Below are 71,900 nucleotides of genomic sequence, written 5' to 3' on the forward strand. Positions count from 1 at the left end.
TGAACAAATACATCAGCCCCTACACAGACACTTTGGAAATCCATAGCCTATTACATGTCCAGCCCAAATTATTATCAGAGGTTTGGGCCTCGACTTGCAACAGTTTCCCCCTTGCTATCAGCAAACCTTTCCTGCCAACTCCTCCCACTTCTGAAATACATTTAAGGGATCTTCGCAACAAGTGGGTCATCTGTGTACAGGAAAACTTTGAGCAGTATATTGAGTTGTTCACATGTAACGTCCAGTGAGTGCATAGTCTCTGCATAAATTTAGCTGACCTGAATAAATAAGCTTGTGTGTAGAGAGAGAGATGGGGAACCGGGTGGCGCTGTGGGTTAAACCACAGAGCCTAGGACTTGCTGATCAGAAGGTTGGCGGTTCGAATCCCCGCGACGGGGTGAGCTCCCGTTGCTGGGTCCCTGCTCCTGCCAACGTAGCAGTTCGAAAGCACACCAGAGCAAGTAGATAAATAGGTACCGCTCCGGCAGGAAGGTAAACGGCGTTTCCGTGTGCTGCTCTGGTTCGCCAGAAGCGGCTTAGTCATGCTGGCCACATGACCCGGAAGCTGTACACTGGCTCCCTCAGCCAATAAAGCGAGATGAGCGTCGCAACCCGAGTCGGTCATGACTGGACCTAACGGTCAGGGGTCCCTTTACCTAGGGAGAGAGATACAGCTTGGACCTGTGTTCAATGTAATCCATAATCAAGTCTTGTGTTATCCATACGAAGGAGGAGGGAACCAGCGGTAAAGAAGGCTCACTGAAAACAGAAGATGCTTCATTGTTAAGCCTGGAGGCAGGCATCTTTATTTTCTGCCAGGATGCATGGGAATTAGTGTTTCCCATGTCTCCTGATTAGGGTTGGGGGGTGGACCAGAAGTGGGGACCAATGACAAGGAGTCCTTACTGAGGTCAGGAGAAACCTTGCTATTAAGGTCTGGAGGGAAGCATCTTTATTTTCTGCCAGGATACATGGGAGTTAAGAGTTTTCTATGTCTCCCGATTGAGGATGGGGGGAGAAAGTTGATTTAGTTCATGTTTGTGTTGTTAATTATGTCACGGCCTAGGACCCTCGTACCTACAAGACCACCTCTCCTGGTATGCCCCACGGAGGACCTTAAGGTCCATAAATAGCAACAACCTAGAGGTCCTGGGCTCTAAGGAAGTTAGATTAGCCTCAACCAGAGCCAGGGCCTTTTCAACACTGGCTCTGGCCTGGTGGAACGCTCTGTCTCATGAGACCAGGGCCCTGCGGGATCTGATTTCTTTCTGCAGGGCCTGTAAGATAGAGTTGTTCCGCCTTGTCTTTGGCTTAGAGTCAATTTGATTCCCTCCCCCCTCTTTCTTTTTTCCTTTCCCCTTCCGTGAAGAGGCTGCAACTTAATGTTTTAATGTTGTATTTTAATCTTGTTTTTTAAGTTATATTTTAATCAACTTGTTTTTATTATTGGTTGTTAGCCACTCTGAGCCCGGTCTTGGCTGGGGAGGGCGGGGTATAAATATATTATTATTATTATTATTATTATTATTATTATTATTATTATTACCATTACGTTATTCCACCCCACTCATTTTAATGCAAAGAAAACTCTATGCAAATTGACAGGGGGAAACATAATCAACTATGTCTCATTTGCAGACTGAAAACAATTGGATTGATTTCGCTTCTGGACATGGGACAAATAAGCGAGCATCCTCAATTTCCACCCCTGTAAACACTTCTTTCGGAATTCTCCTTTGAGTGTGCAAATATATAGAGCATGAACTGCTCAGAGAGCTTCTTAACATTGACAAAATAGTGTGCTCTCGACCTTCAGTGTGATGTAGTGGTTAAGAGCGGTAGACTCGTAATCTGGTGAACCAGGTTCACTTCCCCACTCCTCCACATGCAGCTGCTGGGTGACCTTGGGCTAGTCACACTTCTCTGAAGTCTCTCAGCCTCACTCACCTCACAGAGTGTTTGTTGTGGGGGAGGAAGGGAAAGGAGAATGTTAGCTGCTTTGAGACTCCTTTGGGTAGTGATAAAGCGGGATATCAAATCCAAACTCTTCTTCAAATTTTCCTTCCTGAAAGAATCAAAGACTTCATCAGTTGGTTAAGATCTGACGCATTGGGACAAAACATCCCCTCCAGTCGTCAGAGAAGACACAGTTATCTCCTGCTGCTTATTTTTCTGTACAGTCAATCTCGTAACGATGCCACTTCAATCATTTCGCCAGGAAGCTGCTGGGATCGACAGAGTGACAGACGTTCATTCGATGGCTTCGAGTGTAATTGAGCTGTTGTGTTCCCGCAATGAAGGGCGTGCTTGGGATCGTTGTGAACCGTACTGATTGTTAAACTGGCAATTTACAAACTCTGACACAAATAAACACAGTCAACCCTGTCCCCCTCACACCCCACAAATCATCTTCCCCCCTTCCAAGCCCACATTTTGCTGATGCCTCATCAGAACCAACTCTTCTGTGTAACAGCATGCCTTTCAAGATCTAACAGGTAAAAACGGTAAAGGTCAAGGACCCCTGGACGGTTAAGTCCAGTCAAAGGTGACTATGGGGTTGCGGCACTCATCTCGCTTTCAGGCCAAGGGAGCTGGCGTTTGTCCACAGACAGCTTTCCGGGTCATGTGGCCAGCATGACTAAACAGCTTCTAGTGCAACAGGACACCGTGACGGAAACCAGAGCTCACAGAAACACTGTTTACCTTCCCGCTGCAGTGGTACCTATTTATCTCCTCACACTGGCGTGCTTTCGAACTGCTAGGTTGGCAGGAGCTGGGACAGGAGCTCACCCCATTGCAGGAATTCAAACCGTCAACCTTCCGATCGGCAAGCCCATGAGGCTCAGTGGTTTAGACCACAGTGCCACCCACGTCCCTAAGATCTAACAGGTGAGCCCTACCTGCACATCCCAGAAACACCTGAAGATATTTTTGCTCCAACAGGCTGTCCCAGGTGCATGAATGGGTCTTTACCACCAGTGTCCACTTGTTTCACAATTCCCAAAGTTCCATAGGTAGAGGATTAATTGTTCAACCACTCTGGGTCTTTGTTCAGGGAATAGCGGTTCCTCACCAACTCTCAGAGCCCTGAACAAACCAGAGTTCCCAGATTTCTTTGGAGGAAGCTATGACTATTTAAAGTGGTATGAAACTGCTTTAAACATATAGTGCAGATGGGGCATGTGTCCCGCTCTGGTGGTTGGGATCTGCCTATCCTTAAGTTGCCTTGCCACCTTATGGTTAATTCAAGGCAAATTTACATATAAGGTTATGAAAAGCAGTTTAAAGCACAAAAGCAGGAAATATATTTAAATCGAGACGGAAACCCTAATTATAATTCCTCATTTAAATAGCAGAAGTGTACATATTTTTAGCAGAAGGGACCCTTTGTTAAGGGTGATGAGAGTTGTTAGGAGACCCCCTTATTCTCTTTGTTGTTGTTGTTGTTGTTGTTGTTTAGTCGTTTAGTCATGTCCGACTCTTCGTGACCCCATGGACCAGAGCACGCCAGGCACTCCTGTCTTCTACTGCCTCCCGCAGTTTGGTCAGACTCATGTTTGTAGCTTCGAGAACACTGTCCAGCCATCTCGTCCTCTGTCGTCCCCTTCTCCTTGTGCCTTCCATCTTTCCCAACATCAGGGTCTTTTCCAGGGAGTCTTCTCTTCTCATGAGGTGGCCAAAGTATTGGAGCCTCAGCTTCAGGATCTGTCCTTCCAGTGAGCACTCAGGGCTGATTTCCTTAAGAATGGATACGTTTGATCTTCTTGCAGTCCATGGGACTCTCAAGAGTCTCCTCCAGCACCATAATTCAAAAGCATCAATTCCCTTCAGAGAGCTACAATTCCCAAAAATCCCCTGGGAAGAGGGGTTGATTGTTAAACTTCAGAATGGTTAAATAAGTAATCCCTATTATTCTCCCAGGCCCAATCTCACCCAATCTTGGTATGCTGCTGAAATTAGAAACAAGGCTAATAGGCCAAAGATTTTGTTAAAAATCAAAACAACCACACACAGCAAAAGTCTAATTTGTGAGAAGCATGTAGGTGTTTTGTTTTTCTTTTATGCATGTCGAGATCCAGCTGGCTTCTTCTCAAAGCTAATTTTGGAACAGGAGAACTTTCTTTGTCGGTGCTAAATTTAAACCTGCAATTAGGGAGAACAAAAGGGGGGAATTTCAGTGTCTCCTTAACAGGTTTGCTATTTGCAGAAGAGCTCAATTTCCTTGGGTTTCTGCTTTCCTGACAAATGATGGGAGGGGGGGTTGGAGGTTTGCCTGTTCTGTCTGCTTTTCTCAATGGGATTTTCCTCCTCAGAGCTCCTTTGAAATTTAAACTGGTGGGAATGGCAGAGTCATGCTAAAAGCCCCAGGAGAGGAGTGAAGCAAAATCTATGCAGCAGGCCTAGGAAAAGTAAATAATGCAAACTTCTAGTGGTGCAAATTGGAAAGGAAAGTGGATTGTTACCGACGGGATTCACAGCAAAATGTTGCAACGCAGAGTGGTTCTGCTCCATGTCCCAGAGACCCTTTCAGACCCTTCCAGTGTCTCTATTTTCGAGGGGCAGTCCTGGCTTTACAGAAGCCGTCCCAGTTTCTGATTTGATCCTGGAATGGTCCGCTTTTCCTTAGGATGTCCGTGTTTTAATTGGAGAAATGTTGGACGGTATGGACCCCTGAGCCAAGGAGATAACTAACTATGCAATGTTCAGAAGACCTCTGAAGGCAGCCCTGTACTGTATAGGGAAGTTTTTTTTAATGTTTAATGTTTTATTATGTTTTTACATATGTTGGAAGCTGCCCAGGCTGGCTGGGGCAACCCAGTCAGATGGATGAGGTATTATTATTATTATTATTATTATTAAGAATTTTAAGGTCATATATTAAAAAAATTAAATGTTCATAACTGTATATATAAACCACATGTCTGAAACCCCATAGATTAGGTCCTGAACAAATTGACCTCAAATATTTCTCTGCAAGGTCAAAGTGGGAAACCTCCCCATTATCTCTTTCCTCCCAAATCCTATCCCCACAAATCCTGTCTAAAGGGCACATTCAAGATATGAACAGGGTGTGAGCCTGTGACCTGTGACCTAGATTCAGGAAATAAGTACTTATAATAACAAAAGAGTGGCCAAAACCCAGATAATGCAATCAGGTAACTTGCCACACATGAGATAAACAACGCACTCAGATTTCTGTTGTAGACCGCTTTTTCTCTGATGTAGGTATGATGTTTCTGGGGGTGGTCTTGGACTCCAGGATGGGCAATTTAAAATGTCTATATAAGGGCTTGCACGCATGGCTCTGGGTCCTCCTCCTCTCTCCTGCGTGTGATTGTGCGCACCCTGTTGCAACAGTTAATAAAGATCAGGCTTACTAGCTGCTTTGCTTCTCAATATTCTCTGGTTGGTCTCTGTTATTTTCTCCTACCGATAGAGAACCTACAAAAGGACTCTATATGGGCTCTTGGGTACCCCATAAGGAAAAAGGAGCAGTTTTTTTACTTATATCATATTATTACAGTGATACCTCGGGTTACAGATGCTTCAGGTTATGTTACAGATAGGTAGCCGTGTTGGTCTGCCATAGTCAAAACAAAATAAAAAAATTCTTCTTTCTTCCAGTAGCACCTTAAAGACCAACTAAGTTAGTTCTAGGTATGAGCTTTCGTGTGCATGCGCACACGAAAGCTCATACCTAGAACTAACTTAGTTGGTCTTTAAGGTGCTACTGGAAGGAATTTTTTTATTTTGTTTCAGGTTATGTGTTTTCGGGTTGCGCACTGCACCGAACCCAGAAGTACCGGAACAGGTTACTTCCGGGTTTTGGCGCTCATGCATGTGCAAAAAAACTAAATCACGACCCGTGCATGCACAGATACGGCGCTGCGGGTTGCGAACGCTGCAGGTTGCGAACGTGCCTCCCACACGGATTATGTTCGCAACCTGAACGTCCACTGTATTACTATTTGATAGGACGACATTCCATAGCCACTGAACATGCTCAGTCTTCATTTGGCTGCTCTCTCTCTCTCTCTCTCTCTCTCTCTCTCTGTCTGTCTCTCCTTCCTGCTTAGTACTTTCATATTTATCTGTTTCTTAGATTTCTACCTTTCCTCCAAGAAGCACGGGGTGTTGGCATACATGCAATAAAAATGACCCCTGCAGGGGCCCTAAAGCGTGTGGGGATCAGAGAGGAAGGATCCGGCCCTTTTGCTCGCTCCCATCCTCATTTTGCTTCCCTGCTCCAATTACCAGCTCTAAGGGAAAGACTTGATCGATCCTCTTCCCTGTAACTCCCCATTCTAACCTGGGGCAAGTTATGGAGTGGAACGGGGGTGACAAGCTAACGTGGCAGCTCCATCTATTTGTCACAGCTCTGCTCGCATCGTATTTCAGTCGCTCTCAGCCTATAATTAGTTCCTTCTAAAGGACCATCCATTGATCATTGCTTGGCTTGACAGAGCAGAACTTCCTCCAGGCAGGAGCAGAATAAGGAAGTAGGAACATAGGACACTGCCAGATACCAAGTCCAAACAGCTCAGGGTTGTCAACACAGACTTGCAGTGGCTCTCCAATAATTCAGACAGGGTCCCCTCTGTTGTAAACAAAAAATTGCCCTTTGCCCTTATGGGGTATCCAAGAGCCCACATAGAGTCCTTAAGTGGGTTCCCTATTGGTAGGAGAGAATAACAGAGGCCAACCAGAGAATATTGAGAAGCAAAGCAGCTTGATCTTTATTGAACTGTTGCAACAGGGTGCTCCCCTCACCCGCAGAAGAGAGGAGGAACCCAGAAAAATGGCGTGCAAGGCCTTATAAAGACTTTTGAAATTCCCACCCTGTAGATCAAGACCACCCCCAGAAACATCATGCATACATCACAGAAGGGGTGTAACCTAAGACCTACCCCTCAGATACATCATACCTACATCACAGAAAAGGCGGTCTAAAAGGCGGTGTTGCAACAGTTCCTTGAATAAAGATCAGGCTTACTAGCTGCTTTGCATTTTTAGCTTACTCTGGTTGGCCTCTGTTATTTCTCCTACCAATAGGGAACCCACTTAAGGACTCTATATGGGCTCTGGAATACCCCATAAGGGAAAAGGAGCAGTTTTTTTCTTATAACAAAACTGAACCCCGGGAAATCACCCCAGCACCATGGCATCTTTGGCTCCTTGGAGATTGTGGTGGGTCCAACACTGTGTTCTTAATTGTTTATTGCCTTATTGTTCGTGTGTGTGCATTTCATGGCTTGCGCGCTTACAATAGAAGTGTGAATGTATCTAACAAGGACTTCTTCCACAAACTCAACAGGAAGGGGCTGCCCGAGACAGATAGCGAAGCAGATATTTAATATTTTGGATGGGGAATTGTCAGAGCTGCCCCTAGGTCCCAGCTCACAGAGGACCAACGCAAGGCTGTCGTTATGTACAAAAGTCTTTATTGAGGTTTAGTTTCCATTTCAAAGCCGCAGCGCGCAGCTCTACGTCTTAAACCCTAGACCGGCGAAGTCCCGTCTGAAGCTCCTCCCCTCTGACACCAGTTTAAGATCCTAGCCCTGCTCCACCTTTTCCGCTGCTTTCTCCTCCTCTGGGTCCTCCTGCCCGCTGGGGCATCCCCCTTTCTGGACTCTTCTGACGCTGAGTCGCTTAACTCCTCCCCCTGCCTCCGGCGGGCTTTAGGACCCGGTTCCCAATCCTCATTCTCTGCTGTCCCGCGCTCCTGTACATTTGAACTTGCCTCTCGCGCCAACCCAGTGACCTTCCTCCTGACCGTTACACTACTTCTGTCACTGCTTCCCTCTTCCGGGATACTGGCCGGATCTGACCTCCCCTCCGTTGTCTGACTCTCCGATGGAGGTGTGGTCAGCCCTGCCTTATCTTCTCTCCCTGGTGGGGAATGCACTGGCCCCGATCCTTGGGACTCTTCCCCCCCACTCTGCTCTGGTGGGGAAGCTGGTCCTGATTTCCAACTACTGCTCTGGGAGTCCCTGCTGCCCCCTTGCTCCTGGGGCGTTCCCCTTGGGAACCCCCTACCCCTGGCCACTGGCGCCCCCTTCTGTGAATCTTCCGATTTGCTGGAGAGGCTCATGGAATCCCTCGGTCCACTGTCCTCTTCTCCTACGCTCCCCTCGGATTCTTCCCCTTCGCTCTCCATCTCCTCTCTTCCCTGTGCCTCAGCTCCTGAGCCCCTGACAGGAATGAATGGGACAGAGGCCTCCCATCATGGAAAAACTAAGAACTCTGGATTTATTTATTATAATTTCAGTTTACATTGTTTCAGCTTTTGTTTCACATTGTGCGTTATGTTCCCTCTTCCCCAAAGCAGATCACGACATCTGGCAAAGTTGAAAGTTTGGCACAATTCTATTCCCAAAGCTGCCCCCAACTTGGTGAGTCAATTGTGGGGCTATGCTATCCATTTCAATGCAACTATACACAACTTGTAGATTGAGGTGTGTGTCTTATAGGCTAGGCCAGCCTTTCCCCTTTGGGTTACTGGATGCTGCTAGATTAAACCCCCATCATCTTATAAGAATGGCGCTTCCCAACTAGGGATGATGGGAGTTCTAGTCCAGCAACATCTGAGAATCCAAGTCTAGGCTAGATTTCTTTTCCAATACTAACAACAGACAGGGGGAAATTAGGTGCAAGTGATGCTATTTCTGTACGGGAGGGAAGTGTGCTGAATTTAAATATCAAGGATGCTACTTTTTTGTTGCTTAGGCACTTGGCCGCCATCTTGGAAAATGGCCACCAATATTGCCGTTTTTGGTTTCTGCAAGTGGTCTATCAAACCTATCAAGTTTTTTTTTTCCCCATCTTGAATATTTTGCAGCTACCTTCGCAAGGATTACAGGACATTAGCTGGCAGCAAGGCAGACCCGGAAAAATGTCTAGCAACTCGGGTAATGGCAAAGGCACCAAATGACAAGGACACTGTGGCAGCTGGAGCTTTTGCTGAAGTGAGATCATCTAAAAACAAGTTGGCTGCAGCATCTTAACGGTGGGGCTCCACACAGGGAATAGCTGACCTGGTCCAGTTCTGTTCTCGAAGCAATTCAAGGGCAGGACTAAAGTTTAATTAGAGGTTTTGAAACCCTAAAATAGCACCTTGCTATATACATAAGTTGCCTCTATATATTCAACCTAGTACTATTGATATGCGTGAAGCACCATGTGCTTTCTGGAGGGTAGATCAGAAAATTTTGATAATTGTGTAGGTCACAACTTTTGTGATAAAGCCACTTCCGCCCTGCAAAGGAGTTGGTGTTGCGGGCTTCATGCCCCTACCATGCGCACGGTGCCTGGCGCTCAGCTTCCATGCGATTGGGGAATCCCCAACCGTGTCACCCCCTGGACAGCCAATCGGCTGGCTCTGGGGGCGTGGCCTGACCTATTTAAAGGGGGCATGGCCGGGGAATCTCCCTCTGTTGCTTCCTCCAGCTGCTCCTGTTTCCCACCCTCCCGCCCTTTAAGGTTTTCGTCCCTGACCTTGCTATGGACCTCGGTTGGTCACCATTGAGGAGCCTGGTAGGAATTTTTTCCACTTGGCAAATTGGTACCAGCCACTTGGTTTTTCGCTTACCTCACAGCAAATCATCACAACTTTCTTGGTATTGGCAGTTAGGCATTGGTATTGGTATTGTTTTGTAGATGGAAGAGGGGAGGAAGCGCCATCACCTGCCCCACATATTGAAGGGTAGTCCGATAAAGGATTCCGGGGGGCGTGACCCTGTCCGAAGCCTATGGAGGTGAGGGGCTAAGGCACGCCCCGGAGCGGTGACCCTGGGGGAGTTCCTAGTTGATGTGCATCAGCATGACTCCCCCTACTGGTGGTTAACCCTTCCCGGACTTCAAGCGAACGGGCTGAAGCCAGATATAGTCGGTTAGGACCAATGCCTAAGCCAATATCGCTCATCACCTATAACCAATAAAGTTGTGGCCTTAATTAGCCCATTAACCTTAATATTTGTGTCATGTGTCTTTATTTCCACTAGGGGGGTGGGAACTCGCCACGCAACATAAACAGGCCACGTTTGCAGGAAAATGCAGAAAGATTAACAAGGCTGCCTTCAAGCATCAGAAAATTTGGCACCCTACATTTTTTGATTCAGCACACTTTTGGGGGGGCTAAGTAACACCAGTTTGCCACTAATTCCTCAGCAATGCCGACAGGATTTCTGGAGGCCTTCTCGGGATTTTGAGCCAGTCTGTTAACAGGATGAAACCACCTTTCCCCAAAAAATAAGCAAAATACAATCGTCAGATGTTGCGTTCTTTTCTCATTGCCAGTTTTGCTCCAACTCATTCAATGTTCAGATCAGCGGCTAGAAAAGGATCACAGTGAAGATGCATGGATATGAAGATGCCACGAAGCCATCACCCATCGTAATTACTGAACTCGATAGAGACACCTAGGAGGGGCCAGAAAGCTGGCCAATCAAAACAGCCAAAAGCAGAGGGAAGAGATGATTGACAGCCAGTGGGGAGCCACGGCTAACGGTGGCGTCTCTGGAAGCGTAGACTTTGCGACCATGAAGAGGCTGCAGTGGGCGGAAGTTGTTGGTCATTTTCAGGGAAGTCGTTCCAGCGCTTTTGTAGTAAAGGGTGTTGACAAATGCATTCAGCTAAATAGAGGAATGAGAGAATGGTTTAGCAGTTACTAGGGGCTAGGTGCTGGCATGTACAGTAGTACCTCTGGTTACATACGCTGCAGGTTACATGCACTTCAGGTTACATATGCTTCAGGTTACATACTCCACTAACCCAGAAATAGTGCTTCAGGTTAAGAACTTTGCTTTAGGATAAGAACAGAAATTGTGCTCCGGTGGTGCAGCGGCAGCAGGAGGCCCCATTAGCTAAAGTGGTGCTTCAGGTTAAGAACAGTTTCAGGTTAAGAACGGACCTCTGGAACGAATTAAGTACTTAACCCGAGGTACTACTGTATTCATTTAGAAAGATTTATAAACAAAGCGTTGATCTGATGTGTAGAGATCATTCCTATTCTAATTACCATAATTCAAGAGGGTTCTGGAGGCTTCTGTGTGTGAAAGAAACAAGCAGAAGAATCGTGATGTTTGGGTTATTCCTTCAGAGAAGCTAAGTACAGCTGGCTTAAACTGGTTCTCTTATCTCTTCTGTCAAGGTCATGCTGGCAATAATAATAAGGCCAGAAGGAGCCTCGGTTTCACTTTCTCTTTCTATCTCTCTTCCTTCTGGTGTGCTGTTCTGTACATAGCTTGCTTAGTGTTAAGGTTTAGACTTTTTATAAGTTATTGTAAGTTTACGTTAAGTGTGCTGCAACTGGATTTCTTATGGACAGTGCCAGTCCTGAATGTAATAGATTTGTGACCATTATGCTCATTTGCCTTCAGTAGCAGTAAAGCTCTGCTGGATGAAATATTAATTGCCTCTGGACTATTTTGGGGGAATCCTGCAATGTGTTTAAGTTTTTACTCTGCTAACTATACAGTGGTACCTCAGGTTAAGAACTTAATTCGTTCTGTAGGTCCGTTCTTAACCTGAAACAGTTCTTAACCTGAAGCACCACTTTAGCTAATGGGGCCTCCCCTTGCCGCCACGCCACCGCCACATGATTTCTGTTCCCATCTTGAAGCAAAGTTCTTAAACTGAGGTACTATTTCTGGGTTAACAGAGTCTGTAACCTGAAGCATATGTAACCTGAAGCGTATGTAACCCGAGGTACCACTGTACATTGGAATCTGCCTCTGATCACTACTGAGTGGAATTTCAATGACATATGTCAATATATACCAAAATATCACAACATATACCAGGGGTCAACAAGGTTTACTGGCCATGGGCCAGACTGGTGCAGTGCAATGCCGGAAATTGCGTCTGCGCATGTCTGTGGTGCCAGAAATTGCTTCTGCACATGCCCAGACGCCTGCACAGAAGCGATTTTCGGCGTCTGGGCATGCGCAGACATGCTTTCCAGTATCTGCACATGTGCAGACACGATTTCCGGCACCAGTCGGCGAGTCCCCGCGCCGTGCTGCACTGGTTTAGCGTAGCACGCAAGGGACTTGTCGAGCGGGCTGCTCAGTTCGGGGGCAACTCGTTGGCTGGTAAAACGGTCTTTGTGGGCCCCTGACATATACCAATATATCACGATAACTGAATAGGGATGGAGCTCTGTAGAGGCATAGGCTGGCTTCATGGTTTTCCCCGCATTGTGATTTCTGCCAGCGCCTGCTCTTGTGATTCGCTGCCCCCCTGCATGAGGCTGGGGAGAGCTGAGCTGGCCAAGTTAACAATGGCTGCAGGAATCAAGAGAAGCATTGGCTGGCTTCACGGTTTTCCCCACATTGTGATTTTTGCATAACACACACTCACACATTGTGATTCACAAGATATTGCCAGGTCAAAAAAAAATGAAACCTATAACACAATATGGACTTCAAATCACTGTGGCTGACAACGGCTGTGTTTTCAACTGACAGAGGCAGCATTTCTTTGAATACAGTGGTACCTCGGGTTACATACGCTTCAGGTTACAGACTCCACTAACCCAGAAATAGTACCTCGGGTTAAGAACTTTGCTTCAGGATGAGAACAGAAATCGTGCTTCGGTGGCGCGGCGGCAGCGGGAGGCCCCATTAGCTAAAGTGGTGCTTCAGGTTAAGAACAGTTTCAGGTTAAGAACGGACCTCTGGAACAAATTAAGTACTTAACCTGAGGTACCACTGTACAAGATGCTTGGCTAGATAAGCCAGTGGCCTGGTCCAGCAAGCTCTTCTTGTGTCATTTTAGATTGGGAGCCATTTTTGTTTTTGGAAAGCCACAGCCTTTTTCAGCTAAAATGAGAAACAAGAGCAACACTGGACATAGAAATGTTTGGTTTTCTCACCTGTGGCTTGCTGATTGGGATGTTCTCTTCGAACACAGTCCATTGAACCACTTCTTCACAGTTTGGGGTGGTGAGGGAGCCCTTGTAGCGATAATATTTGGAGAGTAAGGCCATGTTGGGGAGGAGGTTGCTCAGAGAAAACGTGGAGGCCAGCTCGACATAATCCTCTAAGCAGAGAAACAGAAACAGAGAATCATAGAATCATAGAATCATAGAGTTGGAAGAGACCCCAAGGGCCATCGAGTCCAACCCCCTGCCAAGCAGGAAACACCATCAGAGCACTCCTGACATATGGTTGTCAAGCATCTGCTCAAAGACCTCCAAAGAAGTAGACTCCACCACACTCCTTGGCAGCAAATTCCACTGTCGAACAGCTCTTACTGTCAGGAAGTTCTTCCTAATGTTTAGATGGACTCTTCTTTCTTGTAGTTTGGAACCATTACTCCGTGTTGGGGTTTGGATTTGATATCCCGCTTTACCACTACCCAAAGGAGTCTCAAAGCAGCCAACATTCTCCTTTCTCTTCCTCCCCCACAACAAACACTCTGTGAGGTGAGTGAGGTTGAGAGACTTCTGAGAAGTGTGACTGGCCCAAGGTCACCCAGCAGCTGCATGTGGAGGAGCGGGGAATCGAACCCGGTTCACCAGATTACGAGTCCACTGGTCTTAACCACTACACCACACTGGCTCTCTCACTGGGGTGTGAGGAAGGGAAACGAGAAAGCGGGTTCTCCTTCATAGAGAGCATGTGTTGTGGTGGGAGCAACCATGACATTCCCTGTTGCTGGGCGGGTTAGTTTGGTTGGCCGCGGATTTGATTGGGCACCTCCAATGTTGCTGGGGGAAATTGATTGTTGCAATTTTATTTGATTGATGGGGGTGCCATATAGGTCCCTATGTGCAGCGTCGAGCTGCTTCTTTTCGCTGCGCTCATCGGATTACCCACCCACCCTCCCTTTATTTAGGGTTTGTTTGCGCTGACCTTCCTATGCCTGTCATGGGATCGTTTGCTTTGGAGCAGGGGACTGGTAGGAATTTTACCATTTGGCTGATTGGCTGGTGCCATTTGGGTTTTGCCTACTGCGTAGCAAATCGTCACAACTTGTAAGTTGCGCTTAGGCATTGGTTAATTTTTTGGTTGGTAGAGGGGATGAGGTTGGCTGTGCCTGCCCCGCCAATGCTGCTGCTGCAAGGGTATTCCATTAAAGGAATCCAGGGGCTCCCCATGCTTTTGTCCATATCCCTGACAAAGGGCTAGAACCATGCAAGAGCCCCTGGGAGCATTTGGGGAGAGGTGTGAGCCTGGAGCCCAGCTTTTTCTCTCCTCAAAATGGCTTACCCTTACTAACTTCCACGCAGGTGTGGTTGTCAGTTCTGTTCCTACCTCCAAGTGGGAACAGATAATCGCTAAACAATGCCTAAGCAAGTAAAGGGGATCCCTGACCATTCGGTCCAGTCGTGACCGACTCTGGGGTTGCGGCACTCATCTCCCAGCTTCCAAGTCATGTGGCCAGCATGACTAAGCCACTTCTGGCGAACCAGAGCAGCACACAGAAACGCCGTTTACCTTCCCGCCGGAGTGGTACCTATTTATCTACTTGCACTTTGATGTGCTTTCAAACTGCTAGGTTGGCAGGAGCTGAGACCGAGCAACAGGGAGCTCACCCCGTTGTGGGGATTTGAACCGCCGACCTTCTGATCAGCAAGTCCTAGGCTCTGTGGTTTAACCCACAGCACCACCCGTGTCACTCACTTACTGTAATTCAATAAAGTTGTGGCCAAAATTATGCCAAAAACCAAAACAAAAATGATGTGTGAACGTGTTTTTATTCAGGGGTGTCTTGGGGGTCCTCAACACGCAACTCCATTTCAAATGGAGAACGTACAGAAATGCACTGCCGTAGGGGAAATTGCTCTGCTAAAACTTGCCTGTGAGGGGAATTCGCACTAAGATCCTGCTGGATTTTCATGAGCACTTTTATTTATTTTTTAAATAAATTGATGTGAAGGGGGAACACAAGACTACGAAAATAAGAAACTGGATTTCTGGGACAACAACGGGATATTAGCTCCGCCTAAGGCATGATGGTTAACAGCAACAACCAGGGGAAAGAAAAAACATCTCACAAGGACAGGAAGAAACACCACAGACAGAATAATTGCCACACACAGGAAGAACAGAGATATAGTTTGAGTTCCTCACTTGTAGCTTATAAATCATTTAACGTGTCAACATGAATAGAAGTTATTAATATTGCAGTTGTTGTATAAGAGATTATTATAATGACCGGAATGTAATGGAAATTAATAAGATTTTGGAGCGCAGAGATAAAGCAAATAATCAGTTTATCAAATCTAGCACACGGGGGCCCACTATCTAAATGTTATAATTAAGTATTTGTACAATTGGTATCAATAATTGGCATTGTTATAATGAAGCTATTATTGGATTGTAAGTGAAAACTAATAAAAATATTATTTAAAAGAAAAGAAAAGAAACTGAAATTGGTAGATTCACCCAAACTTGCTGGCATGTTGCTTTCCCTTAGGCAATAATCAATTGGTACCAAGCACTAGCAAGAGCCCCAAAAAGGTATGGTGTGCATGTGGCCCTGATCCACCAAATCCAAGCATTCTAAAGGATTGCCTGAGGTTCGATGCTCACCTGCACGAGTGATATTCCTCAGGCCAGTGACGATGGTGTTGTAATTGGTATTGTCTGCATCAGATACCTGCAGTGCAAAAATCTAGTATGCATCTTTGGTGCTTGACCCATTGCAAAGTCCCTTTGCCCTCAAGCTGTTACCCCTCCAGCATCAAGCAGACAAACAAAGGTAACCAAACAGGATACAGTCTCCTCCCCACGTTGTAAACATGGCCTCTGAAAACCTTGCTTCAAGTACTTCACTTAGAATTTTGCAAATGAACCTAAATTATGGATGGATGGATGGATGGATGCTAGATAGATAGATAGAGATAGATATGAGAGAGAGAGAGAGAGAGAGAGAGAGAGAGAGAGAGATGATAGATAGATAGATAGATAGATAGATAGATAGATAGATAGATAGATAGATGATAGATAGATAGATAGATAGATGACAGATAGATAGATAGATAGATAGATAGATAGATAGATAGATGATAGATAGAGATAGATAGATAGATTAGATAGATAGATAGATAGATGATAGATAGATGATAGATAGATAGATAGATAGATAGATGATAGATAGATAGATAGATAGATAGATAGATAGATAGATAGATGATAGATAGATAGATAGATAGATAGATAGATAGACTGATAGATAGATAGATATAGATGATAGATGATATAGATAGATAGATAGATAGATAGATAGATAGATAGATGATAGATAGATAGATAGATAGATAGATAGATAGATAATAGATAGATAGATAGATAGATAGATAGATAGATGATAGATAGATAGATAGATGATAGATGGTAAAGAATGAACATATATGAATGTGTGTCTCCTGTAGGTACTTTAAATAACATAACAGCAGCTGCTTCTCAGGAGATACCTTAAACAAGAAGCCCAAGACAGCAAGTCCGTTGGGGTGCCCTTTGGCTTCTGTGATGGTTTTGTACTTGGTGTTCATGTGAACAATGTGGAGCTGTGGAAAACAAAACGAGAGTTATTCAGAGCAACTTTGGGGATATTCATTCACTGGCAGACTTTAAAACAGGGGGGAGGGTCAACTGGTAGGTCCCTGGGTGACTTGTCACAGATTGACAAAGGTTCCTATTCCCAATTTGCTTAACAACAAACGGGACTTTCCCCTGCCTAAATCCGGCAGCTGAAATTAAGAGAGTTGTCCAGGGAATAATTTTGTCTCAAAAGAATGCAAACTCAGTCTTGAAATCAAAGTCAAAGAGCTAGAACTGATAGAGTTGCCATATTTCAAAAAGTAAAAACCAGGACACCCCAAAAGTGTGGAAAAATTTGACTCGTCTAAGACCCAGGACAAATCCCCCCCCCCCCCCGACGTAAATTACACCTTTAAAATCCCGGTGATGTGGACATATGGCAGCCCTGATAATAGAGCTTTCCAAATCCTGTGTCGCGACATTTGTGTGTCGGCTGCAGTGTGTAGGTGTGTCACACGAACACTCCCCACGTTCCTCCAAGGGCTGGAATGGGGTTCGTTCTGGTTTGCTAGTAAAACTGAACTACTGTGCCGCGAAACGATGCATGTCTAAAATGTATGTCACCAGCATGAAAAGTTTGGGAAGCTGTGGTCTAGAATGTGCTCCAAAACACCCTATTCTTTCCTTCAACTATGGTTACACTATGGGACGCAGGTGGCGCTGTGGGTTAAACCACAAAGCCTAGGACTTGCCGATCAGAAGGTCGGCGGTTCAAATCCCCGCTACGGGGTGAGCTCCCGTTGCTCTGTCTCCGCTCCTGCCAACCTAGCAGTTCAAAAGCACGTCAAAGTGCAAGGAGATAAATAGGTACCGCTCCGGCGGGAAGGTGTATGGCATTTCCGTGCACTGCTCTGGTTCGCCAGAAGCGGCTTAGTCATGCTGGCCACATGACCCGGAAGCTGTACGCCAGCTCCCTCAGCCAATTAATAGATGAGCGCCGCAACCCCAGAGTCAGTCACGACTGGACCTAATAGTCAGGGGTCCCTTTACCTTTTATGGTTACACTTAAAACACTATTTAGTAAGACTACCAAAAGAAACTTTGTCATGGCCACTGTGATATCATTAGACTTGTCATCCAGAAGATATTTAGTATAGTAGTCTTCAGATTTACCCGGCTGATTTGCCAGTAGGGGTTTAATCAATAGATCCCTAAAAAGGTAAAGGTAAAGGACCCCTGACAGTTACGTCCAATAGTGAACGACTCTGGGGTTGTGGCGCTCATCTCGCTTTACTGGCCGAGAGAGCCGGCGTTTGTCCACAGACAGCTTTTCCAGGTCATGTGGCCAGCATGACTAAGCCACTTCTGGCGAAACCAGAGCAGCGCACGGAAATGCCGCTTACTTTCCCGCCAAAGCGGTACCTATTTATCTTTCACTTTGACGTGCTTTTGAACTGCTAGGTTGGCAGGAGCTGGGACCGAGCAACAGGAGCTCACCCCGTCGCAGGGATTCGATTCGCCAACCTTTCAATCGGCAAGCCCAAGGCTCAGTGGTTTAGACCCCAGCTCCACCCGCATCCCAATAGATCCCTAGTTTGCTCATATTGTCTGCAATGCAGTAGGATATGCCTCATACAATCGACGCCCTGAGAGCATACACAGAGCCTATTCTGATAAAGGATGCCTCTCAGTCTGCCATTTAGCACTTCTGATGGAAATACATTTAATCTGCCTTTGGTAAAGAGACGCCGATAAGTTGGCACAGACAGATTTCTAAGATATGCAGGAAAATCGTACCCGTAATTAATTCCTACTGCTATCAGACCACAGATAACATGAGATTGAGATTGGAGATCGCTATGTGATATGTCCCAAGCCTTTGCCTCAGAGATTCAAGGGCGGTATCATAGCCCAGATGGTACAAGACAGAAGGTGGCATTAAGACTAAACAAATATCGTCTCGGTCTCCCTCTCCCGGGGGGTTGTCTGTATGAATCTGCATTTTATTCTGAATCTATGTTACTGGTTTTTGGACCACAATAAAGATTATTCTTATTATTATTATTTACCGTATTTTTCGCTCCATAAGACACACTTTTTCCCTCCTAAAAAGTAAGGGGAAATGTGTGTGCATCTTATGGAGCGAATGCAGGTGGGAGGCAGGCAGGAAAAGCCCCCAAGAGCCGCACACACGTTCCACGCGGCTCATGAAAGGGAGCGCTGAGCAGAGCCTGGGTGTGATGGCCTGGGAATCTGATTCAGAAGCTGAACCTGAGGAGTCCCAGCCTGCACAGGAGTCCCTGCCTCCAGGGCCGGCTGAGCCGGGGCAGGGGCTTGAATCTGAAGGGCTTGCACCTGTGCCGGGTCCTCAGGAGCAGACACCAGGTGTATCCACTCTGGCTCCAGAGGTGATTGAGGACCCATTGCCTGCAGGTGCGCCTCTCCCAGCCCTGTCAGGGGAAGCTGAGGTTGCCTCTGGGTCCAATAACCCTCCAGCCTCTCCTGAGCTACAGAGGCTCAGGGCAGAGAGGCAGAGGGAACTAAGTGCTCTCAGGAGGAGTGCTCGCCTTAAGGCCAGGAGAGGTGGGTCACCTGTGGGCCGGGACCACCCCTGGCCTCAGAGGAGATAAAGGCCAGTCAGCCCAGTCCCAGGTTGCAGGAGCAACGTAGTTGGAAACCTGTTTCTGCCAGCACCCAGACCTGTTCTTCCAGAGTTCCCAACCACACCTGGCTTCTTGCTTTGGACCCTGCTTCGCCCTTGGTAGACAGTCTTCAGACCCTCGACCCAGGACCAGACTCTGACCATGCCTCTCGGTAACCCCCCCCCCCCCGGGTCCAGCACACTGGGATGCATACAGGCTGTGCTCAGCGCTCCCTTTAAAAAAAATTTTTTTATTGCATTCCCCTTCTAAAAACTAGGTGCATCTAACGGTCAGGTGCATCTTATGGGGCAACGGATACGTCGGTAGTAGTCATGGAGAATCCTGGGAATGGTGGTTTGTTAAGAGCACTGAGATCACAGAGCTGCAACTCCCAGCACCCTTAACAAATGACAGCTCCCAGGATGCTCCATGACTGTGAAAGGGACGTCATGGTATGAGCGTATGGTTTGGACGGGACCTATATGAATTTTACCCCTTCTCTCGCCACTTCCACTATCTCTGCGGAATTTCTCTGTGCGTGATTATGTAGACCGATACCACTTCCATGGCACTATTATGGCATTTGACATGCTGTCCCCAAAATGGCCGATTGTAACTCTGAGGTAAAAACAAAACACCTCATTATATTTTTACAACCTGTTTTCATACTCTGTATTTAACAGTTAAAGATAATCGAAATGATAGGACTAGTTGCCTGTAATCATCCCAGAGCCTTCTTCTTTTTTTTAATAATGAAAAAGAACCCTTTCATGTCATCCTCATATCAGCTATCATGGTGAATGGCTGGTTTGTCCATTGTTTAGCAAGATCAAAAGGTGGAAGGGCCAGGGGTCTTGCCTAATTAGTAGCTTCTTGCTAAATATAATACAGAGAGCTGATTTAGGGTTATTCACTGTACGCCATTTAATGGAGTGGCTGTTCCCTATTCCAACAAACAATATCAGAACCTTGTCTCCACTTCTACCCTGAAGGTTGGAGACAGATCAATTTCTGAATAGATCAGTCTTGGAAAATTGGAGGTGGTGTGGTTATGGGGGTCATTTCAGGCACTGTATTTCTTGATTTTATTTTATTGTACTACAGGGGTATCTCGGGTTACATACGCTTCAGGTTACAGAGTCCGCTAACCCAGAAATATTACCTCAGGTTAAGAACTTTGCTTCAGGATGAGAACAGAAATCGTGCTCCGGCGGCGCGGCGGCATAAGGAGGCCCCATTAGCTAAAGTGGTGCTTCAGGTTAAGAACAGTTTCAGGTTAAGAACGGACCTCCGGAACAAATTAAGTACTTAACCCGAGGTACCACTGTACTGTATTTTTGTTTTGTTTTACACGAACTTCTTTGAGCATAGATGTACTTGGGGGAAATGTGGCCTACGACTGTGATTATGAGTAAAAACACATTCGCACCACAGATTTACGGCACAATTTTTACCTATTTCTTGCATTTATACACCCCCCTTTTCCTCCAAGGAGCTCAAGGTGGTACACGTGGTTTGTCCCTCCCCATTTTAAGCTCACAACAACCCTGCAAGGGGTGTTAAGCTGAGAGGCAGTGACTGGCTCAAGACCACCTGGTGAGCTTAATGACTGAGTGGGGATTTGAACCCAGGTCTCCCAGGCCCTAGTCCAACACTCTAACCACCACACCACATTGGCTTTCACAAGTATACAGTTTCAAACAGTCATGGCTTCCACCAAAGAATTCTGGGAAGTGTGGTTTGTTAAGGGTGCTGAGAGTTGTTAGGTGCCTCCTATTCCCCTCACAGAGCCATAGTTCCAATTGTTCCCTGGAAAGGTTAAAAAAAGGTAAACCCCTGGACAGTTGAGTCCAGTCAAAGATGACTATGGGGTTGTGGCGCCCATTTCACTTTCAGGCTGAGGGAGACGGCATTTGTCCACAGACAGATTTCCGGGTCATGTGGCCAGCAGGACTAAACCGCTTCTGGCACAATGGGACACTGCAACGGAAGCCAGAGTCCATGGAAATGCCATTTACCTTCCCACCACAGTAGTACCTATTTATCTACTTGCACTGACGTGCTTTCGCACTGCTAGGTTGGCAGGAGCTGGAACAGAGCAACGGGAGCTCACCCCATCGCGGGGATTCACTGACCTTCTGACTGGCAAGCCCAAGAGATCAATGGTTTAGACCACAGCGCCACCCTGGGAAGAGGGAGGGATTGTTAAACCAGTCTGAGAACTGTCGATCTGTGAGAGGAACAGGGGTCTCTCCTAACAACTCTCAGTGCACTTAATGAACCTCATCTCCCAGAATTATCTGGTGAAAGCCATGACTATTGAAAATAGTATCCTAGTGATTTTAATGTATAGTGTGAACGTGGGTTATGACTATTCTAGGTGGGGCCTTTTCAATGCCGCATGACATTGCTAAGAAAATCAAAGTTGGGAAGCTCAATGTACCTCCATTGGGTACTGCTGACCATCAACGGTGTGCTCTGAGCCATTTCGACTGAGGTTCCCCCAGTGGAAGTGGAAATTCAAGGCCCGGTACGTGTCCTGAAGTCCTCCTTTGGTGATGTTAATTTGATCTGCAGCAGATGCTCCATCTAGGTTCATGACAACTGGCAAGGAGGCCCGGTCAAAAAGAGAGAGTTCAGAGACAGACAGTACTACACTAATGCAACACAAGACCTTAGAAAGGTTCTCTAAACCTGCATTAGAAAACACTTGGCCCAAGGTTATTTATGTATGCCATTACTGCAGCCCGTGCTTTGTTAGCCCAAAAATGGAAAGCGAGCGAGGTTCCAACCAAAGAAGAATGGCAACTCAAGTTGAGACTTAACATATAGAATAGGAGAACAAGAAGAACATACGTTTAGAGAAGATTGGAAAATGTTTATTGAATATATGGGGGAAATTGTGTACACTTAAAAATGTTGGCAGCATTAAAATAAATTCAACAGTGTAAATAAGTTTTGATGGATGTAATAATGGAATACTAAATAGTATAGTTTCTGTAAAATTTGCAGGGATTTATGATATGTAAAATGAACCATGGAAAGAGAAGAAGGGACGTCATTGATATCTTAAGGATGCAAAAATGAGTACTATATAGAAAACACTTGGCCCACATTCACACCAGACCTTTAAATCACTGTGATGCCACGTTAAACAGTCATGGCTTTGCCCAAAGAATTCTGGGAGCTGTGATTCAATAAGTGTGCTGAAAGTTGTTAAGAGACCTTCTTTTCCCCTCAGTTCCCAGAGTTCCCAGAGAAGTGGGATTGATAGTTGAACCACTCTGTGAATTGTAGCTCTGGGAGGGAATTAGGTATCTCCTAACAACTCTCAGCACCCATAACAAGCTACAGCTCCCAGAATTCTTTGGGGGAAGCCATGACTGTTGAACGTGTTCTCATCGTGCTTTAAATGTATGGTGTGAATGTGAACTTGGAAAACATCTCCAGAAGAAGCTGTGTCCTCTCCATGCCCACCTGAGTGTCCATCGTTTATCAGTCTCCACCTGCCAGGAGGCGCCTGGTCGTAGCCTTCAAACAAGATCTCGTCAAGGTTCCTGTCTCGTTGAGTTTTCCTCCTGTCGATGTTAATGGGCGACTGGTTCTCTCCCCCACAGGTTATCATGATGTCCTTCCAGTGCAAAGGACCTAAGGAGAAGGGAAGAGTGAGGTAGAAAGGAAGAGATGGGCCCAAAGGCAGATGAAATCCTTACTCTACAAAGGGTGGAGAAGCAAAGTTTCTTGTCAGAAGGAAGGTGAGGGAAACTTTTGGCCTTCCGGGGACAACTTGATCAAAGAAGAAGAAGAAGAAGAAGAAGAAGAAGAAGAAGAAGAAGAAGAAGAAGAGTTTCGATTTGATATCCCGCTTTATCACTACCCAAAGGAGTCTCAAAGCGGCTAACATTCTCCTTTCCCTTCCTCCCCCACAACAAACACTCTGTGAGGTGAGTGGGGCTGAGAGACTTCAAAGAAGTGTGACTGGCCCAAAGTCACCCAACAGCTGCATGTGGAGGAGCGGAGACGCAAACCCAGTTCACCAGATTACGAGTCTATCGCTCTTAACCACTACACCTCACTGGCTCTCCAGTAGCCCATTCATTGGTAACCTCAAGGCTGGATGACTGCAATGGACTCTATGTGGGGCTATCCCTGGGCCTGGTGCAGAATGTGATTGTCAGGGACTGGGCAGAGGAGGAATGGTGGAGACCCCCTCCCCACCGTGACCCTTCGAGGGGGGAGGAAGAGGAAGGCAGTATAGATTGACAACAGGGGTTTGAGGGAGGTCACAGCTCAGAGGCAGATGAGGGGGAAAGTTGGGAAATAATGGGAGAGCCAGAACAACACCCGGCTGACACCTTGTCATTAGAAAGCATCCCAGACCCTCCATCTCCCAGAACCTGGCGAGCCTTAAAAGTAGGAGAGCAAAGAGCTCAAAGACAGAGGGAACGTAGCCGCACCCGTAGAGGAGATGAATGAGAAAGTGGGAGAGACGGAGGGTGGAGATTCACTCGGAACAATGCCATTATCCAAGAGACTGGGTTCTATAGCCTCTCTCTGTAAAGACTGAAATAAAAAAGGACAATAAGAAACTTTTCCTTGTCTTATACTTCCCTGGGCATCCAGCCGGCAGCCACTGACAGCATCCTGACCGTGATGAACATAATGGGGCAGCTGGCTGAGTACTTGTGACACCATTGTTCAGGGGCGCTGAGTAGTGGAGGCCAGGGGGCCTGGGCTCCCCAAAAATTTCAAATCAAAGGGCTGGCCACCCCACCCCCCCAGGTTCTGCAGCAGCCATGCACACACACCACAGGGTGTGCTTGCATTATGCGGTCAAGCCGTGGGGCATCCGCATGGCACATCAGCACGCCCCACAGCATGTGCAGGTGACGTCAGCACACTGCGGCTGTGGCAGTGGCAGCAGGTGATGCATTCCTTGGAGTCCACGTCTGTTTCCCCCTGGAATCCTGCCACCCAAGGCGGTCACCTGACCTCCCCTCAAGGGTGGACCGCTCCTGCATGGCTGGACCGAAGATAAGAGTCTCATCCGTTGCTCTTCTTCCCCTGGTCCCACCACTTAGCACTGGCCTGCGGCTCCTGGAACGTTTCCCAGAAGGGAATGCAGTCCTCGAATTGGAAACGGCTTTCCCCTGCACCTGAGTTAAATGGAGGCTATTTGTATTGATTAAAATCAACACCTCTGCCAGCAAACCTCTGCTACGCAGATGTCTCAGCCAACACGCTCATTAGTCTCTTTGTTCTTCCTTCCTCGCCTCCTGCCGCCAACGGGAGATGCCCTCTGGCTGAGCTGACCTTCATTAATAATCACAAAAGCAGGGCTTTTTCTTATTTATAATTCAGCAGGGTTTCCTCGCCGGACCTATCTTTAGTCTGACAGGATAAACGAGCTATTTTGGTGTGCATTATCGCCTCTGAAGACCAACAGCAATTCCATTCCAAATTCCTATTTATATCCACCTTCTCTCAAGACATCCCTGGATTGGTTACAGCTCAGGGGCAGAATATATACATATATTGTGAGTGCACAGCATCCCTACTTTACAGAGGACTGTTATGAGAAGGAATGTAGCTCAGTGCTGCACATCTATCTTGCATGCAGAAGGACTCGGGTTCAATCCGCATCATATTTAGGTAGCACCTTTTGCCTGAAACCCTTAGGTAGGCTGGACCAGTCTTATTTTTCTAGAAAAAGGGGTGCCAGAACTCACCAAGGGAATGGCAATGGCGCCCACCTGAGAGGTGCCAGAACTGAGTTCCAGTGAATTCCTGCTGAAAAAAGCTCTGGACTGGACACCATTTGCACCCACGTCTTTCTGCCACATAAGACCCATCTATGATTCTTCAGTTGTTCTGAGAGATAATGTCAGGGACTGGGCAGAGGAGGAGGAATGGTGGAGACCCCCTCCCCATCCTGACCCCTCCAGGGAAGAGGAAGAGGAAGACAGTATAGATTGACAACAGGAGTTTGAGGGAGGTCACAGCTCAGAGGCAGATGAGGGGGAAAGTTGGGAAATCATGGAAGAGGAGGAGGCAGAAGCGGAATGGCAGCTGGCTGACACAATGTCTTTAGAAAGCATCCCAGACCCTCCATCTCCCAGAACCCGGTGAGCCTTAAAAGTAGGAGAGCAAAGAGCTCAAAGAGAGAGGGCACATAGAAGCACCCATAGAAGTGACGAATGAGGAAGTGGGAGAGATGGAGGGTGGAGGTTCACTCGGGACAACGCCATTATTCAAGGGGCTGGGTTCTATAGCCTCTCTCTGTAAAGATTGAAATAAAGAAAGGACAGTAAGAAACTTTTCCTTGTCTTTATAATTTACTAGCCAACCAGCTTGGAGCCTCTGGGAGCATCCTGGAAGGTTCCTGCAGCCAGTCAGAAGCCGTGATTTGGACTTTTGGAATGGATTCCGTTCGACTTCCAAGGTGTGACTGTATACAGTGGTACCTTGGTTCTCGAACGTAATCCATTCCAGAAGTCCGTTCGACTTCCAAAAATGTTCAAATACCAAGGCACGGCTTCCGATTGGTGCTGGTGCCCCAGAAACAATAGCCTACAACCGCACTGGACATTTGGCTTCTGAAAAACATTTTCGAACCAGAACACTTACAGTACTTCCAGGTTTGAGGCGTTTGGGTTCTGATTTGTTCATCAACTAAGCCATCTGAGAACCAAGGTTTGTGTGTGTGTGTTTGTGTGTGTGTAATTTTTATGAGTTTTCAATTACAATCCATGGAAAGGGATTCTTTTAACCTCCAGTTTGCTAGTAAAACTGAATTATTAAGTTTTATGAAATGATGCAAAAGTGAATTACTGTGTCGCAAAATGATGCATGTCGAAAAAGTGTGTCACCAACACGGAAAGTTTGGAAAGCTCCAAGCTAGACCAAGAGGCCTGGAGGACATAGCTGGGGCTGATGGGAGTTGTGGTCCAAAACATCTTTTGGGGCCCCAGGTTGAGGGGAAACTGTCTTAGGTCCCAGACACCCCATGCATTTAAAACACTTTTGATGCACGTGACTTCTATCCCAGAAACCCAGGGACTGTCATTTGCCCTGTGCAGAGCTATGCTTTGCAGCCCCCTTAACAGACTATATATTTTTTTTTAATAATATTTATTAAAGATTTTCAAGACTATATTTCCCATGGCTCTTTGGGGAAGAAATGGAAGTGCAGAGAAAAACTGAAAACCTCATTTCAAGTACTTACCACATTTAGGATCTTGTGAATCGTAGCACCAGGTACCTGGATTAGAGGGCATGGGAGGGATGAAGAAAGAAAACGTGTAAGCTGATCGGAAGGGAAGAACCAGCCAAGAACCAGGACCTGCATATCCGATGGAAGCGGGGTGGACAAGACATGCATTCTCCAACGAAACAAACCAAAGGATCATAGAGCTGGGAAAGGTGCAGAAAAGGGCATTGATTTCTGGGAGATATTCTGCTGCGAAATCGCGTGAGGTCACAGCAACCAAAATAGCCATCATTCCCTCGCAATAAAAAATGGGGTGTCCCATTTCCCCCCGCCCAGGAATTTTGCAGGATATGCCTGGAATCTGGCTCAGAAGCAACCAGTTCGGCTGTTTTACAAAAGAGGTCCTATGGGTTCTAAATGAAACCCCAGTCAGGAATCTTGTAGCTTTGTTTCAGAGCACTTGACTGGACCGTTAAGTTTTCGGCCAGAATATTGTCATAGGCCATTCATTACACACACACACACACACACACACACACACACACACACAGTCTCCTTAATCCCCCCCCCCCAAATCTTCAGTCATGCGCCTTTCTCCGCTTGTAATGTCCAAACCTCCCCCAAGCCAGCATGCCAAACCATACCTGCTCCTTTCCTCTTGGGGCCTGCAGCAGTAAGAGAAAGGAGAAGCAGAGAGAGAAGTGAATATGAAAAGGGACCTCTAGAAGAGAGCTAATAGGATGCAGGTGGTGCTGTGGGTTAAACCAGAGAGCCTAGGACTTGCCGATCAGAAGGTCGGTGGTTCGAATCCCCGCGACGGGGTGAGCTCCTGTTGCTCGGTCCCTGCTCCTGTCAACCTAGCAGTTCGAAAGCACATCAAAGTGCAAGTAGATAAATAGGTACCACTCCGGAGGGAAGGTAAACGGCGTTTCCGTGCGCTGCTCTGGTTCGCCAGAAGCGGCTTAGTCATGCTGGCCACATGACCCGGAAGCTGTACACCAGCTCCCTTGGCCAATAAAGCGAGATGAGCGCTGCAACCCCAGAGTCAGCCACAACTGGACCTAATGGTCAGGGGCCCCTTTACCTTTAGTAGAGAGCTCCCTTGATCTGATGCTTGGATTTTAAAAGGTTCTGTGCCTCATTTCCTCGGGTGTCTCTCAGCCCATGCCGGGGATGGAACCTGGGACCTTCTTTTATATATATATATATATATATATATATATATATATATATATATATAATTAAAATTTTTAAACATAAATGCAGAAATAAAAAACAATGAAACATATATCATAACATATTTTCTTAGCTTCATTGGACTCCCTCACATCTCCCGCTCCCACTTGCATCATTGTCAATTCTTACCCGCAATTTATCATCTTGTTTACGTTCTTGTATCCCATTCATTTAAAATATAATCTAATATTTCTCCCAAAGGTTTATGTTTTTTCCTCAATCTCACCTGTCATCCTAATTCCATCTAGTTTAGTGGTGCTCAATTATTTATGATCTAGCATCCTTCTTAACATTCAACCAAATTACAATGCTTTTTTAAATAAATCTTAAGTTTCTTCCAGTCTTCTTCAACTTTCTCTTCTCCCAGGTCTCGGATTCTGCCGGTCATCTCGGCTAGTTCCATATAGTCTATCAGCTGCATCTGCCACTCTTCCAGTGTGGGTAGATCTTGGGTTTTCCAGTGCTTAGCGATAAGTATCCTTGCTGCTGTTGTTGCAGGAACCTGGGACCTTCTTCCTGCAAATCAGAAGCTCTGTCCCTGAGCTATGAGCCTTCCCTTAAAAAGAAACTGTCTTATACTGAGTCAGGCCATTGGTCTTTCTAGTTCGGGGCTGGCTACAGCCTCAGCCCAGTATACCTGACAGAGCATCCAGTGGCAAAGCAAAGTTGGGTGGTACCTGGTGTAGAAAATTTCTTGTCACATTGGGGGGGGGGGAAATATTGCCTGCAAAACTGGTTTGACTTTACAGTGGTACCTCGGGTTACATACGCTTCGGGTTACATACGCTTCAGGTTACAGACTCTGCTAACCCAGAAATAGTACCTCGGGTTAAGAACTTTGCTTCAGGATGAGAACAGAAATCGTGCTCCGGCGGCGCAGCAGCAGGAGGCCCCATTAGCTAAAGCGGTGCTTCAGGTTAAGAACAGTTTCAGGTGAAGAACGGACCTCCGGAACGAATGAAGTGCTTAACCCGAGGTACCACTGTATTGCATACTTTTGAGGGGAGCCAGAGTTGTTGAGCTTCTTTTTAATGGAGATCACGTGCCTTGTGACAAGGAGGCTGCCTGCAGCTCTACAGCTCTACAGCTGAGGGGAAGTGTCTCTCTCACAGATTCTCTCACAGACTCTCTCTCACAGATGTTCAGTGCCGCACAACATTTTGTCACCACCCTCGGAGGTCGCACCCGGAGCGGACAGCACCCACCTTGCTCCGCCCCTGGGAGCATCTTCACCCCCATCGCTCTGCCCAGACACTGAGGTCTTCCTCCGATGGCCTTCTGGCAGTTCCCTCGCTGTGAGAAGCGAAGTTACAGGGAACCAGGCAGAGGGCCTTCTCGGTGGTGGCACCTGCCCTGTGGAACACCCTTCCACCAGATGTCAAGGAAATAAACAACTACCTGACTTTTATAAGACATCTGAAGACAGCCCTGTATCGGGAAGCTTTAAATGTTTGATGCTTTATTGTGCTTTTAATTCTGTTGGGAGCCGCCCAGAGTGGCTGGGAAAACCCAGCCAGATGCGTGGGGTATAAATATATTATTATTATTATTATTATTATTATTATTATTATTATACACCGACCGGCAGCAGCTCCCCGTGATTTTAGGCAGGGGACATTCCCAGCCCTACCTGGAGGTGCCAGGAATTGAACCTGGGATTTTCTGACACCAGGAAGAACTTTCTGAGGATAAGAGCTGTTTGACTATGAAACAGACTCCCTCAGGCAGTTGTGGACTCTCCTTCATTGATGGTTTTTAAGCAGCAGTTGGGTGGCCTTCTGTCATGGATGCTTTAGTTGAGATTCTTGCATTGCAGGGGGTTTGGACTAGAGCAGGCGTCAGCAAACTTTTTCAGCAGGGGGCCGGTCCACTGTCCCTCAGAGCTTGTGGGGGGCTGGACTATATTATTGGGGGAGGGAAATGAACGAATTCCTATGCCCCACAAATAACCCAGAGATGCATTTGAAATAGAATCATAGAATCATAGAGTTGGAAGAGACCACAAGGGCCATCGAGTCCAACCCCCTGCCAAGCAGGAAACACCATCAGAGCACTCCTGACATATGGTTGTCAAGCCTCTGCTTAAAGACCTCCAAAGAAGGAGACTCCACCACACTCCTTGGCAGCAAATTCCACTGTCGAACAGCTGTTACTGTCAGGAAGTTCTTCCTAATGTTTAGGTGGAAGCAGGTGGCGCTGTGGGTTAAAGCCTCAGCGCCTAGGGCTTGCCGATCGAAAGGTCGGCGGTTCGAATCCCTGCGGCGGGGTGCGCTCCCGCTGCTCGGTCCCAGCGCCTGCCAACCTAGCAGTTCGAAAGCACCTCCGGGTGCAAGTAGATAAATAGGGACCGCTTACCAGCGGGAAGGTAAACGGCGTTTCCGTGTGCGGCTCTGGCTCTGGCTCTGGCTCTGGCTCTGGCTCTGGCCAGAGCAGCGATGTCACGCTGGCCACGTGACCCGGAAGTGTCTCCGGACAGCGCTGGCCCCTGGCCTCTTGAGTGAGATGGGCGCACAACCCCAGAGTCTGTCAAGACTGGCCCGTACGGGCAGGGGTACCTTTACCTTTACCTAAACGTGGAAAGGACACATTCTACTCATGTAAAAACACGCTGATTCCCTGACCGTCCACGGGCTGGATTCAGAAGGCGATTGGGCTGGATCTGGCCCCCAGGCCTTAGTTTGCCTACCCATGGACTAGAGCAGTGTTTCCCAACCTTGTGCCTCCAGCTGTTTTTGGACTACAATTCCCATCATCCCTTGCCACTGGTCTTGCTAGTCAGGGATGATGGGAGTTGTAGTTCAAAAACAGCTGGAGGCACAAGGTTGGGAAACACTGGACTAGAGGACCCTTTGGTCCTTTTCAAATTCCATGATTCTGTGACTGCAAAGCAGATCTTTTGCCACTGAGCTACAGCCTCCCCCTGATCGTAAAGAACCAACCAGCCACATAATTGTACTGTCCCTCTTCATTTTGGTGGGATGACCAAATGGAGGGTGGTTCTTTATATATCTATGGTGTCTCGGGTTCAGTGAAGCATGTTAATGCAGCTCCCCAGAGGAATTCAAAGTGGGCTGGAGAAAGAACAGCGAGGCATCAATTAAGGACTTGATGGATTGCGACCAAGAATGCACAGTGATTAATCTCCATGCATCGTGCTTTGGGGAGAGTGATCCCTCAAGTTGTTTCTCAGAGGATAAAGTCAGGTCCAACTTCATTGCACACTATCAGAAATCGTCAGGGATGAACCAACCGGCATTGTGTGGGTGGGGAGTTGTCACAACAGACCCTCCAAGTCTCCCTATTTCCCAGGGAGGTCCCCGATTCAGAGAAGCCGTCCTGGTTTCTGATTTGATTCCGGAATGTCCCACATTTCCTTAGGATGTCCCTGTTTTCATTGGAGAAATGTTGGAGGGTATGGAGTTATCTGTCCCCCAAGCCGTCTGAAGGCAATCCTGTATAGGGAACTTTAAAAAAAAAAAGTTTAATGTTTTATTATGTTTTTATATATGTTGGAAGCTGCCCAGAGCGGCTGGGGCAACCCAGTAAGATGTGTGGGGTATAAATAGAAAAATTATCATGATGGAATGGGACGTCCGTATTTTCATTGGAGAAACGTTGGAGGGTATGTCAGAATGATCCAAGTAATTTAAGGCCAGCATCCAGGGCTAAAGGCTAGCTTGTAAAAATATAGAACAATTCTATTGCGATTGATCTGTTTCAAATCACCAGACTTCCAGAACGGGAGGCAGAGTGAAATACACACAAACAAACAAACAAACAAACAAACAAACACACACACACACACACTCCTAATGTGAAATGATCTAAGCAGGGATGTGTTGGGGGACAGGAGAGAGAGCCCATGTCTGAAAAATGTCTCATTTGGGGCCCTAATTGTGTAGAAAGAAGGACTGGGTCGTAGGTAATTGATTTTATTTATATATGAAATCGGGGGTAGGGGAGAGAATCTGCTCAAATAGTCTTTTTCCAAGTGTTATCTCAGGTTACATATGCTTCAGGTTATATAAGCTTCAGGTTACAGACTCTGCTAACCCAGAAATATTACCTCAGGTTAAGAACTTTGCTTCAGACTGAGAACAGAAATCATGCGGTGGCAGCACAGCAGCAGCGGGAGGCTCCATTAGCTAAAGTGGTGCTTCAGGTTAAGAACAGTTTCAGGTTAAGTATGGACCTCCAGAACGAATTAAGTAGGTAACCAGAGGTACCACTGTATAGAAAAATAGGGGTGGTTGGCTTTTGCTGCCCAACTCCCCAAGGGGCTGAGTCCCCCTAAGTCCATGATCGCTCAGAGATGAATGGATGGAGGCAGGAGGCAGTGAATGCAAGGGAGATCTTTATTTTTCTCTTGCCTCCCTCCCCTCCTTACAAGGAGGCAAGAGAGACCCAGAACCAATAAGAAACGTCTCTTTTAAGGGTTTGCATTTTGGCGTGGAGAAGACGCACATCCCCTCTACAAAGAGTCAGAAATTACATCACACATAAAGTGGGGCTACTGTGGCTCAGGCAGGCCAAGGTGTGATGTTCCTGAGGATTTAGCAAGTTTTACACAGTTCCAGATAAGGGACGCAGGTGGCGCTGTGGGTTAAAGCCTCAGCGCCTAGGACTTGCCGATCGAAAGGTCGGCGGTTCGAATCCCTGCGGCGGGGTGCGCTCCCGCTGCTCGGTCCCAGCGCCTGCCAACCTAGCAGTTCAAAAGCACCTCCGGGTGCAAGTAGATAAATAGGGACCGCTTACCAGCGGGAAGGTAAACGGCGTTTCTGTGTGCGGCTCTGGCTCGCCAGATGCAGCTTTGTCACGCTGGCCACGTGACCCGGAAGTGTCTCCGGACAGCGCTGGCCCCTGGCCTCTTAAGTGAGATGGGCGCACAACCCCAGAGTCTGTCAAGACTGGCCCGTACGGGCAGGGGTACCTTTACCTTTACCTTTTACACAGTTCCAGACACAGTTTACACAAAAAATTAGCATTTGATAAGAAATTTCGGGTGCCTGTCAAATGTCCCTCAGTACACAACATCTGGGCAAACAATGATAATTAATACAAAGGAGGTTCATAGATATAGGAGAGGAATCCGTTCAGGAACATCCCCGACTGCTATCTGCCTATCTGTTCTCAGGCAAGGAGGACTAAGGAGGCAGAGGAAATGTTGAAAGTCTTTAGGAGAGTCAAGGTGGCTTTGGGATTGCTCTCCCGTACTATTTTAGACATGTAGCTTATATACTTATGTATATCTGTTTGCCTTGTGCAATTATCAACATTTATTCTCTATTTGAGACCTCAGAATTCCTATAACAGTACTATTTTGCCTCAACTTCTTATCAAGTCTGCTGCCAGTCTCTCTAATTTAGCTCCATTCTCTGTTTTAGTTGGCCATTCTCAGGGAGACAGTATATTTGGAAGCAATTAATATTCGGGCTGCCAGGGCTGGCCCAGCCGTGATGTAGGGTGAAGCAGCCATCTCAGGCAGCAGTGAGATCTCATGGAGGGTGAGAGATCTCGAAAGATCTCAGTGAGATCTCACTGGAAATTGGAGGTGGAAGTGGCGCAGTGGGGACGCCGGTGGAGGCAGGTGGCATGGTTGCAGTGCCAGCGACAGAGGGGCTTTCACTTCAAGCGACAAAATGGGACATTGCAATCCCTGTCCGCTGCTCATAAACTATCAAATAATCTCCGATGAGCTTATGGCAGCCACGGGGGTTGCAACTGGCCTACTTTGCAAGGCCGTTGTGCAAGGAAGTGGACTGTCCTAGTCTCCCCCTTCCATTATATGATGAACCTTGGGCCCAGCAGCCAAATATGGCCCCTGAGGCCTCTCCATTTGGCCACATTCCTCCTCAGATATGCATCATCATTGTATGCTTTCGACTGGCTAGAATGTGCCTTTGAACTCTGCTCACGCCTCTTGCCTGCCTGTATGGAGGAGGGAGAATGACTGCGTACAGAAACTAGACTACTGCACAAAGGCAAAAGTTACATTAATTGCTTTGCGAACTTTTTCCTCTGGGCCAGCCCCCATGTGGCCCCTGGAAGGTTGCCTGGACAGATATGTGGCCCCCAGTCCACACAAAAAGTCCTCCCACCATTAACAGCCACCTGTCCCATTAAAACCAAACTCATTCCCTTTCCTAAAGGCCCTTTTAATGCCTTCTTTCAGACTCTTCAAAGGGAGCGGCAAATCTGCCCACTCCTTAAATTCAAACATTCAGACCCCTCCTGGATTATTATTTTTTATCTGGGTTGATTTATTTATTTATATTTATTTTTTTGCTTTCATCTTCTGTCTATTAATAATAGATCTGAAGAGCCTGTATTTTATTTAGCCAAGAGAATCTCTTGTTCGGCATTCAATATTTGCTTTTCTCTTCTAATTATCCCTGGAACCTGCCTGCGTTTGTTTTCGTTAGCGTCCCCTTTGCAAACTGGTTGCATACAGTTGTGTGTGTGTGTGTGTGTGTGTGTGTGTGTGTGTGTGTCTTTCTCCCCCTTCTTTTCTTTACATCTCCTCTTAACCGGGTGCCCTTTGCCGGGTGTTTACGTCAGATTCCATCAAAATGAAATTCCACTAGAGTTACCCTTCCAGCTACTCTTTAAATATTTCCACAATATGGGTCCCTGTCAAGACTCGTGAGATCTGGCCTTATTATTTCTCCCAGAAAAGCACTTAACATTTTATAGCTCCAGACCCAGAAGAAATATGGTTTTATGTTTCAGCGGGGAATTATTTAAAATGTGTAGAATAATGCAAAGAAAACTCTCTTGTGTTTGCTTGCCTCTGTCCCAAGCCTTATCCTCCACAAATGTGCCTAATCTTCACTTTAAAAGCCATGCACGTTGGTGACCCCCATTGCAGGCGTGAATTCTGTGTGCTGTGAATCAGGACACCTGATGCATAGATAAAGGTAAAGGCACCCCTGACCATTAGGTCCAGTCGTGGCCGACTCTGGGGTTGCAGAGCTCATCTCGCTTTATTGGCCGAGGGAGCCGGCGTACAGCTTCTGAGTCGTGTGGCCAGCATGACTAAGCTGCTTCTGACGAACCAGAGCAGCGCACGGAAACGCCATTTACCTTCCCGCTGGAGTCCCGCTGTTTATCTACTTGCACTTTGACGTGCTTTCGAACTGCTAGGTTGGCAGGAGCAGGGACCGAGCAATGGGAGCTCACCCCATTGTGGGGATTTGAACCGCCAATCTTCTGATCGGCAAGTCCTAGGCTCTGTGGTTTAACCCACAGCGCCACCAACGTCCCAACTATCACCAAAAAATGGCCAGGCTGCCCAGGTAATGCAATCAATGACCATTCTCAGATAGCCTGGCAAACAGGATTTCTGCTGCTTCACCTCCTGTGATGTATTTCTGCTGTAGACAACCCCCTTCTGTGATGTATGTATGATGTTTTGGGGGGTGGTCTTGAGCTACAGGGTGGGCTTGCACACCATTGTTCTGGGTTCCTCTTCCCTCCCTGCGTAGGTTGAGTGAGGACCCTGTTGCAACAGTTTAATAAAGATCAGGCTTACTAACCGCTTTGCTTCTCAATATGCTCTGGTTGGCCTCTGTTATTTTCTCCTACCGATAGAGAACACACTTAAGGACTCTTTACGGGCTCTTGGATACCCCATAAGGGAAAAGGAGCAGTTTTTTTCTCATAACAGGGTGTGACATTAACATATGAGAGTGCTGGAGGTGAAATAGTTAAACAGGTTACCCAATCAGAACCCAGGGGGTGGAGTCAGAGGGACTATAAAACCAGCTTTGGGAGGAGCGAAGGGAGGAGTTCGTTGGGAGTTGGGTGGTTGGTTGGAGTGGGAGTGAATTGGGATAGAGTCTGTGGGTAGGTTGAGTTAGTGTAGCGAAATAAGCTGAGTCAGGAACAGTTAGGGGCTAGGAAGACAAGTAAAATCTGAGAGGTGGTTTAGTAAGTGAGAGCAGGTAGCAGAAGTTATAGGTCTGGATAGGCACCCCATGATTGTAATTGACCGATACCTTTTATGTAACCACACACTTGTTAAACTGCAATAAATAAACAGAAGTTTATGTTCCAATTTAACCCTGACTGGACTCAATATTGTCCGAGGTAGGGCCTGGGTGGTGGCAGCGAGAAATAAAGTGGTGGCAAAACAGTGCAAGATAAAGAACAATTCCTTGATAGAAACGAGGAGGACCTGGTGAAAGGTGTGTTAGAATTGACTTCTGAAACAGATCTTGGAAACCTGACATTTGGACTTAAGTTGCAGGGAGCAACTGGAGGTAATTAATTAATTATGTCTCTGCAATTTTTAACCTGGAACTGCAATGGACTGAACCTTCCCAGAAAAAGACATGAGGTTTTCCACATTTTGAAAAGAGAACAATTGGATTTAATTTGTTTACAAGAAACCCATGTGACAAGGGCACATAGAAGATTGCTTATAAATAAAAGATTAGGACAGGAATTTATCTCATCAGATAAAGTTAAGAAAAGAGGAGTGGTGATTTATGCAAAGGAGAGATTGGCCCCAAAATTGATTTTTAAAGATGAGCATGGAAGAATTTTGGCAATTGAGATACAAATCCAAGGAAAAAATTTTTTGACAGTTGGCATTTATGCACCAAATGAAGGGAAGGCAGAATTTTATAAGAAATTGCATGAGACATTAATGGACTATTTGGATTATAAGGTGATCTTATTAGGAGATATGAATGGCGTGGTTTCTACAAATATGGACAAAGCACAAAGACAGGCGGTCTCCAAGGATGGGAGACTACCTAAGACTTTCTTTGAAATGACCAAAAATATGGACTTGATTGACATCTGGAGAACAAGAAACCCTCTTGAGAGAGAGGGAACTTTCTTTTCAGAGGCTCAGATGACATGGACAAGAATAGATCAAATTTGGATTACTAGTGGAATGGCTCCAAAGATAAAAAAAGTGGAAATCTGCCCAAAGACATGCTCCGACCATAACGCAGTAAAGATGGAAATGAAACTAACAACAGCAGGTTCCTTCAGATGGAGAATGAATGACACCCTATTCAGAGATGTTGAGATTTACAAAAAGGCCCAAAAAACTTTGAAGGATTATTTTGAGATAAATCTGAGGACAGATGTTGAGAAAAGAGTGATTTGGGATGCAAGCAAGGCCGTGATGCGAGGTTTCCTAATACAACAGAATTCCTTAAAGAGGAAGAAACAAAATGAGAAGAAAGATAAGATTTTGGAAAAAATAAAAGAAGGTGAAAAGAAATTGAGGTCTAAACCAAAGTCTCATGAGATTTTGAGAGAAATCAAGTTTTACCAGATGCAGTACATGGAACTGATGAACCAGGAGATAGAATGGAAAATTAAGCAAATGAGACAGAGGACATTTGAATCAGCGGACAAATGTGGGAAACTTCTAGCATGGCAGTTGAAGAAGAGACAGAAATTGAACACATTTACAAGCTTGGAGGTGGATGGAAAGAACATCTTTAAACCAAATGAGATCAGCAACTGTTTTCAGAGCTATTTTAGAAGATTATATGCTCAAGGGCCGGAAAACGAAGGAGATATAGAAGACTTTCTTAAGAAATATGGATTACAAAAAATTTCGCAACAAAGTATGTTGGTTCTAAATGAGAAAATAACAGATCAAGAAATAGAGGGTGCCATTCAAAACATGCAATTAGGGAAATCTCCAGGACCAGACGGACTAACCTCCAGATACTATAAAGCACTGAAGGAATGGTTAATACAGCCGCTTAAGGAGGTTTGTAATGAAATATTAGAGGGGAAAAAGGCACCTGAATCGTGGAAAGAAGCTTTTATTACACTTATACCAAAGACTGAAACTGAAAAAACTCAGATCAAGAACTACCGCCCTATATCATTACTTAATGTGGATTACAAAATATTTGCTGACATTTTAGCAAAAAGACTGAAGAAGGTGTTGGTGGAGGAGATTCATAAGGATCAGGCAGGCTTTCTCCCAGGAAGACATTTATCAGAGAATGTAAGGAATATAATTGACATTATGGAACTGTTGACTGTAAATATTAATACAAAGGCAGTTTTAATTTTTGTGGATGCGGAGAAAGCCTTTGATAATATTTCTTGGAACTTCATGAAGAAGAATCTCCACAGGATGGGGGTAGGCCAAAGGTTTGAAAATGGTATAGGTGCAATATATTCTGAACAAAAGGCAAAGTTAATTGTAAATAATGTGGTTACTGATGAACTTTCTATAGAAAAAGGGACACGGCAGGGGTGCCCAATATCCCCATTACTTTTTATATCAGTCCTGGAGGTTTTGTTGAATATGATCAGGGGGGACCAGCTGGTAAAAGGAGTTCAGGTCGGAGCTAAACATTATAAACTGAAGGCATTTGCAGATGATTTAGTATTGACTTTACAAGAGCCAGACACTAGTACAAAAAGAGTTTTAGAGTTAATCCAAGTCTTTGGTCAGGTGGCAGGATTTAAGCTGAACAAACAAAAAACTAAAGTTTTGGAGAAAAATCTAACAAATGTTGAAAGAGAGAGTTTTCAAAATGAAACTGGGTTAATGGTGGCAAAGAAAGTAAAATATTTGGGGATTAACATGACATCTAAAAATGTGAATTTATTTAAAGACAATTATGACAAATGTTGGACAGAGGTAAAGAAAGATCTAGAAATATGGTCGAACTTGAAGCTTTCCTTGTTAGGCCGAATCGCAGTGATTAAAATGAATGTATTGCCTAGAATGTTATTTTTGTTTCAGACATTACAAATTGTGGATAAACCAGACTGTTTCAAGAAGTGGCAGAAAGATATATCTAAATTTGTCTGGCAGGGCAAAAAGCCCAGAATAAAATTTAAGATACTTACTGATGCAAAAGAAAGAGGGGGGTTTGCCCTGCCGGACTTAAGACTGTACTATGAATCGGCAGCTTTCTGCTGGTTGAAAGATTGGCTACTTCTTGAGAATGCAGACATTCTGGACTTGGAAGGATTTGACAATAGGTTTGGTTGGCATGCATATATATGGTATGACAAGGTTAAAGTTCACAAGGGCTTCAAAAACCATATTGTTAGGAAAGCATTATACAATGTTTGGATTCGATATAAGGATTTGCTGGAAAATAAAACTCCCAGGTGGTTATCACCTATGGAGGCTAAGGAGGTGAAGAAACTTAATATGGAATCCAAATGGCCAAAATACTTTGAAATTTTAGAACAAGAAAGTGGCAAATTCAAATTACAGAGTTTTGAGAAAATAAAGTCCAAGGTACGAGATTGGCTCCATTATTACCAAATAATGGAGACCTTAAACAAGACAGGAAAATTGGCTTCCAGGTGGAGAAATCGAAATTAGAAACAGAATTGTTAGAACCCAATACTAAGAATTTATCAAGAATGTATAATCTGCTGCTGAGGTGGAATACAATAGATGAGACAGTCAAGCCAGCAATGATCAAATGGGCACAGGACATAGGCACAGGACATTATGTTTGCTGACTGGGAACAGTTATGGACCACCGGAATTAAATTTACGGCATGTAATGCCCTAAGAGAAAATATTATGAAAATGATTTACAGGTGGTACATGACTCCAGTCAAGCTTGCGAAGATTTATCATCTGCCCAATAATAAATGTTGGAAATGTAATGAGACTGAAGGTACCTTCTTTCACCTTTGGTGGACCTGCCCAAAGATTAAAGCCTTTTGGGAAATGATTTATAATGAAATTAAGAAGGTACTTAAATGTACTTTTCATAAGAAACCAGAGGCATTTCTCTTGGGCATGGTCGGCCAATTGGTGTCAAGGAAGGATAAGACTTTTTTTATGTACGCCACTACAGCAGCAAGGATCCTTCTAGCAAAGTATTGGAAGACGCAAGAATTACCCACACTGGAAGAATGGCAGACGAAAGTGATTTACTTTATGGGACTGGCAGAAATGACTGGCAGAATCCGTGACCAAGAGAAAGAGACGGTGGAGGAAGATTGGAAGAAGTTTAAAGTATATCTTAAGAACCGTTATAAAATTGAGGAGTGCTAAAATGTCAAGGGGAAGGAAGATGCAGAATTACAGCTGAAATTGTTTGATGATTTAAGGGGAAATTGAGAAAGATAATAAGTTTAAATTGGCAAAAAGGGTTGCTGAAAAACTGTAAAATAAGGATGCAAAAAGGGTGAGGTTTGGGGAAGTCCGAGAAAGGAGGCTTATGAAAATGAGGTTGAGAAATTATATTTGTGTGTTTGCTTGTATTTGTTGATGTTTCTATGTTGTTGCTGTTTTGTTTTAAAATTGGAAAATTAATAAAAATTATTATTAAAAAAAAGAGAGAGAAATAAAGTGGTGGCACAGGGATCAATAGACGGTGAAACGTCCAGGGACCCTGTGTGATCGCCACACAGGGCGGTCAGTTTCCTTTAAATAAATAAAATAAATGAAACCTTACTGAATGCTTCAGTGGAGGAGCGTCTTAAAACAAACACCATCTTTGAAGTACATGGAGATGCCTTGCAAACACAGGAGGAGGGGAAAGGACTTATCGGCAAACTTCCAGTCACACGGCCATGGGACTGAGAGAAGATGAGGCTCCCATTTTCTTTAATTACACACATCTCTCTTTTTCGAGTAGCAGGAAGGCACAGCCAAAGCCAGGAGACCTTAGGGACTCTGGCTGCTCCTGCTCCTGCTGTGCTCTTTATTTCTCCTACAAAACTTTCACTGTTCTTCCCTTCCCTTCTACGCCTCTCTAGGGATGGATAGAACTGTTTCCATCCCTCATTTTTCCAGGCCAATATTCCACCTTTTATTTATTTATTGAATTTATATACCGCCCTGTACCCATGGGTCTCAGGACGGTTCACAGAATAAAATCAAGATATAAAACCACAAAATACACAATAAAAAACCAAACAACCCAATAGCCCCACCCCCCACAAACAAACCCACATTTTAAAAGGGCATAGGATGTAAATCAGGTCAACCAAAGGCCTGGTTAGAGAGACCTTTGCCTAGCACCTAAAGATGTATAATGAAGGCACCAGGCAAACTTCCCTGGGGAGAGCATTCCACAGAATTGATGCTTTTGAATTATGGTGCTGGAGGAGACTTGAGAGTCCCATGGACTGCAAGAAGATCAAACCTATCTGTTCTGAAGGAAATCAGCCCTGAGTGCTCACTGGAAGGACAGATACTGAAGCTGAGGCTCCAATACTTTGGCCACTTCATGAGAAGAGAAGACTCCCTGGAAAAGACCCTGATGTTGGGAAAGATTGAGGGCACAAGGAGAAGGAGACGACAGAGGACGAGATGGTTGGACAGTGTTCTCGAAGCTACCAGCATGAGTTTGACCAAACTGCGAGAGGCAGTGGAAGACAGGAGTGCCTGGCGTGCTCTGGTCCATGGGGTCATGAAGAGTGGACACGACTAAATGACTAAACAACAGCAACCCCCAAGCTACGAACCTGCTCCTTCAGAGGAAGTGTAACCCCATCAAGAGCAGACAATTTCCCATCCCTCTGTTCCAAGGAACCACCCACTAATAGTGCCTCAGTCTTATCTGAATTGAGCTTCAGTCTGTTGGCTCTCATCCAGTCTATTACCGAGGCAAGACACTGGTCCAGCACTTCCACTGCCTCACCTGCAGATGTAAAGGAGAAATAGAGCTGAGTGTCATCAGCATACTGCGGACAACGTACTCCAAACGTCCAGATCACCCCACCCAAGGGTTTCATGTAGATGTTAAACAACGTGGGGGATAGGATTGAGCCCTGTGGAACCCCACATTGAAAGTTCCATGGGGCTGAAAAGCATTCCCCAAGCAACACCCTCTGGAAACAACCATCCAAGTAGGACTGGAACCACTGCAAATTGACACCCACTCCTAGTTTGGAGAGTCTCTCCAGAAGGATACCATGGTCGATGGTATCGAAAGCCGCTGAGAGGCCGAGAACAATTTACAGGGACATGTTTCCCTTGTCTCTCTCTCCACAGAAGTCATCGTACAGGGCGACCACAGCAGTTTCTGTGTCAAAACCAGGCCTAAACCCCGACTGAAATGGATCCAGAAAATCAGTTTCTTCCAAAAGCGCCTTTGGCACCATAGAGCCATTTCCAACGTAGAAAGGAGGTGGTGTTGCGGGCTTCACCCTCCCACCATGCGTGCAGGGGCTGGCTCCTAGCCTCCGCACGATTGAGGGAATCCCAGATCACGTCATCCCCTGGCCAGCCGGGGATCTCCCTCTTTTGCTTCCTCCAGCCCTTTAAGGTTTTCGTCCTTGACCTTGCTATGGACCTCGGTTGGTCGCCGTTGAGAGGCCTGGTAGGAATTTTTCCACTTGGCAAATTGGCAACAGCCACTTGGTTTTTCGCCTACCTTGTAGCAAATCGTCATAACTTCCTGGGTATTGGCGGTTAGGCATTGGTATTGGTATTGGTATTGTTTTGTAGATGGAAGAGGGGAGGAAGCGCCATCACCTGCCCCGCATATTGAAGGGTAGTCCGATAAAGGATTCTGGGGGGCGTGGCCCTGTCCGAAGCCTATGGAGGTGAGGCCCTAAGGCACGCCCCCGAGCGGTGACCCCGGGGGAGTTCCTAGTTGATGTGCATCAGCAGGACTCCCCCTACTGGTGGTTAACCCTTCCCGGACTTCAAGTGAACAGGCTGAAGCCGGATAGTCGGTTAGGACCAATGCCTAAACTAATACCGCTCATCACCTGTAAACAATAAAGTTGTGGCCACATTTAGCCCATTAACCTTAAATATCTGTGTCATGTGACTTTATTTCCACGGGGGGAGGCGGGAACTCGCCACGCAAAACTGTAGAGTTGAAAGAGACCCAAAGATCATCTAGTCCAACCCCCTGAATTGCAGCTGGCCCATACAGGAATTGAACCCGCACCATGCTCTAACCAGCTGATTTTTTTTTTTTTTAAAGTCATGAAAATTCATTTGTTTTATGTACAAACGAAAAGGGTTTGCAAAATACGTTATCAGCCGTATTACTATAAAGCTGGCGGTCACCACATGTAAACCTGTTGATAATTTAGTTGGAGAAGATGATTTAGCCGGGAATAGATGTTTCCATACAACTCTGAGGGAATAGCATCATTAGAATCCCGCAGCAAAACTAAATAGAGGAATGAATATTGTAAAGATGGTTGTGAGATGTTATTTTTTTATGCCCATGTTTAGTTTATCTAGTTTTATCTTTTCATGCATCTGTGAAAAACCAATAAAAATTAGGTTAGAAATCTTTTGTCAGCATTTCGGTGCAAACTGCTCTTTACAAACACATTTGTTCGATCAATACTCCCCCGGTGTAATGCATTTTTTATATGTTGCTTTCACAAAGCTATGCCCTCTTTAGGCACATTTTTCCTAATGTAAGTAATTTTGTACCCAGAATTGGGTTGGAGAACTGCATCACAACATTTGTAGAAGTACGGAGTTCGGAGAAAAGGTGGCTGTACTTCAGTTGGTGTGTCGTTTTCAAAAGTGTGAATTTGGTAGGTGTTAGGTTGCGGGTGAACATATCAGGCGACACAGCGATTCTTCAAACAGCTCTTGTTTATTCACAGGCCAGGACAGAACTGAACTGAAGGGTTCAGTCAGCCTGCTTATATAGAGCTCCAGTACAATGTAACTGTAACAATTTTCTAAAACTATCCAATCACTGAACGTCACTTTCGATCCCTTATTTGCATAACTATCTACAGTATCCCCCTGCTGGCCCAGGGTGAGAACTTCAGTACATAACAGTAGGTTTGCATTAAGATTCACACCAAACCAAATTGCTTCCCCAGCCACTGTCATTGAAATTCTAATCAATATTGATCCAGAGCAGATTCCAGCGTATAGTTAGCAGAGTAAAAACATAAACATGTTGCATGATTCCCCAAAAGTAGACCAGAGGCCATTGTATTTCAGCAGAGCTTTACTGCTACTGAAGGCAAATGAGCATAATGGTCACAAATCCAATACATTCAGGATTGGCACTGTCCGTAAGAAATCCAGTTGCAGCAAACTTAACTTAAACTTACAATAAGTCTAAACCTTAACACTAAGTATACTATGTACAAAACACCACACCAGAAGGGAAAAAAGAGACAGAAAAGAGTGAAACCCAGGCTCTCCTTCTGGCCTTACTTTTATAGTCAGCATGACCTTGACAGAAAGAGATTACAGACCCAGTTTAAGCCAGCTCTATTCAGCTTCTCTGAAGGAATAACCCAAACATCATGAACCTTCTGCTTCTTTCGCACAGAAAAGCTTCCAGAACCCTCATGAATTAATTAGAATAGGAAAGATCTCTACACATCAGATCAATACTTTATGCGCTAAGAAATGCAAACTGACAGCCATTACACTCTCTCTCTCTCTCTCTCTCTCTCTCTCTCTCTCTCTCTCTCTCATTTCCCCAAAGGCAAGAAAGAGTTCAGCTCAGGATCTGGGCCCTTTCTAGCAGTTGTGCAGTTAAGGCAGGCATAGGCAAGCACGGCCCTCCAGATGTTTTGGGACTACAACTACCATCATCCCTAACCACTGGTCCTGTTAGCTAGGGATGATGGGAGTTGTAGTCCCAAAACATCTGGAGGGCCGAGTTTGCCTATGCCTGAGTTAAGGCCTGCATATGGGGCAGTTCCTCCAGCAACATCAGCGGCCCTCAGCCAATTCCAGCCACATTCCTTCCTGAAACCTGTCCAGGGGGTGTCATTGCCTCCTAGCTCCCTCCTCCTTGGAACATAAGAAGAACCAGCTAGATCAAACCAACATCCTGTTCTCCCAGTGGTCAACCAAATTCCTGCAGGTGACCCGCAAGCAGGACCGGAGTACAGCATCATCTTCCCCCTTGTATGGCTTCCAGCAACTAGTACCCAGAATGTAGCTGCTTCCAACTATGGAGGCAGCGCAGAGCCATCAGGACTTGTAGTCATCAATAGCTTTCTCCTCCATGAGTTTGTTCAATTATCTTTTAAAGTGGCCGCCGAGACCAGATAACACCAGTCCTGAATGAACTACACTGGCTCCCAGTACATTTCTGAGCACAATTCAAAGTGTTGGTGCTGACCTTTAAGGCCTGAAATGGCCTCAGCCCAGTATAGCAGAAGGAGCATCTCCACCCCCATCGTTCAGCCCGGACACTGAGGTCCAGCTCCGAGGGCCTTCTGGCTGTTCCCTCAATGTGAGAAGTGAAGCTACAGGGAACCAGGCAGAGGGCCTTCTCGGTGGTGGCACCCACCCTGTGGAACACCCTCCCACCAGATGTCAAAGAAATAAACAACTATCTGACTTTTAGAAGACATCTGAAGGCAACCCTGTTTAGGGAAGTTTTTAATGTTTGATATTTTGTTGTGTTTTTAACATTCTGTTGGGAGCTGCCCAGAGTGGCTGGGGAAACCCAGCCAGATGGGTGGGGTATAGATAATAAATGATGGTGGTGGTGGTGATGATGGTGGTCATCATCATCATCAAAGTTGGAGGCCTCCTGGAGGTCCCAGGTCCTGACTCAGTATGGCTGCTTCTTCGCAGGGGAAGGGCCAGAGCTCAGCAGCAGAACATCAGAAGGTCTCAGGTTCCACCTCCAAGTAGGTTTCCCTACTTGGGAATGACCCCTGCATGGAATCTTGAAGAGCTGCTGTCAGTCAGTGCAGGCAGTATGGAGCTAGCTAGGTCTAACTCGGTTTAACGTAGTTTCCTAGGTTCCTCCCTACCTCCTTTCTCCATAGAAGCAACCAGGAAAAGCAAGTGTCAGATTTGGACTCAGTTCTGTTTGGCAGGCTGGTTTCCACCATGCTTGGAAGGTCATCCAAGAGGCAGTGAACCCAGAGAAATGAGCACAGGTAGCATAAGACTCTTGCACACACACCCAAACGCTGCCAACGCTGCCTTCTCAGCAGTGGCGTAGCGTGGGTTGTCAGCACCCGGGGCAAGGCAAGTAATTTGCGCCCCTAACCCCTAACCTGCCGCCACTGCCAGCTTCTTCTTGCTGCTGCCTGGGCTGGGGTATTTACGGTAAGGTAGCCGCGGCCGCGGCGGCGGGTCCGTGTCAAGTGATCTGAGGCGAGTTGCCGCTGGCGCTGCCGCCCAAACAACGCCGCTTGCCCGGAGGAGGAGGAGGGCAGAGAGGTGAGGAAAATGCAACATGGCCCAGCAGCTGCAGCAGCGGCGGCGGCGGGGCTGTGAGGAGGGGCTGCCTGGCGCGCCCTCCGCGGCCCTGACGCGCAGGGACCACGGCGAGCGCTGAGAGCCACTGCCTGCCGGACGCCTTCAGCCCGGACGCGCACACAGCTCGTCGGTTCCGTGAGACATGGGGCTCTGCTACAGCCTGCGCCCGAGGCTCTTCGGCGCCTCCGGAGACGGTGAGCGCGCCCCCCAGATGTTGCGGCCAGTGCGGCCAGCCCCCCCTGCACCCCCCACGCTACGCCACTGCTTCTCAGGCTGCGACCGATGGAAGTAATGAGGAAGTTTGTTTTGTGCAGCAAGAACGGGGTGAGTTCCACCCTGTGGCCTCTTCATTGTGCACTGATTAGATATCAGTCATTCTGCTCCATCCTTTCCCAGCTGGAGAAAAACCAGAGGAGCCTTTGATTTGCTTATTGGTTGGCGCCAGCTGTGTCTGAACCACAGCAAAGGTGCAGGCAGGTAGAGATGTTGAGGAGAATCCTCAAGCAAATCCTTCTCATTCCAACTTTCCAACTTTTTGTTTTAAGTGAGATTTATCTTGCAGATCCAGAATTATTATTATTTTCTCCAGGAGGAAAGCAGGTTTTCAAAGTCTGTTAAACTTAGTTTGGCACTGGAAAATTGAAGCACCTGGTCTCAGGCTGGGGTGGCAGTGTCACCCGAGTGCAGCAGCGACTGTCCCCACTTGTGATTCCCAGGACTTGGAATTCTGAAGCATGTTGCCTCTGACCGTGGGGGACGGAACAGAGCCTGATCTTCCATAAGTGCTAAAGTCTGTCTGTCTGTCTGTCTGTCTGTCTGTCTGTCTGTCTGTCTCTCTTTCTGTCTGTCTGTCTTGTGGAATGTAACATAAGCAGTCAAGTGGAGCGTCTCCACCCCCATCGTTCTGCCCGGACGCTGAGGTCCAGCGCCGAGGGCCTTCTGGCAGTTCCCTCATTGCGAGAAGCAAAGCTACAGGGAACCAAGCAGAGGGCCTTCTCGGTAGTGGCGCCCGCCCTGTGGAACGCCCTCCCATCAGATGTCAAAGCAATAAACAACTACCTGACATTCAGAAGACATCTTAAGGCAGCCCTGTTCAGGGAAGTTTTTAATGTGTGACATTTTAGTGTATTTTTTGTCTCTGTGGAAGCCGCCCAGAGTGGCTGGGGAAACCCAGCCAGATGGGCGGGGTACAAATAATAAATTATTATTATTATTATTATTATTATTATTATTATTATTATTATTATCAAGTACAACACTTCCTGTTTGCCCAGAGTGGACACACAGGGGGGTATTACTCCAGCTAGGAGGACTTCCTGTCACACCTGGTCTGGAGTTCCTCCCCCTGCATGTGACCAGGTAGGTGGGCATGACCCTGGAAGACCCCATAAAAGGGGCTGGTCACGCAGCCATCTTCCTCTTCCTCCTCTTCTTCTTGATGCCATGCTCTCCTGAAACTGATGTATTTTGCTGTCTGCTGGTTCTCAGCCAGCAGGACATGGGCTCATTCCCATATGGGATAAACTCAAACCCTCTTCTGTAACTCTAAGCTAAAGCCTGCCTTCAGGGATCCAACCATGAACTGAATGTGAGTAAACTTATTGTTACTTTTAAAAGAAGCTTTATTCTTTTTAGGAGAGATTAAAAGGGGACTTACCAGGAACAAAACCCAATTTGAACAAAGCCAGATTGGATTGCTTACGTAAAGAGATTCAAACAAATCTACCAACTAGCTTCCTGCTATATATTGGGGAATGTCACTCTGCTGCTGACTCACAAGCGTGATTTAGGAAGGTTCTATTAAATCAATATATCCTCTCTTGGTATCTACATTCCCACATGTCTGTCTGTCTGTCTGTCTGTCTCTCATAGTGACTGGTCTGTAGAGCGCTTCCCTTTGACTGGCCAAGTGATGGCAGCTGGGAAGGCCAGTTCCAGAAGATGGAACATTTGACGAGGCCCCCAAAAGTGAAGATGCTCCACGACTCTAGCAGTGCTATCATCTCCACTTTGCACAGAATATTGAAGAGTATCAGATGCAGTCTGAGACCCCACTGGCTCTACACCTTAAATGCAGCATACTACCACTTCAAACAGTTACAAAGGTAAAGGTAAAGGGACCACTGACCATTAGGTCCAGTCGTGGCCGACTCTGGGATTGCGGCGCTCATCTCGCTTTATTGGCCAAAGGAGCCGACATACAGGTCATGTGGCCAGCATGACTAAGCCGCTTCTGGCAAACCAGAGCAGCACACGGAAACACAATTTCCCTTCCCGCCGGAGCGGTACCTATTTATCTACTTGCACTTTGACGTGCTTTCAAACTGCTAGGTTGGCAGGAGCAGGGACCGAGCTCACCCCGTCGCAGGGATTCGAACTGCTGACCTTCTGATTGGCAAGTCCTAGGCTCTATGGTTTAACCCACAGTGCCACCCGTGTCCCTTCAAACAGTTATGGCTTTCCCCAAATAATTCTGGGAGCTGTAGTTTGTTAAGAGTGCTGAGAGTTGTTAGAGCTCCCTACTTATCTCAGAAAACTATAGTTTCCAGAATTCTCTGGGAAGAGGGATTGATTGGCTTTAAAAGAAGATTGGACAAATTCATGGAGGAAAGGGCTATCCATGGCTGAGACTGTAAGTAAGAGCCAGGGAGTGGAGTTGAAATCAAAGATGAGGAGGAGCAAAGAGCACCATCTAGTGGTCATGGCATCAAACTCCACTGCCCTTCAGAAGGAGAAAGTCAACAAATACCAGCTGTCCTGTCACTGACAGCAAGCCTTTCCTTCTGTTTAAAAGTGACGGCTGGTGAAACGGTCCACCAAGCTTAGTCTGCCCTTAGTTAGGCTCCACTGGTCTGCCTTCTTACTGACAACCAGCCCAGGGCATGGCCCAGGCTGCCAGCTTCTTCTTCCTCCTTTCAGTATTGACTCAGCAGTGAGGAGGAGGGAGAGAGAATTAGCTGCATCATTGGCTCTGCCTGTCAATTGGTTTGGGGGTTTTGGTGTCCCCTGCTGGTTTCTTCCCTGCCTGCCACCCTATCAGTCCGGACGGGCCACAGAAGCTACAAATCCAGAAAGGAAACTCCATGTGGATCCTTTGTTGTTCTTGCTGACATGTTCCAAAAAAAAAAAAGATCTAACAACTTCTTATTTGGCGATCCCTCGTAGCCGAGTAAGATTGTCTTCCATAAACACGGTCTTAACACTGAGTCCGTAAGTGACTGTGGAGGCCAATTCTGGATCCACACCTCCTTCCACAGTGGGGACATAGGTTTCTGGGCAGGAGTTGATCACAGTGAGGGTTTGCCAAGCATGCTTTTCTCTTAGCACATTTCTCCCTTTTGTCCTGAGTTCGAATGTCTTCAAAGCCCATGACACCTTTGGTAAAGGATATTCTCCAATTGGAGCATTCGCAGGCCATTGTTTATCAGTTGTCAGTGTTTATACTACTTTTTTTAGATTTGCCTTGAGACAGTCTTTAAACCTCTTTTGTTGACCACCAGCATTACGCTCTCCATTTTTAAGTTTGGAATAGAGTAGTTGCTTTGGAAGACATTAATCAGGCATCTGCACAACATGACCCGTCCAACAAAGTTAATGTTGAAGAATCATAGCTTCAACATTTTCCCCCTCCCACATACTTTCATTTTTCACTTCCCAATAGACAGTGAACATTCTCCAAATGCACTTGAGCACATGCGGACTTCATGGCAATGTTTATTTTTTTTCCTTTAAGGGTTTGCCTTCCTGATAATTTTTTGAACTTCTGCAAACCTGAGGGTTTACCCGATATCTTCATCTTGTGTTCCTGTTTTCACTACGTGAGCCAACGGCACTCAAAGCCTGAGCATTGCGAAAAACAGGAGGAACTGATGGGGCCAAAATTCCGCTATATAAAAGAAGTAAACTATCCAGAATGGGCTGGCAGAATTTGATGGTGATGACTGCAATCCTAATCCTGCTGTCTGCCTACTAGAATATAAAAAGGTAAAAAATGTAAAGGACCCCTGGACAGTTAAGTCCAGTCAAAGGTGACTATGGGGTTGTGGCACTCATCTCGCTTCAGGCTGAGGGAGCTGGCGTTTGTCCACAGACAGCTTTCCGGGTCATGTGGCCAGCAGGACTAAAACGCTTCTGGCACAACAGAACACCGTGATGGAAACCAGAGCACACGGAAACGCCGTTTACCTTCCTGCAGCAGCTGTTTATCTACTTGCTCATAGAAACAATGTTTACCTTCCTGCTGCAGCGGTACCTATTTATCTACTTGCACTGGTGTGCTTTCGAACTGCTAGGTTAGCAGGAGCTGGAACAGAGCAACGGGAGCTCACTCCATCGCAGGGATTCGAACCGACGACCTACCGATCAGCAAGCCCAAGAGGCTCAGTGGTTTAGACCACAGCGCCACCCACATCCCATTAGAATATAAGAACCCAAGGCAAGTCTGCCGGATCAGGCCACTGGCCCATCTAGTGCAGTATCCTGTTCTCATAGTGGCTGACCCAAATCATGTGAGAATCCTGTAAACAGGACATGAAGACAACAGCACTCTGCCCACCTGCAATTCCCAAGCAACTGATAATCGTTCAGAGGCATAATGCTTTTGACAGTGGAGGGAGAACTTGGCTGCAATGACTAGTAGCCACTGATAGCCTTGAACTCCATGGATTTGTCTGATCCGCTTTTAAAGCCATCCAGGTGAGCATGTCACCTCCCAAGGACTGCAGTCTTTCCTCGTAGGAAAGTCAGACCATCCCCTTGATCATTTTGCTTGCCATCTTGGCTGCCATATCCAGCAGGATCTGCTTCTGAGTACATCTGGTTAGGATCGCTCTGTTAGTTAGATTAAACGAAGGAAGCTAATTATTTAACCTTGTGTTTATCTGCTGTCCAAAACTGGAATTTTCTTATTGGCCCAGTAAGACATGTTCTTATGAAGTCTCACCTCCAGACCGGATTATTGTAACTCGCTCTACGTGGGGCTGCCCTTGAGACTGACCCAGAAACTCCAGCGGGTGCAGAATGCCGTGGCGAGACTCCTTACGGGGTCCTCGCTGCGAGATCACATTCACCTGGTGCTATACCAGCTGCACTGGCTCCCAGTGGGGTACAGGATCAGGTTTAATGTGCTGGTTTAAACCTTTAAAGCCCTATACGGCCTAGGATCCTCGTACCTACGGGATCGCCTCTCCTGGTATGTCCCACAGAGGACCTTACGGTCTTCAAACAAAAATATCTTGAAGGTCCCAGGCCACAGGGAGGTTAGGCTGGCCTCAACCAGAGCCAGGGCTTTTTCGGCTGTGGCTCCAATCTGGTGGAATGCTCTGTCAACAAGAGACTAGGGCCCTGAGGGACTTGACATCTTTCCGCAGGGCCTGCAAAACAGAGCTGTTCCACCAGGCCTTTGGCCAGGGCACAACCCTCACAGAAATCTAGCCCAATGGTTGCCATTAATCTGATTTGAACTGATTTTATAATGAAATGATTTTATAATGTTGTATTATTTTACTGTTGTTAGCCGCTCTGAGCCCGGCTTCAGCTGGGGAGGGCAGGATATAGATAAAATATTATTATTATTATTATTATTATTATTATTATTATTATTCCATGGTTGAGATTTGACTGATGCATCATAAACACCAGTGATGTTGGATGCTGAGCTAGATAGATCAATGGTTGGACTTGCCAGCAGACAGATTCCTGTATTCAGGGGATGAACTGTAGCTCAATGATAGAGCAGCTGCTTATTATTATTATTATTATTATTATTATTATTATTATTATGGCTTTTTTCAACCAAAGCTCACCAGAGCTCAGCTCCAGCACCTCTAAGGTGGACACCATTCCCATTCTAAGGAAACAAGGGAGAAGTTCATGGTGAGTTCCAGTGCCTCTTTTTCTAGAAAAATAGCACATTACTATTGCTGTTGTTGTTAATTTGATTTATATATCACCCTTTATCAAAAGATCCTGAAAAAGATCCAGGTTAGTGTTCAGCACATAGCTGTCAACTTACAGATTTGAAAATAAGGGACCAGCAGCCGCGAAAATAAGGGACCAGCCGCCAAAATAAGGGACCTGCAGCCTCACCTGTTCCAGGCACTCCAGTCTTCCTGTCCTCCTGCAGTCTGGTCAAACTCATGCTGGTAGCTTCGAGAACACTGTCCAACCAACTTTGTAACCAGAGGTTCAACTGAATAGAATCTGAATCACATGCACCACAAGGCCTATGCAGCCTCAACTTAAGATGGCTCCCCGGCCTGGCTTTGCACTGCAAAGTTTGCAGCAGCACGTGCAACAAAATGGCGTCCAGCATTCAAAAACCCCCTCAGCTTGCATTAACTAGCCACACACAAGGCATGCAAGCTCCACCCCCCAGTCATTCTTAGACTTCTTATTGGGTGAGCAACACAGCCAAGCAACACAGTTGGAGCCTCCCTCCTCCCTGGCCGGCAGGGAGGGAGGGAGAGGAGCTGCTTCCTTTGAAATTTAAGGGACATCATTTAAGGGACATCTATCAATAAGGGACAGCAGCGGGACATGGCACTGGAATAAGGGACTGTCCCTTCAAATAAGGGACACTTGACAGCTATGGTTCAGCATTGCATTTAGTCTACCTATAACATATAACCTACCAGGCACCCTTGATTTCATCCCCAAATTTCAAAGCTAAATCATCTCAGTTGCCACTTGCAGCAGTGAATCTTTTCCATGCTAATATTTTTAATATTTTTTATTTTTTGAGCACCCAAACCCTTCCTAGCAAATACCCACCAGTTCCAATGAGATTACATTGAATCAGCTCCAAACCTGTTGACTCAGGTTGTTGGTGGTTTTCCTTCTTTTTCTTCTTCTTCTTCTCCTTTTTTAAGTAATAGGCTCTAAGTAAAAAAAACCCAACACTCATATCCTGCTTGGCAGAGAACAAATGTGTTTGACGGTAGGAAGCAACGCCATCCCTGCTGAGCTACAAATTGAATGGCACTGCAGAGAAAATACTGCACGCTCATTTCATTCATCCATCCATCCACCCCCCCAGTGACGCCAGGAAGCTCAGGAGCTCAGAGATAATAGCCAATGGATTCACAGGAAGTGAAAGTGAAGGACGAAGGGGGTGAGAGGTCATTGGGGTCACTGGGGGGCGTTGGGGGATTGGGCACTGCTGAGTTGTTTTTTTAAATAAACCTAACTAGCTTTAACAAACTAGCTGTGTGAGTTGTCTGGAGACAGTTGGAGGATGGATGGCAGTTAACAGATTGAATCCTGACAAGACAGAAGTACTGTTTTGGGGGGACAGGGGACAGGTGGGTGTGGAGGATTCCCTGGTCCTGAATGGGGTAACTGTGCCCCTGAAGGACCAAGTGCGCAGCCTGGGAGTCATTTTGGACTCACAGCTGTCCATGGAGGCGCAGGTCAATTCTGTGTCCAGGGCAGCTGTCTACCAGCTCCATCTGGTACGCAGGCTGAGACCCTACCTGCCCGCGGACTGTCTCCCCAGAGTGGTGCATGCTCTAGTTATCTCCCGCTTGGACTACTGCAACGCACTCTACGTGGGGCTACCTTTGAAGGTGACCCGGAAACTGCAATTAATCCAGAATGCTGCAGCTAGACTGGTGACTGAGAGTGGCTGCCAAGACCATATAACACCAGTCCTGAAAGAACTACATTGGCTCCCAGTGCGTTTCTGAGCACAATTCAAAGTGTTGGTGCTGACCTTTAATGCCCTAAACATCCTCAGCCCAGTATACCTGAAGGAGCGTCTCCACCCCCATTGTTCAGCCCGGACACTGAGGTCCAGCTCCGAGGGCCTTCTGGCAGATCCCTCCTTGCAAGAAGTGAGGTTACGGCAGAGGGCCTTCTCGGTAGTGGTGCCCACCCATCAGATGTCAAGGAAATAAACAACGATCTGACTTTTAGAAGGCATCTGAAGGCAGCCCTGTTTAGGGAAGTTTTTAATGTTTGATGTTTTGTTGTGTTTTTAATATCCTGTTGGAAGCCACCCAGAGTGGCTGGGGAGGCCTGGCCAGATGGGCGGGGTATAAATATGTTGTTGTTGTTGTTGTTGTTGTTGTTGTTGTTGTTGTTGTTAACAAAGAGAAATAACAGAAAAGGGTGCAACACAAAAGCTAACACCAGAAAGCTAACAAGAGAGTTTCCAACCACACTGTACTCAGCCCCTGGTTTTTAAGTGCCCCTTCACCGATTCCAGCATCACCTCCTGCTCAAACCTCTGCCAATGTTTAAAATTGTCCCTTTTTCCCTCTTAGTACTTTTCCACCCCTGCTTTAGTCAAGTCCCTGGCTGTTGTTGAACACCACCATTTTCCTCTCAGTGTTTCTCCATCCACACTTTACTCAAACTCCAGCCACTGTTTTTAGCAGGCACTTTTCCCCCTTTCAGTGTTCCTCCTTTCACTGTGTACTCCAACTTCTCCCTCTTCTGTTCCTAAGCTGCCCCCCTTGAGAAAGATCAAGGATGTAGAGCCTTCAAGTATTCCATAGTTCTTTACTAAAAACCTCTGCCCTTGTTTAAAACTGCCATTTCCCTCTTGGTTTCTCCCGCCCCAACCTTATTCAAATTTGGGTCGTCGTTTTAAATCACCACTTTCCCCCTCTTAATGTCACTCCCTTCTCAGCCACTGCTGTTTCACGACCTGCCTTCCTTTTTGCTCCCCTGACTCCATGCAAATCCAGCATTGGTGAGGACACAGCCTCCAATGGCGGCTGCACAATGACATCCTTATATTTTTATTATATTGAGAGATAAAAAGAAATACAATGCTCTTAGTACGTATTGACATTCCACATTTCCTCTGCGATATTTTCTGGGATTATTTGTCCTGCGTCATTCGTATTTGCTCCAGTTGTTATCATTACACGTTAGGCTTATTTCTATGGGGGTTTTTAATCATTTCGTATGCATATATATTTCATTACAAGTGTGAGATTCAACAAAATGAGAGAGAGAGAGAGAGAGAGAGAGAGAGAGAGAGAGAGAGAGAGCGCGTAAGTATTGGTCATTGACATTCATTCCAAGTATCTTGAGGGTCAAAGATGAATGCTCTTCCATTAATATATATATATATGTTTCTATATCTGTGTCAAAATTAGAAACAGCTAGCCTAACAACCAGAAGATCTGGGAGCCACAGCTGGAGGGAACCATGCAAGAAAGAAAGCTAATGTTTGTTGTTCGTGGTGGTGCACTTTAATTTCTCACTTAGAAATGAAATGGTCTCTCAGGGTAGTACTTGGGCCAGAAATATTTTATTTTTAACCAACTGTTTATCTCTTCTTGAAAGTAAGGGTCCAATCCTTCCATGTGTGTGTGTGTGTGTGTGTGTGTGTGTTTGTTTGTTTGTGTGTCACTCCACAAGTAATATCCAAAGATAGACCCACACAGAGTACACCCATGGAAAATAATAGCCATGACAAACCTAGGCCTATTAATTTCAATGGTTCCATTCTGAATAAAATATAGTTGCATATGTGTGGAAAGGGAAAGAAATAAGGCTCAGTGGAGTTCTCCTGCGTTCTTAAGAATATATCAATACAGTGGAACCTCTATTTGCGACCATAATCCATTCCGGAGGTCTGTCTGGAGGTCGAAACGGGTTGCTGGGAGAGGCGCCGTTGTGCGCATGTGTGAACGGTGGCAAACCCACCGGTTACTTCTAGGTTTGCTGCGGTCATGACTTGGAACAACCGTAAGAAGAGGCGATGGTAAGTAGAGGTTCGACTGTAGTTTCTTTAGTGCAAGACACATGCTTTAGTTAAAATGGGTAGTTTTTAGTTGCATCCTTGCTTGTATCTTCCTATATACATAAAAAGGTAAGGTCGTCACCACACAGCTCCCACTGGAGGACTGGCAGTGCCACATCACAATCCTGGATTTTCATGGAGGAAATTTCAAGAGGCCAAGAAAAGCGGGCTTAGCATGGGGTGGGGAAACTCTAGGCAGAGGCAAATTCAGGGGAACGTGACCCTTTCGATCACACTGGGCACAAAGCCTTGGGTGTGCCACCAGGGGTACTACAACCATAATATGTAATGAAAGGAAGGGGCGCTAAACAGGGTGCTGCTGAAATTTGGGACCCCAAGGTCTGCTACTACTCTAGGGGGTTAATGTGAGGGGTGGGCAGGTGGTTAGTGAGTGGAGTCAGCAAGGGCACAGTTGTGTGCATGTCTGTGTGCCAAAATCAAACTTTTTTATTTCTATTTTCATTGGGTTGTAGTCACCTAAATTCTACTCAGAGTAGAATTTCCCACTGGGATTATTAGTAAACATTAGTAAGTTCATCCTCTGAGGCCCTTCTCCCTTTGAGGGTGGTAAAACAAGCACAGGCCTTTTCAGTGATGGCTTCCTGCTTCTTTTCAGCCAGACTTTTGGTCTTTCGCTTGGTAGTATACCTGACGGAGCGTCTCCACCTCCATCGTTCAGCTGAGGTACAGCTCTGAGGGCCTGCGAGAAGTGAGGTTACAGGGAACCAGGCAGAGGGCCTTTTTGGTAGTGGCACCCACCCAGTGGAACACCCTCCCATCACAATGTCAAGGAGATAAAGAACTATCTGACTTTTAGAAGACATCTGAAGGCAGCACTATTTAGGGAAGCTTTTAATGTTTGAAGTTTTATTCTGTTTTTAGTGTTCTGTTGGGAGATGCCCAGGGTGGCTAGGGAAAACCAGCCAGATGGGTGGGGATTAAATATTATTATTATTATTATTATTATTATTATTATTATTATTATTATTAAGTTTTAGATGCTGTGGCCCTCATGAGCAAGTGGGGTGTGTTAGAATGCCTTTTATGTATATACATGTTTTAAGCTTTTATTTGTTTTAGTTTTATATTAGTTTAAACTTTTGCATTATATTGTAAATGGCTTTAAGTTTACTGGTCATTTTAAAAGGTGACTATTAAGTGCAATAAATAATAGCAGTCATGTACGTCAACTTCCATGGATCTACTCTGAGTAGGACTAACGTGGAATATCACCCATTGCCATTTCTGTTGGAATAACACACATTTATTATTACTGTTCTCTATTTGTTTTGTTTTTGATTACCAGCTTTCTGTATACTGCAATCCTGGAGTGCCCTCGCCATAGCTGAGAATTTGGTTCATAAAAATCACCTCCCATTAGCAAATCAGAGTGACTCCAAATCGACTTTCACCAACCGCCCCCTTAAAATGCATTTGTGGTTGATTCCCTTGTGGGGGCAGTTGCATCACACTGGATTTACACCCAACCTGAGTGAAATATATTCAGAGTTGAGAGTGGATTTCATGCTCTTTATTCAGCTCATAGTGGTGAGGAGGGATAGAAGTTCCCCCAGAATGTCTGCTTTATATACATTATTTACACAATGGGCCCCACATGATTGGCTAATTCTGGGATTCACCTGTAGGCCAATCTGGTTGCGGATTCACTTCCACCTGGAGCTGGATTGGGTGGCTCCTGTGGACCAATCAGGTTGCTGCATTCTGAATCCAATTGTTCTAGGACCAATCAGGCTGCTGCATTCTGAATCCTATTGTTCTAGGACCAATCAGACTGCTGCATTCTGAATCCTATTGTTCTAGAACCAATCAGGCTGCTGCCTTTTGGATCCTATTCAACTCAGTACATAACACTGAGAATCAAATCCACTGGAGTCAAGATGCGTGTCCAAATTTTACATTGACAGGCGCACACTGTCAACGACTCCAGCAGGGGCCTTGATCCCAAATGCACCAACACATCCCTGCCCTTTGCAGCACCTCCATTAACACACCCTGCCAGTGGTTTGGTCGGGGGTGGCATGATCACAAGCATGGGCACATGCTGGAAAGATGCCAAGAGAGACGGCCATGTGGCCATTACAATGTGGCCACAGATCCAGTCTGAATATTCTCAAGGCTTAGGTGTGCATGCTACCTGCCATGAATCAGCCCTCTGCGATAATGATTCATTTAAAAGTATCTCCATCTCTCACACACAGCAACAGAACCCATCAGTGACTCCTGTTAAATAGGGAAGAGAGGACTTCAAAGTTCTGGCACAAGGGTGCCTCTCTTTTAAGGTAAAGGGACCCCTGATCATTAGGTCCAGTCGTGGCTGACTCTGGGGTTGCGGCGCTCATCTCGCTTTATTGGCCGAGGAAGCCAGCGTACAGCTTCCAGGTCATATGGCCAGCATGACTAAGCCACTTCTGGCGAACCAGAGCAGCGCACGGAAATGCCATTTACCTTCCCGCCAGAGCAGTACCTATTTATCTACTTGCACTTTGACATGCTTTCGAACTGCTAGGTTGGCAGGAGCAGGGACCGAGCAACGGGAGCTCACCCCATCGCGGGGATTCGAACCGCCGACCTTCTGATTGGCAAGTCCTAGGTTCTGTGGTTCAACCCACAGCGCCACCCACGTCCTGCCTCTCTTTTAGCCCATCTGCAAATTACAAAGCACGGCGCTTAATCAAGGTTGACACCCAGCCAAGGACGAACAATGGCAGCCCAGACTGGAATTTGAGGGAGGTTTTTCTGTCTCGGTTCAACAGCATCAGGAAGCGCTGAGGAGCCTCAACAGAGTTGGCCAAGGACCAACAGGTGTCTAGAGCAAGGTGGGTCCAGGTGGGAGATAAGGGGTTGCTGAACCCTGGTCTAAACTGCACTATTGACCAGCAATCCACCCACACTTTGAGAGGGTCCCTCCAACTCATGATTTTTTTTTTGGGGGGGGGGATATTCAGTTCAGTTCACAATTCAAGGCAAACTCTACCCGATTTGAACCAAACCACAGCCACTCATCAAAATTCGCACTTCTCCAGCAGGTAACATGCATTTTTTAAAAAAAAAAAAAAAAAACCACACACACTAGAGCAAAACATGCCTTAAAATGCATATATTTGGGTTTTTTTTAAAAAAAAATGGTGTATGAGGAACTGGCTTTGCCCAAAAAAATGTTTGTATTAGGTATGGTTACAAAGGAAAACGAGGATATTGACACTAACACGAATTCTCACGGGGACTGAGAATTTTGTTTTGTTTTGCCTTAAAATGTAAATTGATGGGCAAAAGGTGGAGAGCGGAAGGGAAGACTGGACCAAACCGAGAAATTGAAATTTGACTAAAGCACCCATCCCTAACCAGATCCATTCAGAAGAGAGATAAAGAGCATCATCTCTCAATGACCAGCTCACCTGCTGTGCCCGCTTGAATGACAAAAGGCAAAGTGAGAAAAGTTATCCCAGGAAGACGCAGCATCCTCATTGCAGCCAGACGGGTCCTGGCAGTCTGGAGACTCCCCGAGGGATGAGATGCGCTGGAAACCCCAGGCAGGGGGAAAGATCCAGTAAGCAGTGTCCTCAGCTCTGTCTTCTGCGCCCTTCTTCTTCTTCCTCCTGCTACTGAGGAGAAAGTCCCCGGGCATCAAACCCCCGACCGGAGGAAGCTCCTTCTACACCAGCCACGGCTGTCAAGAGAAGCCAAGGAAGAAGGGATCTCCAGCGCCAGCTCTTCTGTACCGGCTGCTGTTAAATATTCATCGCAAGGAGACCAAGGCTGAGCGCTTAACTCTTTGTCTCCTGACAAGAAGCAAGCCTAAAAATGAGGGGCAACAGGAGGGTTAACCCCCACTTGAAAAAGAATATGTATTTGCCAGCCCTGATATCTGACATCAGGGCTGGGCAGGATGCCAATGTGATCAAAAGGATCTTAAGGACAAGAAAGGCTTGCTATATCCAACAGCAGTCCCTATTTATTTTCAATTTTATTTATGCTTTTCATGTTTACACATCTCATTAATTTTACAATCGTTCCAACGTTTCAAAACTTGACTTCCTCCCCCCCTCTTTCTGCGGTTCCGTAAATTTATTTTTTAATATCTTCTGCAGATCCAAATCCATTTAGTTTGCTCGTTTATTTATCTGCTTTAAATATATACTCTTATAAAACTGCAGGTGGTTACAATGTTCTTATCGGCTTGCAATTTATCTGTAAATATTAAATAAACCATTTCCATTCGTTTATATATAAAGTTTGTTATCTTGATTTCTTATGTTTCTGGTAAGCAGTCCCTATTTAAGTTCCTGGGATCTGGTTAATCACAGTCCTGGTTTGGACTTAGGGAATTTTTTATTTTAAAAAATTTCTGCGTGCCTTTTAAAAAAAGAGGATGTCTTAGCAATCCTTCTGTTGCATTAAGCAAACTGATTGCAAAACTTGTGACCAGTCCAGAGTGGTGATTTTTTTTTGGGGGGGGGGTGTATTCTGCTATATCTCATTGATGCCAGTGCATGACCAACTGAGTGATCATTTTTGCTTTATTTTTTGTTCTACAATGCTCCCCCAATGTTGCTGTGTCATTACTGTCTAGAAGAGCACTCTTGCTGGGGGGGGGGGACGAGGCCAAAAAAAAATGGGGTATAAAAAGTTACAGGATTTCAGCAGGATGTTACAAGACATACATGCACTAGACACAAAACAGTGTGTCCATCCCCCCAAAAAACACACTGGCAAACAAATGATGAAAGCCATATCATCATGTATAATAGCCCCAGTACCTTCATGAGCATAATTGCGCAATAAGGAGAATGTCTCAAGGGGATCTTAGGATGATGATGATGATGATAGTAATAGTAATTATTATTATTATTATTATTATTATTATTATTATTATTTATACCCCACCCATCTGGCTAGGTTTCCCCAGCCACTCTGGGTGGCTTCCAACAAAACATTAAAATACAATAATTCATCAGATAGTAAAAGCTTCGCTAAACAAGGCTGCCTTCAGATGTCTTCTAAAAATCATCTACAGGGGTACTTTGGGTTACATAAGCTTCAGGTTACATACGCTTCAGGTTACAGACCCCACTAACCCAGAAATATTATCTCAGGTTAAGAACTTTGCTTCAGGGTGAGAACAGAAATTGTGCTCCGGCAGCACGGCAGCAGCAGGAGGCCCCATTAGCCAAAGTGGTGCTTCAGGTTAAGAACAATTTCAGTTTAAGAATGGACCTGCGGAACAAATTAATTACTTAACCCGAGGTACCACTGTAGTTAATTTCCTTGACATCTGATGGGAGGGTGTTCCACAGGGCGGGCGCCACCACCAAGAAGGCCCTCTGCCTAGTTCCCTGTAGCCTCGCAGTGAGGGAACTGCCAGAAGCAAGCAGGGCCACAGTGTCTGGGCAGAACGATGGGGGTGGAGATGCTCATTCAGGTATACAGTTTGCATCTATGCTACAGAGCGTGCCCCTTGCTCCTTACTGCAGATAAGCAAACACGTGTTTGCCTTCTATTCAATAGTACATTCTTACTTATTTCTTTATTGGCACTACTGTTTTAGTCATTCCGTATAAGCCATGCCTTATTGAAGCCTTCCTTTTAGGAATTCTGTGTGCCAAAATCCCAAGGGAGCAGAAAAGACTATTTATGTATGTGACCACTGCACAGATGTTATTGGCCCAAAGATGGAAAGAAGATAAAGTCCCTACCAGAGAAGAATGGCAGATCAAGTTGATGGATTATGCCAAGATGGCAAAAAATGACCGGAAGAATCAGAAATCAGGAAGACCAAAATTTTAATAAGGAATGGGGGGAATTTATAACTTACCTTAAAAACCATTGTAAACAGTTTAAATTGTTAGTAGGATTGGAAAAACGCTTGCAGTTTAATGGTGAATTTTGGACACAATCGAGAGGTAAAAGATTTGGATTATCATAAAAGATGCAGGAGGAAATGACTAACAATAGGATCCACAAAGGGGAGGAAAGAAGTCCAGGAGATTCTTTGGAATCTTGTTTTTAAGATGTATGTTGGATATGTGATTGTAAAACTTTAATTTGAAAAACTATATATACATATATATATATATATATATATATATATATATATATATATATACATGCACACCATACATTAAATTACTGTACTTTTCCGTGTATAACACTATGTTTTTTTCTGTAAAAATCATGCTAAAAAGTTGGGGTCATCTTATACATGGGTGGTGCATAGGGTGGACGCTTGATTGGTTGCTGCCGAAGCTGCCAGTGGCTATTGTGCATGCTATTGGTTGCTGTGTCGATGGGTGGTGTTGATTGGGTGGACGCAGTTGGGCGGGCGATTTGCAGCTTCTGCCAGCGATGGGACAGGCAGGAGGCGGATTTATGGATGTGTGTGGGTGAGCGATTTTCTGCAATCTCCAGGCAATCCTCTGCCAAAAAAGCTCAACAAATCTGTGCCATCTCCCCACAAAACAGGGGTCGTCCTATACATGAGGTTGTCTTCTAGACAGAAAAGTATGGTTGTTGTTGTTGTTTAGTCCTTTAGTCGTGTCCGACTCTTCGTGACCCCATGGACCAGAGCACGCCAGGCACTCCTGTCTTCCACTGTCTCCCCCAGTTTGGTCAGACTCATGTTTGTAGCTTCGAGAACACTGTCCAGCCATCTCGTCCTCTGTCGTCCCCTTCTCCTTGTGCCTTCCATCTTTCCCGACATCAGGGTCTTTTCCAGGGAGTCTTCTCTTCTCATGAGGTGGCCAAAGTATTGGAGCCTCAGCTTCAGGATCTGTCCTTCCAGGGAGCACTCAGGGCTGATTTCCTTCAGAATGGATAGGTTTGATCTTCTTGCAGTCCATGGGACTCTCAAGAGTCTCCTCCAGCACCATAAAAGTAGGGGAAAGTATGGTAGCCTTCCCCAACTTGGTGCCCCAGCTGTCATCAGAGCCATTCCTGCAAGCATCCCAAAGGCATCTGGCTGGCTGCTGCAATAACAAGATCAGGGGTCAGCAACCTTTTTGAGCCATGGGCCAGTCCACCGTCCCTCAGACCATGTTGGAGGCCGGACTATATTTGGGGCGGAGGGAATGAACAAATTCCTATGCCCCACAAATAATCCAGAGATGCATTTTAAATAAAAGGACACATTCTATTCATGTAAAAACACACTGATTCCCGGACCATCCGCGGGCCAGATTGAGAAGGTGGTTGGGGCGCAACCGGCCCCAGGGCCTTAGGTTGCCTACCCATGAAGAAGATGGTAGACTAGATGGGCCATTTGCCATTGCCAACAGGGCTCTTCATTTGTCCTTATTTTGAAAGCTTGAAGAAACCTATCCAGACACGTAGATGTTGAGGTGTTTAAATCTTTTTCTTTTTACGTTTAATTTTAATTACAGTGGTACCTCAGGTTACATACGCTTCAGGTTACAGACTCCGCTAACCCAGAAATAGTGCTAGGTTAAGAACTTTGCTTCAGGATAAGAACAGAAATCGTGCTCCAGTGGCCCGGCAGCAGCAGGAGGCCCCATTAGCTAAAGTGGTGCTTCAGGTTAAGAACAGTTTCAGGTTAAGAACGGACCTCCGGAATGAATTAAGTACCGTATTTTTTGCTCTATAAGACTCACTTTTTCCCTCCTAAAAAGTAAGGGGAAATGTGTGTGCGTCTTATGGAGTGAATGCAGGATGCGCAGCTATCCCAGACGCCAGAACACTTTCACTGCGCAGCGATCCCTCTTGCCATTCTGGCTTCTGATATTAAGAACATTTTTTTTCTTGTTTTCCTCCTCCAAAAACTAGGTGCGTCTTGTGGTCTGGTGCATCTTATAGAGCGAAAAATACGGTACTTAACCCAAGGTACCACTGTATCAGTTTTTGACTGTTGTTAACTGTTTTTATTGATGGTTTTAGCATTTCTTGTAAAGCGTGTTCTCCCTAACTGAGAGCACGTGTTGCGGTTGGGGAGCAGGCCGCCCCGGCATGACTAGGCAAAATTGATCAGCAACCTAGCCTTAAGGGTTAATTGGGTTGCTGGGGAACATTGATTGTTACCAATTCGGAGGAGGAGTTAGAAGTTATAAATAGTAGGGCCAGACGTAGGGACGTCCTCTTGGCCGTTTGGCATCGGATCATTTCTTGTAAACTGCTTGGAGGTTTTCCTACAGTCAACTGGTATATGCATTTTGTTAAATAAACCACAGAGGCTCTAATTTACTATTGCTTTGTTCTGCCTAGCGCACTGGCTTTTAAAACAAGTCGTTAATAAAGTACTTGGAATTTTGGACAAAGAAGAGGAAGCAGAAGGGAATCCAGATCAGGAAGAATAGTGAAGGCATTTAAAGCATGGTCTCTGCTCCACCATGAGGTCTAGCTGCTTGATATTTTAAAGATGCAGGGGAATCAGATTCTCCAGCTATGATTGTAACTTGTAGGATGTGGAATATACACATAGCCTAATGTACAGTTGGGACACGGGTGGCGCTGTGGGTTAAACCACAGAGCCGAGGACTTGCCGATCAGAAGGTTGGCGGTTCGAATCCCCACGACGGGATGAGCTCCTGTTGCTCGGTCCCTGCTCCTGCCAACCTAGCAGTTCGAAAGCACGTCAAAGTGCAAGTAGATAAATAGGTACCGCTCTGGCGGGAAGGTAAACGGTGTTTCCGTGCGCTGCTCTGGTTCGCCAGAAGTGGCTCAGTGATGCTGGCCACATGACCCGGAAGCTGTACGCCGGCTCCCTCGGCCAATAAAGCGAGAGGAGCGCTGCAACCCCAGAGTCGGTCACGACTGGACCTGATGGTCAGGGGTCCCTTTACCTTTACCTTTAATGTACAGTTGAACAACACCATATTGGCGAGAGCTCATTCTCTGCATTGTTATGTTTTAAGAGAAGTCACATGCCCTAAGTGTCATTTTTGAGAAATGGTAAGCAACATTAATCGGGTGCATGCAGCCGTTATTGTCATCGATCAATACATGCAACATGATTTACAATGTAATAGGAGGGCTGCGAGCTAAAAGCAAAATGAAAAAAAAAACAAGAAAAATCAGATTCTACATCAGTATTCTCTTTGAAAACTCAAAGACAATCTGCAAATATCTGCTCATTTTGCACAATTAATAATGATTTTTATTAGTTTTCAATTACAACCCAGTAATAGCCTCATTACGACTATACTAATTTATTAATACAATTATTAATACCAATCCTTCAAATACCAGGTAAAATGTTAATTTTCCTTCTGCCAGTAAACAAGTGGTTTGGGCAACGATGAACCCTTGGTATCCTGATCAGCCCCAGTTCTGGATTCTGAGACTTTGCCACATACCAGAAGCACTGGAAGCTTGCAATTATTGCTATTTTAAGGAAGCTGGAAATCTCAAAACGCTGAGTTCTGCATTCACCTACCAAATTAGCTTGCTCAGCACTTGGGCACAATTCATTGAGCCATGAAATGACAGGAGATCGATGCTCCATCCTTTAGATCATAAATGGCAGAGGGCTGAAACCCAAACCACAACCTTTCAGGAGCCTCAGAGTCCCACATTGAATCTACCTTGTGGGACCTGTAGCACTCTTCTTCTTCTTCTTTTAAGTTTTTATTTATACTTTTCAAGTTTATACATTCCATTCGTTTACAATCAATTCAATATTTCAAAGTTTGACTTCCTTCCCCCCCCCCCCCTTTCTGCAGTTCCTTAAATTTACTTATTTCTTTAATCTTCTGCGTATCCAAATTCATTTAATTTGCTCATTTCATTATCTACTTTAAATATATACTCTTAGGAAACTGCAGGTTATTACAGTAATCCTGCTCATGTTTTTATCTGTTTGCAATTTATCTGTAAATATTCAATAAACCATTTCCATTCTTTTATTTAAAAAAGTTTTGAGTCCTTATTTTTTCCTTTGTCCTTCAGTTTTTCCTTTGTCCTTAAGTTTTGCCATTTCTACATATCCCATCACTTCTTCTATCAGTTCTTCCTTTACTGGGACTTCTGCTTCTTTCCACTTCTGGGCAAGTAGCGTAAATAAATTTCTATACAATTTAGGTAGTTCTGTCTCCATAATTCCCAAAAGAAAAGCTTCTGGGTTTGTTTGTTTTTACAAAAGTTATTTTGAACATCCTTTTCAGTGCATTCTATATTATTTCCCAGTAAGCTTTAACCTTACTAAAGCAGGGAATATAGTAGCTACCAGATAAACATGCCCAAATTTTAAGACATGAGCAAGGAACCTTTTTTGGCTCTGTGGTATATATCCTCATCTCCCAGTTCCCTTCATTTCTCACTAGCGATGGAGGGCTCTGTCAATTTCGGTTCTCTCCATTTCTCATTTTCCCAGTCGTAAATTCAGTTCTCCCCATTTTGAAGCAATTTGGGGGGGCGGTTAAAAAATACTCCTGAAAATTCATCGGCATTTTAGTGTGAATTTCTTCTGACACACACTTTTTCATATGCAGTTTTGACTACCATACACATTTTTAAAGCAACTTCCCCTAACAGAATATGTTTGTGCTTGTGTTATCTTCACCAATATATTCATTTTTAGGCAAGCTTTCCCCTAATATATGCATTTTGGTGAACATTGTTTGATTGGATAACTCCATAGCTAAATTCCGATGAGTTCAAATTTTGAGGGATAGCTCTGATCCATGTTCTCATATTCTTTTCAGAAAGCGGAGATTCGATAAGTTCAGCTTCACATGAGACCTTGATCAAATTTCCCCACCATCCATGCACCTAACAGACACACCTTTGCAAGCTCTTATCTGTAATGCAATGCTCTTTCACATGCTACTTTTACTAAAATCATACGCATTTTTATGCACGATTTCCCCTTAAAGTACATATGTTTGTGCGCCCTTTTGGTTACAGAACCGCACCGCAAAATTCAGAGACATACACGGTTAGAAGGATAGGACCCCTGACCATTAGGTCCAGTCGTGGCTGACTCTGGGGTTGCGGCGCTCATCTCGCTTTATTGGCCGAGGGAGCCGGTGTACAGCTTCTGGGTCATGTGGCCAGCATAACTAAGCCGCTTCTGGCGAACCAGAGCAGTGCACGGAAATGCCGTTTACCTTCCTGCCGGAGCAGTACCTATTTATCTACTTGCACTTTGACGTGCTTTCGAACTGCTAGATTGACAGGAGCAGGGACCAAGCAATGGGAGCTCACCCCGTCGCAGGGATTCGAACCGCCGACCTTCTGATCAGCAAGTCCTAGGCTCTGTGGTTTAACCCACAGTGCCACCCGCGTCCCAGAAATCCACATTAGAAGGATACCTGCCCCCTTTTGTTTGCATTTGGTTCCAGGAAGGTAGAACCACATGAAAATGCAAGCACAGCCAAATTCCACTTACCAGGGACATTTGCTAGCATAGCTGGTCTTTGTGGCAGTTGGCAGGATTGCAGAGGTGGAAGAGAACAGCCCAGTTTTGAGTACTCAGGACTCCTCCCATCTCCACGGCCCTGTTCTGGATTCCCTGTTCTTCTGCGCTCAATGGCTGATTGTGTTGGATAGTGGTGGGGGCGGGCGATTTTTGCAGCTGCCCCAAGCTTAAAACAAAAGCCTTCTTTCCGAGGCAATTAACCCTCAGCTACCTGGCTGAACAGATGGTCGCAATCACAGCCAACTAGCCCAATGCTCAGCTTGATGTTCTGCCTCACAAACTTTTAGTCCCAATGAAGTTTCACCATGGTGGGATCAATCGTCTTATCTGGGGCCATAGCTGAGGCACACAGAGTCTGCTTTGGCATCTAGAGTGGCTGGGAAAATGCAGTCAAATGGACAGGGTTCTATTATTATTATTATTATTATTATTATTATTATTATTATTAATCCATGCAGAAGATCCCAAATTCAATCCCCAAAAACTGAGACTGAGGAGACATGATAGCTATCTTCCGGACTGCCACATGGAAGAGAGAACAAGCTTGTTTTCTTTTCTTTTTAAAATTTTATTTACTTGGTTTTTCAGATTGAAATTTTACAGTCACATATCCAACATACATTCAGCATCTTAAAAAGCAGAGACATCACCTTGCCAACAAAGGTCCGTATAGTTAAAGCTATGGTTTTCCCAGTAGTGATATATGGAAGTGAGAGCTGGACCATAAAGAAGGCTGATCACTGAAGAATTGATGTGTTTGAATTCTGGTGCGGGAGGAGACTCTTGAGAGTCCCATGGACTGCAAGAAGATCAAACCTCTCCATTCTGAAGGAAATCAGCCCTGAGTGCTCCCTGGAAGGACAGATCCTGAAGCTGAGGCTCCAATACTTTGGCCACCTCATGAGAAGAGAAGACTCCCTGGAAAAGACCCTGATGTTGGGAAAGATGGAGGGCCCAAGGAGAAGGGGACGACAGAGGACGAGATGGCTGGACAGTGTTCTCGAAGCTACAAACATGAGTCTGACCAAACTGCGGGAGGCAGTGGAAGACAGGAGTGCCTGGCGTGCTCTGGTCCATGGGGTCACGAAGAGTCGGACACGACTAAACGACTAAACAACAACAACATCCAACGTACAATGTAAAAAGCAAGATTCCGAGAAATCTCTTGGACTTCCCTCCTCCCCTTTGTGGGCCCTTTTCTTAATCACTTCCTCCTGCATCTTTTATAATAATCCAAATCTTTTACCTCTCCATTGTGTCCAAAATACACCATTAAACTACAAGTGACATTCCAAGCCTACTAACAATGTTAACTGTTTACAATGGTCTTTAAGATAAGTTATAAAAATTTCCCCATTCCTTATTAAAATTTTGGTCTTCCTGATTTCTGATTCTTCCGGTCATTTTCAGCCATTTCGGCAACTTGATTTGCCATTCTTCTCTGGTAGGGATTTGTTTTCTCCTGCTCTGAAGGGTAGAACTCGAACCAAGGGCTTCAAGTTGCAAGAAAGGAGATTCCGACTAAACATATGAAAAAACTCTCTGGCAGTAAGAGCTGCTCGACAGTGGAACAGTCTCCCTTGGCGGATTCTCCTTCCTTTTGTGGTTTTTAAGCAGAGGTTGGATGACCCTTGGGGTCCCTTTCCAACTCTACAGTTCAATGATTCTATCCCCAGGTAGAATTTGAAGCCCTGGAGAGATGCTGCCAGTCATGGAGACGTCACAGAGCTGAATGGATCAATGGTCCAACTTCCTTTTAAGTGGGGCGTTCTCGAGTTTTCTACTTAGGAGGACCCTGAAATTTCCTTTCGGGGCTTGCCCTTCAGTTTCAAAATTCTTTTTAAACCAAGAAATCCATTTCTCCCTTCTTTAACCTCTTAAGCAACGTTGCTTCCAGGTTGCCACATTCGAGGCTGGTCCTGCCATGTATCTATCATTTGAGCAGCATCACGTTGATATCTTTTGACAGAATCGAGAAAGAATTGCCATTATTCCCCTCCCCATTTTATACACACACAGACACACAAATATGCACATATACACACAAACATATATATATGCAAATACAGTGGTACCTCGCAAGACGAAATTAATTCGTTCTGCGAGTTTTTTCGTCTTGCGATTTTTTCGTCTTGCGAAGCACGGATTTTGGAGAAGCTTCAAAAATCACCAAAGTCTTCAAAAACCTCAAAAAAGGCTACCACACCGCGTGCTATGAGTTGCTCCTCGAAGTCAAGTCGCAACTGCACCCCCTGAATGCACGGTTTTAAGAAAAAGGAAACAAACTTGCAAGACAAAGGAAACAAACTTGCAAGACGTTTTCGTCTTGCGAAGCAAGCCCATAGGGAAATTCGTCTTGCGAAGCAACTCAAAAAATGAAAAACTCTTTCGTCTTGCGAGTTTTTCATCTTACGAGGCATTCGTCTTGCGAGGTACCACTGTATAACCAAAAGAAATTTCAGCTCAGATTAACAACAAGAATATGAGTCCTGATTCAAACATATACCTTCATATAAGCAGTACATCTTTCCCAACAGATATCAAAACAGGATCAATGGTTAGAAGATATCCCACAGCCACAAAAGAAAGTTTGCTCCCCTGAAATTGACCGTTGTTTTTCTCCCCTCTTTTTGCTTCTGGTGGCCCAAATTTTGAATCACAACTTAGATAAATCCAATTCTCAGTTTAGTCACACACACATTAGGCACACGCATTCTGAAAGCCAATCGATCAATCAGAGATGTGAATTTTATGTCTGTTGGTTAAGGGCCTCCTCTCTTTTTTCTGTTGTTCTTGGCTTTATATAGCATTTTGTTTTGTTTTGTCTTTTAAGAGAAAATCAATGAGAGGTTTGTCATTCACAGGATGTGGATTGCACCTTTGGAGACGGACAAATAGCAGTGATCATGGGTGTAAGCCAGGATTTTTGTTGGGGGGGGGCAGAACCGACATGATTGGTCAGTTAGTTTAGTATGTCTATTGTTTTACTTCAGGCATAGGCAAACTCTGGCCCTCCAGATCTTTGGGACTACAATTCCCATCATCTCTAGCTAACAGGACCAGTGGTCAGGGATGATTGGAATTGTAGGCCCAAAACATCTGGAGGGCCAGTTTACCCACACCTGTTTTACTTGATCTGGGAGGGCAGCTGCCCTTTCCTGCCCCCCACCTTGGCTACCTTTCGAAATCTGCACTGGTCAAAATGAGACTTGAAGTCGTGGTGCGCTCCAGACCCAAGCCAAATTCAAGGGGTCCACGCTGACATCTCCTTCCCTGCTCACAGTTAAACTGGCTGGGAAATCAGAGCATCTCTCCTTTTTAAGACAACCCTGAAAGGGGGGGGGGAGAGAGAGAATATTTTGGCAACTTGGCAAGTCATGACAGGCTGCTTCTAGCTTTCTTGTGCATCACAGAAATTCGGGGAGCCTGCCTGGGCTCTGCAGGGCTGGATCTTTGCAAATGAGGACATTCACTGGTTTGGCACAAAGTTTCCCATCCCTAATGTGATTGCCTTGAAAGAGGCTCCTGGCTGACGCAGCCTGAGCCAATATTAAATGCAGCGTTGGCAGCGAGGTTCGTGCATCTCCTTGAAGAGTGACTCAGGTACAAGACGGTGGGGAACGTCTGGCCCGGAGGACACAATAATCGTGCCCAGAATTTATGTGTTTCACCTTCCTGCCCTCTTATGCCTGGAGCACACCCCTGCCTGCAATAAAAAGAGAGTTACCTGCATGATCTCAACTCTCCTTTTTTGCTCTTGCTTATATGTGCCTGTACCTCAATGGTAGATCAGTTGTTTTGCATGCAGAACATCCCAGTTATGATCTCCAAGCAGGGCAGGGAAATGTCCCCTGTATGAAATTCCTGAGAGTTGCTGCTCTTCAGTGGAGACAATACTACGCTATATGAACCAATGGTCTGACTCAGTGCAAGGCCACTTCCCGTGTCCTCAAAAGACACCAGTGGCAGACCTTGGCGACTCAAATTTCAGTGGCGCCCTGCACAAAGCCAAAATACGGTGTCCCCTCAGCCCTGTATCTCGCCTTCCATTGTACGGCAGTGTTGCGACGCCTGCTATAGCACCCAGTAGCATAGCGAGGGTTGCCAGTGCCTGGGGCGGGTGGAAGCAAGGGAAACGGACGGAGTACGCATGTGCATTCAACCGCCTCATGACGTCCACAGAGATAAGAAAAGAAGAGCCATTCCCTTTCTGGAGAGGTAGTTTCCTGGTTTGCATGGAGAAGCCATTTTCAAGAGCCCAGCAATGGAAGCACACAGCTGTATCAAGGTAGCACCGGGTGTTTCAAGCCTCCAAACAATTTTGCACCAGGAGAAACTGCTCCTGCAGCAGCAGCCCCCCCAAATGCTAAGCTACTGACAGCTCCATACCTGGCACAACCAAACCGTTCACACTCTCCTAGATCTGCCTTTACACTCACCTTTTCCAGAGAGTCATTCTAAAAGTAAAGGGAAAGGGACCCCTGACCATTAGGTCCAGTTGTGGCCAACTCTGGGGTTGCGGCGCTCATCTCGCTTTACTGGCCAAGGGAGCTGGTGTACAGCTTCCAGGTCATGTGGCCAGCATGACTAAGCCGCTTCTGGCAAACCAGAGCAGCACACGGAAATGCCGTTTACCTTCCCACCGGAGCGGTACCTATTTATCTACTTGCATTTTGATGTGCTTTTGAACTGCTAGGTTGGCAGGAGCAGGGACTGAGCAATGGGAGCTCACCCTGTCACTGGGATTCAAACCGCCAACCTTCTGATCGGCAAATCCTAGGCTCAGCGCCACCCACGTCCCATGACCCGCGTCATTCTACAGCCTTCTAAATGTGATTGTGGGAGAGGGGTTCTTTTAACTGCTTCCTTGTGTTTTTACCTGGTATTTTCATCCTGTGAACTGCCCCAAGATCTTGCGGTGAAGGGCAGTATATAAATCGAATAAATAAAAATAACAGCATTCTGCAGCACACATTGGGTGGTGTGGGGTCAGGTTTCCTTCCCCATTCGTGAGATTTTTTTAATCTCCTGGAGACTTCCGGGGCT

General features: G+C 45.8%; 1 protein-coding gene across 3 annotated transcripts; it reads right to left on the reverse strand.

The window, feature by feature from the left end:
- Positions 1-10,133: 10,133 nt before the first annotated feature.
- LOC307204911 (carbonic anhydrase 15-like) lies at positions 10,134-59,395 on the reverse strand. Of its 3 annotated transcripts, none has more exons than XM_079957053.1 (9): positions 58,885-59,395; positions 26,987-27,007; positions 26,358-26,393; positions 22,610-22,780; positions 21,576-21,736; positions 16,424-16,516; positions 15,540-15,606; positions 12,875-13,041; positions 10,134-10,631 (listed from the first exon to the last, which is right to left on the reverse strand). In XM_079957053.1, exons 1-9 carry the CDS (start codon positions 58,952-58,954, stop codon positions 10,419-10,421), a joined length of 999 nt encoding a protein of 332 aa, XP_079813179.1. In that variant the 5' UTR covers positions 58,955-59,395; the 3' UTR covers positions 10,134-10,418. The 3 variants fall into 3 exon arrangements, with proteins under 3 accessions (XP_079813179.1, XP_079813181.1, XP_079813180.1); XM_079957055.1 differs by lacking the exons at positions 26,987-27,007; positions 58,885-59,395 and adding exons at positions 27,427-27,522; positions 28,081-28,277; XM_079957054.1 differs by lacking the exon at positions 26,987-27,007 and having other exon boundaries at positions 58,885-59,394.
- Positions 59,396-71,900: the final 12,505 nt, after the last annotated feature.

Source organism: Podarcis cretensis (genome assembly GCF_951804945.1).
Source record: "Podarcis cretensis genome assembly, chromosome: 16".
Classification (NCBI taxonomy): Eukaryota; Metazoa; Chordata; class Lepidosauria; order Squamata; family Lacertidae; genus Podarcis; species Podarcis cretensis.

What these genes read in the sequence shown, in the direction of transcription:
- LOC307204911 (XM_079957053.1), bottom strand. Translation starts at nt 58,954, where the DNA reads ATGAGGATGCTGCGTCTTCCTGGGATAACTTTTCTCACTTTGCCTTTT. An exon ending in TTCACAAGATCCTAAATGTG is followed by an intron (nt 22,781 to 26,357) that starts GTAAGTACTTGA and finishes CCTTCTCCTTAG; the next exon opens with GTCCTTTGCACTGGAAGGAC. An exon ending in TCTTGGGCTTCTTGTTTAAG is followed by an intron (nt 15,607 to 16,423) that starts GTATCTCCTGAG and finishes TTTGCACTGCAG; the next exon opens with GTATCTGATGCAGACAATAC.